The following is a 72,089-nucleotide window of genomic DNA, read 5'->3' on the forward strand; positions in this document are numbered from 1 at the left end:
AAATATTAAATATGTATATATGTGTGTGGGCAGGGTGTATATATGTGTATATTTATGTGCATATGCATAGTGTATATGTATATCCTATATTTAATTACTGGCAAAAATAAATTCTATGTTCCAAAAATTTTCTTAAAAGTATTCAGTTGCTAAAGGCAATTTATATTAAAGGTATAATTATTTTTAAATAAAATATAAAAATAAAAAAGAGAACAATTTAATTTTTATACTTCCTAATAACACATGAAATTCTTATAAGATATGGTAGAGAAAACAAACGGACAAAAATACTCAAATCATGACAAAGAAGAAAAAATGTGGATCCCTAAACTAGAGGCCTTTTACCATCGTGATTGCCCTCTTTAAACATGCTACAGCTTATCAATACTCTCCTAAAATATGGTGCCCAAAACTAGATCCAATTTTCTACATGCAGTAAGACCACAGCTGGTGATAACATTTCTTTTGTTTTTAGAACATAGGTGGCCATGACTTCCCTGACTTCTCAAAGAGGTGAGAAACCCCAAAAAGGAAGTGATCACATCTTCTTTGCAAAAACACCATAAAAGGAGGTGATCACCCTCTCACTGAAATCTCAGAAAGGCAGATGAAAACACCAAAGGAAATGGGAAATCAAATCAGATTAGCGGGTTTCTGAAAGGGCTAATTTGAAACAAGTATACATAATATCAACATGGGGGGTATTACACATAATTACATAAATTATATAAGCACATAGTAGCACAGGCTAGTAGTGATGTAACCAATAACATGAATCAACATGAGGAATTATACATGTCCATAAGTCCTAGAAATAGTCCAAAAGGAATCTATCATCCATTACTTCATGGGCCAGGAAACCAATAATTCCTGCAAGTTTTGAAGTCCTGCAGTAGTCTCATCATGTGTTAGAGAAATCCAATGATTCCTGCAGATTTTGAAGTTCTGTAACAGTTTTATCAACAATTTTTTATCTCAGGGAATCCAATGATTCCTGCTGGTTCTGAAGTTCTGTAATAGTCTTAACAATAATTTTTTATCTGGGGATATCCAATGATTCCTGTGGGTTTTGAAATTCTATAAGAGTCTTATTATCAGCCATGTTCTTTCAGTGTCAGATGTTTCTTAGGTCTTCTCCTTTGTTTTGAGGTTTTTCTCTTTTTCTGTCTCTCTCCAGGTGCTCATTGGTACCCATCTGATTCCTTCTGAAGCAAACCCTTTCTCCCAAGAAGTTAACCTATCTAGTCCCTTCTATTTACCACTTTCTAGATTTCTCCTCATCACTTGGCAGTTACATTGGAGCTTCTCACACTGGATACTACCCTTCTGTTGGGTTAAAAAAAACCCTATATTTGCCCCAATTGTAATCCCTTTCTGCTATCTGACTGCTTTTTGGCTGATTGATCACATCAGAGTCCTGAACTTCTAAAGATGTAACCTTGGCTGTCATCATGCCCCACCTGTCTTTTGTTTGATATCTTGGAGACGGGCCCCACCTCTCATTTCTCTGAGTTGCCCTATATTCTGAGGCCCAGTGGAAACCTCAGTTGCATTTTGGACATAGGATTTTAGGTCTTCTTCTCTTATCCTGTCCTCTTACTCTTATCTCTGTACCTACATTGAGCTCTCAGATGTCCAATTTTTCCACACTGAAAGCATCAGTGAGTCTAGAAGTCCCTTGCTAAGAGGGACCTTGACTTCCTATATTTTGCATCATAGCTTAGGTATAATAAGCATTTGTGCCCACTGTGGCACAGTGTCTTATGATCTCCTTTCAAGGAGCATCTTTGTGTAGTCCCCATATAATTCTTCTGCAAACCTCATTAGCATTTTCTTTAGCCAGTTGTCCTGATCATTCTTGTAGCTGCATTTTCTCCAGTGGTTCTTGTGACAGCTGTCTGCAGATGTCCCACAAAATCAGCAAAAGGATCATTGGGACCTTGCTCTATTTTTGTGGGGGGAAAAAAAAAAAAAAAGGTAATTGCTTTTACTGTGAAGCACCACACTCAGAATTGTACTTAATTCCATTCTTGTCTAATTCTTCATCCTTTTCACCTAGTTTATCAATTTCCTCCCCCTCCTTCACTTTATCCTTTTTCCTTATTATATAACTTATATGATTTTCAAAAGCCAATTGTATTAAGTTATAAGTATAAAGTGTTTCATTGGAAATTGAGTCAGGTCCATTATCATTGTAGTATTCACATAGTTGCTCTCCTACTAATTTCCACTCCTCTGGATCTAATTCTTTTTCCTTAGAGAACCAAAGAGATGTGTATTGTAATGTTTCTAAAAGTTCAATGATCTTCTCCCAAGTTATAATCAAACCTTGGTTTTTCATAAGTTTTACCAAGCTTTCAACAAATTTTCCCTTCAGTGGAGAAGTCTCCTTTCTAAATATTTGTCCCATTTTAGCTGGAATACTACTTTAACCCTTTACAAAGTTTCCTTCTTGTACTTACGCTAATTTCACAGATGTAGGTTCTTGGCTCCACATTGGGCACCAAAATGTAATGTTCTCTGTTGGTTTGATTTCTTGGGGTTTCTGGGAGCAGCCTTTGTTTCAGTTCAGTAATCATCACACTAATAGCCAGGGGTTAAAGTCCAAATCCTCTTTCAAAGTCCTGTCTCCTTTCCTGGGGCCCAGTTAGCTTTCTTAGAGGCCTATCTCTCTCCTTGGTTCTGAGAGCTTGAGCTCCTTCCTCCTTCTCAGCCCTCTGAATCTCTCGAAATCTAAAAGTTTGGGCGTCAGCCTCCAGCCACCACAAAAGTGGAAGATGGAATGAATCTGTCTCAGCCTCCGAGAGCTTCTAATGTGATTGTCTCCTCTGGCCCTGAGATCTTCTAGCTTATATGCTCTACACTGAGTATAAATCAATCATTATATCACTAGGAAACCATTATTTGTTGTAAGATTAAATCAATGCTAAACTAGATTTAATCATTGTCTCCTCAATTCCACTTAGAACCTTGTTTCAAGTTCTGACCCATAACAACAATCCTAGATACTACAATGTGATACAGTTTAAAATTGCATAGACTTTATCAGCTACCTTATCACACTATTGGCTTAGACCAAGCTTACTATTACTATTACTAAACTCCAGGTCGTTTTTATACAAATTGCTGTCTAGCCATTTACCATATCTATGCAAAAGGAAAAAAGGGGCTAGACTAGGGGTCCTTATACTACAGCCCACGGGCCAGATGCAGCCTGCTGAGGACGTTTATGCAGCCTGCCGGGTTATGGCAAAATTATACTGGAAGTGACACTCGACCTAAACTCATGTTAGCAATGCACACTTCTGGCACTGGGCTAAGATGTTGGAGACAGAGTGTGAGGCGATACTGAGGTAAGGTGAGTTCCCAGGCCAAGGTGTATGGTGTGGAAGGGAGAGAGATGCAGAAGATGGAGAACTGACGGCCCGTGGCCTTGTAAAGTAATGGAAGCCACTTCAACAGGCAGGTGCAAGGGAGATACAGTGCATGCTGCGCATGTCACGGCCACTGCAGGGGGAATATATGGGCTGTGTCTGGTGCACGGGTATAGTAACAGTTAGTACTACAAGTCCCAGATTGACTCTATCATTGTCATTATGCTGTAATGACAATGTAACAGCTTCCTCTCTAGTGCATGTTGCAGTACTGACTGCTATTGTCACCTAGAGTGAGGCTCCTGGTACTAGGCCATGGCCCTGTACCCATAGTGACCTCATGTCTGGCTGTTGTGGTCATCAGTTTTATCATTGTGTGTATGTTCTGTAGTTTCATAAAGAGATGGAATATTGCTAACATATGTTAGCAATAAGGTGATGACCTTATTGATTATAAGGTGATGACCTTATAATCACTGGGGGTCTGACCTTAATGCCCCCCCTTATCCTGAGTATGAGGGGGTGAAGAGCTGGTGTACTGCTTCATCCCTCTCCAGATTCTTAAAGTCCACATACACTTGTGCAGCTTCAAGTCACATGATGACCTCCTCCGGAAGCCCCAATGTATGATTTGTCACTGAAGCTCATTCTGCATATACAATATATCATGTATAATTATATACATGTGCATATGCACAGTCTTGCCCATGATTGCAGCACATACGATCATGTAGTGCTGGATCATGAGAATTGATACCAGGATTCAGAGGAAGCCAGGGCATTTGGGAGGGCCGCCTAAGCATTGATTTGTGTGCAGTGAAGTTCTGAAGCGGGAGAGAGAGTGTGGGAAACGGAGGCATCACAGCTAGAGACAGCTTGGAGGAAGCTGGACCTTGCAGTCTGTATGTCTCTGTGTGGGCAAAGTTATTGCTGGTATATTCTTTTTGTAGCACTGTATATATATAGGTATTTTACTAATAGCAATTTGGAATCCCTTAGAAATAATGACGTCAAGAAAAAGAAAAATTGAGTTGGAGTGTAGGATATTCAAAGAACAGTGGACTTAGATTACTTTTGCATGCAGTACAAGGAAAGAGCTGTATGTCTGATATGCCAGAATGTAGTGTCTGTGTTCAAAAAATATAATTTGCTTCAACACTATGAAACTCAACATAAAGATAAATATGATTGTTTGGTTGGAGAGTGAGAAAAGATAAAATATTAAAGCTTGAAAAATACATTGACAACTCAGCAAAATATTTTTGTAAAGCAGAAGCAGTTAAATATTTCATCACTGTGAGCAAGTTTTCAAGTTGTCAAGCTAATAGCATGCACTGGGAGACCATTTGTGGAGGGAGAATTTGTTAAAGAATGCCTTCTTTTTGTTGCCAAAGAGATGTGCCCAGAGAAGGCTGATTTATTTAGTACAGTGAGTCTTTCAGGACCTACAATTACACAAAGGATTGAAGAAATGGGAGACAATCTGCATCAGCATTTGCAAAACTCCACAAAAAAAATTTTCATATTTTTCCTTGGCACTCAAAGAAAGTAATGATGTTCGTAATTCTGCACAACTTTTTTTTTTCATAATTATAATTTTTTTGGACAATACATAAGCATGAGTATTTTTTTACAACATTATCCCTTGTACTCATTTCTGTTCCTAATTTTCCCTTCCTTCCCTCCACCTCCTTCCCTAGATGACAGGCAGTCCTATACATGTTAAATGTTATAGTATATCCTAGATACAATATATGTGTCTGCACAACTTCTAATTTTTATTTGTGGGATGAATGATTATTTTGAAGTCATTGAAGAGCTTGCTGCACTGCAAAGCCTCAAAGGAAAAACTACAGGAGAGGATATCTATGAAAAGGTTTGCCAAACTATGAATGGTTTGGAGCTCGACTGGGCTAAACTAGCCAGCATGACAATTGATGGTGTCTCTAGCATGGTGGGGTCTAAGAAAGGAGTAATTGCTTGCATTAACCAAGAGATGGACAAACATAACCATTCTCATCCAATAGTCATATACTGCCTCATCCACCAACAAGCACTGAAGTGGGACTCTGTTATGAAAATTGTGGTATCTTGTGTTAACTTCATTAGAGCTAATGCAATAAATAACAGACAATTTCAGTAATTTCTGTCTGAGCTAAATGTTGAGTATGAAGATGTTCTATATCACACAGAAGTCCGTTAGCTGAGTCGAGGGAGAGTTTTGAAATGTTTCTATGACTTACTTCCACAGATTACAACTTTTCTGCTTTCAAAAAACAAAGAAGTACCAGAGCTCAATGATGCAGAATGGAAATGGCACTTGCCTTTCTGACAGATGTAACAGAGCTACTCAACAATTTCAATATGTGACTTCAAGGAAAGCGGAAGCTCATCTGTGATATGTCAAAGCATGTCAAAGCATTTGAAGTAAAATTAGGCCTCCTCATCAAACAAGTGAAGGAGGAAAACTTCTGCCATCTCCCCACAACTCAAAATCTGTTAGCAGAAAAACTGCTGATTGCATTCCCAAACAAAACATATGTGGATTTATTGGAAAAATTGCAAAAGGAGTTCCAATTTAGATTTAAAGAGCTTCATCTCCATGAACAGGACATACAGCTTTTCCATAACCTGTTTTCTATTGACATTGAAAATGTGGATACAATTTTTTAAAAATTAATTTTATAATTATAGTTTTTTGACATTACATATGCATGGGTAATTTTTTTTTACAACATTATCTCTTGTACTCACTTCTTTTCCAAATTTTTCCCTCCCTCCCTCTTCCCCCTCCCTTAGATGACAGGCAATCCCATACATGTTAAATGTATTACAGTATATCCTAGATACAGTATATGTGTGTAAAACCAAATTTCTTGTTGCACAGTAAGAATTGGATTCAGAAGGTAAAAGCAACCTGGGTAAAAAGACAATAGTGCAAACAGTTTACACTCAATTCTCAATGTTCCTTCTCTGGGTATAGCTGATTCTGTCCATCATTGATTAACTGGAACTGAATTAGATCTTCTCTACGTTGAAGATATCCACTTCAGAATATATCCTCATACAGTATCATTGTTGAAGTGTATAATGACCTCCTGGTTTTGCTCATTTCACTCAGCATCAGTTCATCTAAGTCTCTCCAAGTCTCTCTGTATTCCTCCTGCTGGTCATTTCTTACAGAGCAATAATATTCCATAACATTCATATACCACAGTTTACCCAACCATTCTTCAATTGATGAGCATCCACTCAGAAAATGTGGATACAATTTACCAAATGGAACTGGCTGAATTGTAGAATTGTGACTCTCTGAAAGACGCATTCAAGTGAAGCAGCCTTCATAATTTCTATGCATCTCTTCCCTCTGAGACATATCCTCATTTCAGGAACCATGCACTCAAAATGGCAACCATCTTTGGCAGCACTTATGTCTGTGAACAGACTTTTTCTAGAATGAAACATTTGAAATCTCCAACCAGATCAAGACTAATGGATGCACATTTGTGTCACTTGTTACAACTAGCAGTGACAAATATGGAACCAGACATTGACCATCTCATTAGCCAAAAGCAGACCCATAGTTCCCATTGAAATACTGGTAAGTTTGTTGATTTAACTTTACTTCATTTTAAATATTGTATTTGTTCTTGTTTTGTTTCTTCACTTCAAAATTATATGTATATATATACAGCGTTCATAGGAATTTGTTCATAGTTTTTGTTTTTACTATAATCCAACCCTTCATCAGTCTGAGAGACAGTGAACTGGCCCCCTATTTAAAAAGTTTGAGGACCATTGGGCTAGATCATTTAAATTGTTGAATTCTTATAACTTCTACCTTATATTTCAATTCATCAATAATTTATTAAACACTTTTTTTTATGTGCCAGACTATGTAAATAGGATGTAAAGACAAAAAACAAAACCACTCCTGTCCTTTTGCTAGTTACTGATATTTGGTATTTTTCTATTTACAAGGGACTTTAGATTAAATGATTTCACTTAATTCTAACAGTTTTGTGAAATAAGAAGAATAAACATTTTTATCTTTGTTTTGCAGCCAGATTGTAACTTTCCTGAATCACATAAGTAGCAAATGGAAAAACTAAGAGTTGAATCTAACTCATCTGACTTTTACATTTACCTCTATACTGAGACTTTTGAGAGTCCCTGTATGCTGAAACAAAATTGAATCATAAATGGAATGGCAGAGATCATACTGAGTACAAATAATTACATTGGCCTGGAGGACAAAAGCAGAGGAGAAAAGGTTGGAAAGGTGTTGTTTAAAAAAAAAAAAAAAGTATTAAATATCTACTAATGTGTCAGGAACTTTTAAGTGTTGGGTATGCAAAGAAAGGCAAGCAATAGTCCCTGTTCCTAAAGAACTCTTAATCTAAGGAAAATAAAAAAAAGAAAGAAAAATTGTAAAGTTACTTTACAATGAAGTTATAATTGAAAGTACTTTCAGGATTTGGCCTATTAACATTGACTTAAAAAATGAGACTGTGGAGTATATAGTTTATTTAGTAAGTTTTCTTAAATTACAACTTAGAAAATAGATATTTAAAGGTACATTTACATAAAATGATGCAGGCAAACATACTACACACACACAAAAGCAAAATGTTATTTTGTGGATTTATTTTTCATCATAGTTGCCACTGTTTCCAAGTTTCAAATAGTTCATTCTTGAACATTAAATAAGGTCTACTTAACTATGTTCCTATGAGTTGAAAGAAAAACATTGAGCAGATTTAATCTTTTCATTGCTAATAAAACACAGTCTAACCCAATAATGTTGGCCTTTTATGGGAGAACACCATCTCACTTGCAGAAGATTAAAACAGCCTGTGTTTGTAACATTATGGGTTATAACAGTAAACAAGCATACAGCCACAATTAATAATGATTGTATATTCAGATGGACCTATGATATGAATGGACTATAATTAATCTCCAAAAAGTTTAATGTATGGAAAGAATTATTTAGAAAATTCAAAAGGAGAATTTTACTTAGAGTTCTAACACCTTATTCCTTAATTATGGGTATTAGCAGATAAAAATATTGACTTTCATCCTGGCTAATACAAAAATTATAATATATTTAAGGAAATTTAAAACATGACTGTTCACTGATAGTCACAATTGAATTTTTAAGGAAGTACAATCCTTAAGGAAGTGAATCAAAATATTTTGATTCAAACTGTAAGAATTGATAATAGAAGTGTAACTGACACTATAAAGGTTTTTTTTTTTTTGGGGGGGGGTTATCATTCTTCCCTGTTAGTGGACAGCCTTTCATTATCTATCTAATACATCAGAAATTTAGAAATAAAGATAGGCTAAGCAGACTATATGAAAACAAACCTGTACACTAACAGGTCTCCATATGTAAATATCACATTATTCCATAACTAGCCATCTTTTGCCTAAAATGTATCATGTCTTATGAACAAAAATATTTTAAATGAAAATATAGTGTTATAATAATTATTGAATGATTTTAAAGAAATAAATTGGATAATATAATAATTTACTTTCCATAATTATGTTTGGGAAGAGGCAACTCAAATAGTTGCTTTCTAGATTTTGACAGGGAAAATGAATGGTAGAGAGAGATCCACTTCTCTAAGTTAACACATTTCATCTATATTCCTGATATTACTTAACAATGGAGGGAAATGAACTATGGTGTAAATTAGTTTTCACTCTTTTTTCTCTCTGTCTTCTATTGCAAAACCAAACTCTCACTACTTCTTTCTCAAGATTCAGGCCCTCAGCCATCCGCATAATCTCTTGAGAAGAGGGTTTACTTTGTCCTCCAAAATATCTCTCCAGGGCCTCCTTAGCTGCAATGCTGGGGGAAAAAATAAAATTGTTTTATTTAAATGAGAATTGACAGATCCAATTATCTATGCCTTTTGGTGTTAAATTCCTAAGAAGTATCTGAAAATGATTTTTAAGAACTTGAAAATATTTACAATTCTAGAACCGTTCTTAATATGCTCCTCTAAAGTTTGTAAAAGCAGGGTAGTCAAAACTGAACTTCTCTTTTCTATCAAAAGCCAGGAAGAGAGCAAGAGGATCATAGATCACCAGTTTCCTTTTTTTTTTATATATAAAAGGACATTACATTCTTCACAAGGGAAATAACTTTTATTTAGACACTACTGAATCTTTAGTCAAACTTTTGTAAAAACTTAAATCATTTGAAAGATATAGTGACTTGGGCAACACAAACAGGAAAACAATTTCCTATCCCCTAATACTTTTTTTATCTGGGTTTGTATACCAGATTTTCTCTCTGTGTGACCTTGGAAAGGTCATATAAACACTCTGAGATTCAAAGTTAAAGTAGGTGATCTCTAAAATTCCTTTCAACTTTAAAACTATGCACTGCCTGTGCATAAGGTAACTCAAAGAAAGAGAGGCTTGTTACCAGTTATTCAATGTAAAAGTCAAGAATTTAGAAGGGAGGAATTGAAGCATAAACAATAAAACAGCCTTGCTTTATCCCCATACCCCTTTAATTCTTGCTTTTTATCTGCTTGTGAGGCCCAGAGGATCTTAAGGTATTGAGAGAAATTGTGATACATCAGACATATAATTTTTGAAGTTTGTCAGCGTGTATTTTTCTAAATGGTTTAATTGATAATGTACATGGACTATCACAAACTGACAGGAATTAAAGGAGATTTTCTAAGGCCAAATTAAATCAAGGCTTCAGAACAAGAATGTGTATTCAGCCGTAGGAAGAAGTAGTCCAGAGACTTAATCTCTAGTTAGGTGAACTGGTTTCTGTTCTAAAACAGCTTAGTCCCCCTAAGCTAAGACTCTGGAGAGCTAACAAACTTTTCACTTCTCCTTTAAATTGTGAGCCACCTGAGGAAGGGCTAGTTTTTTGTGTCTCTTTGAGAGACACAAAAGCCTTGAGCTTAGCAGTGTCTGACACAGTTTAATAAGTGTTTATTGTATGGCTGGCTGACTTTTGGAGAAAACTAAAATTGCTTTTCTTTAGTCAGATGACCATGTAAGGTTAAACCTTGCTAAAAGAACTGAAAGTTAACCTTTGAGGCTTTTAAGCACCAGAGGGGATCCTTTTTTTTTTTTTTCCTGCTTTAGAGGTAGCACTTCTGCTAAAGTCCAGAAGGTAGCAGACTTGGCCAAAAGAAAAAAAAAATAATAATAATATGCTTTAGCCCTTAATAAATGACTGCATTTTGTTGGCAATTTTTAGTATTTCAAATAGATAATTACCTTATGGTTGTTCGCCTTTTCCTTTTCCGCTCATTTGCCCCCACTTTATCATTGTATAAAGCTGTATTTATGGAGAACAAAGAAAGAAGACACAGAAAGAAAAACAACTATGACATTCAATTCCTTTAAAACATTGTAGAACTAAACCTCATAATGATTTCTTTAAATATCATTATGTTTGTGCCAAATAGCTTATTTAAGATTGAATAAAATTATTACTAGGGAAATTGTTAAAGTAAAACTATAAAATTTATAATTATTTCCTGTTTTAGCAATTTGCATATAAAAATAACTATTTTAGGGTTTAAAACATGTTTTCAAATTCTATCCCTTCAAACCCTACTCTGACTTGATTCTTTTTTCACCACTAGTGTGCAATTTAATAATAAGCTATCTCAAAAGCAACTCTATTTTTACTTAAAAGATTTGCATTGTGGGATGCTTTAACCTAATGCCAAGTTAAGAAAGTATTCGTTATCAAGAGAGTTAATGAAAAAAATGCAAAGGAAAATTATTTAACTATAACAAGTCTAAAACTGTATTTTAAAGTAGCAGTCATCAAAACTAGTACAAACTAAAAAATAGAGTAGTGGATCAGTGGAATAGGTTAAATACATAAGACACAATAGCCAATTACTATAATAATCTAGTGTTGGATAAACATAAAGATTCCAGCTTCTGGGGTAAGAACTCATTTGACCAAAAAATCTTCTGAGAAAATTGGAAAATAGTATCACATTGATCAATATCTAACACCTTATACCAAGATAAGCTTAAAATGGGTTCAAGATTTAGACATGAAGAGTGGTGATATAAGTAAATTAATAGAGTAATTTGTTAGATCTGTGGAGAAGGGAGGAATTTATGGCCAAAGAAGAACTAGAGAACATTATGAAATGCAAAATGGATTATCTTGGTTATATTGAATTGAAAAGGTTTTATGTAAAAAAATCCAATGCAGCTTCTTTAGAAGAAGTAGAAATCTGGGGAAGAAATTTTATAGCCAATGTTTTTGATAAAGACCTCATTTCTAAAATATATAGAGAACTGACCCAAATTTATAAGAATACAAGTCATTCCTCAATTGATAAATGGTCAAAGGACATTAACAGACTATTTTTAGATAAAGAAAATAAAGCCATTTCTACTTGTCAGGGGGAAAAATGCTCTAAATCACTATTTATTAGAGAAAAGCAAATTGAGACAACTCTGAGGTACCACTTCACACCTATCATATTGGCTAAGATGACAGGAAAGGATAATGATAAATGCTAGAGGGGATGTGGGAAAACATTGTTTTGTTGTTAGTGGAGTTGTGAAATGATCCAACCATTCCAAAGAATAATTTGGAACTATGTCCAAAGAGCTACAAAACTGTGCATGCCTTTTGATTTAGCAGTCTTACTATTAGATTTATATCCCAAAGAGATAATTAAAAAAGTAAAGAACCCATGTTTCTAGCAGCTCTTTTTGTAGTAGAAAGGAGCTGGAAATTAAATGGATGCCCATTAGTTGGGGAATGGTTGAAAAGTCATATAAATATGTAATATTATTGTTCTATAAGAAATGATGAGCAAGCTGATTTAAGAAAAGCCTAGAAAGACCTACATGAAATGATGTCTAGTGAAGTAAACAGAACCAGGAGAACATTTTACACAGTGACAAGATTATGTGATGATCAATCGTGATAGATTTGATTCTTCTCAACAATGCAGTGATTCAAGACAGTTCCAATAGACTCAGGATGGAAAATGCCAATTGCATTCAGAGAGAACTATGGAGAATGAATGTGGATTGAAGCATATTATTTTTCAACTTTTTGTTTGTTTGTTTGTTATTTGTTTCTCGTGTTTTTTTTTTTCCTTTGCCTGTTAGTCTGATTTTACTTGTATAACATAACAAATATGGAATTATGTTTAAAAAGAACTGCAAATATTTAACCTTTATCAGATTGCTTACTGTCTTGGGGAAGGTAGAGGTAAGGAAGGGAAGTTAAAAAATTCAAACCACAAAATCTTATAAAAATGAATGTTGAAAACTATATATGTATTTGGAAAAATAAAATACTATTGAAAAAACATACTCGTATATTATAATTTTCATGTGTTACACTTAAAAAGTAGAAGAGAAACAATTTGAATGAATTATAATTTTATCTCCTTATTTATATTTAATACTTTTCTTCTAAACAGTTCATTAATTCATTGTTAAATGCTATTTCCTTTCAAAACATTTATTTCTACATTTAAATTCTTTCTTTTCAAGGAGAAAATTGGACAGCAAAATGCTCATTTTAAAAAGCATTTTTAACATTAAAGAAGGGGGAAAGTTCTATTATTGTAAAACTCCAGAAACTGCAGAAATGTAGCTATGGTACCTCCTACTTGCTCAGCTTCATCCAACCACTTGGATAATATTGATTTTAGTTTGCAGGCATTTTTAAAACTGAGCTGCAGGTTTTCAAACCGGCATATAGTTGTTTGACTGAATTCAGAGCCATGTACAGCAGCTAGAGCCTCCCCAACATTTGTCTGGGTATAGCCTGTAAATGAACAACAACAACAATGTTATTTTATTAAGTTTACTAAGTTCTTAACCTTTTTGTGTGTGTCATGGACTCCATTGTAAGACATTAAAAAGATTTATGAATCTTTTACAAGAATAATATTTTTATTTTCATTTTTTTATTTTATTCTGAGTTTGAATCCAACCTCTCATACCTACTAGCTGAGTGACCTTGGGTCATTCTGCTTGTTTGCTTACATTTCTTCATCTGTAAAATGGCAATAAGAGTTGTCTCTACTTCACATAAAATGTTTGTAAAAAACTTTTGCAAGTCTTAAAGAACTATACAAATGATAATGATTACTATAACAGTAATTATCATTAAATGCATAAAAATGCACAAGATTTCAAGTGAAAGCAATTACATTGAAATAATTACTAAAATATATATTTTTAAATTCCAGAGTGCCTTTTCTTTCCTCCCCCACAACACACTGGCCATTGGTAAAAACTTCAATTATCTTCCCTTGTCTATTATTAAATGTTTATTAATTGTGCCAACAATTAATGGTGACTTTGGATTACTTAACAGATTCTGGTCAAGAGTTTGAAATCCAAACATCATTGATCCTCTTTTGAAAATATCAAGTTATGCCCAAATAAATGGAATACTTTTTCTCCACTGCAGGGGAAGAAATTTTCCTTTGCTATATTTTCCATTTATATGATTCAGCTAAATAGAATACGAAGTTGCCACCACTTTCATGAAGTCATCTTAAACCAAAGATCTTGTTCTGGACTGGTTAATAGATTGGTTAAACTGGTTAACATATCATGATAATATTATGCTGAGTAATGTTCATAATACCCAATACCCATTTTGATAAAATGATGTAACAAAAATATTTTAAAATTGAATTGTGCTGTTGTGCTGGTACTGATAAGTAGTAGAAAGCATCACTTCTTCTTTTTCTATATAACATGCTTATTAGGAAACTATAATCATATATCATAATTCAAGACATAGTTGAGGATATTTATTCCATTTGTTGGAAATTATTTTTGATCTTTCATCAAGAGGGATGTAGTAAAATAATGATCTAGAACTAATTTTTATTACAAGTTGAGATAAAATGTGAAAAGCAGAAGAATAGCCATTAATATAAACAGAAAACTGAAATTCCATATTGTTTAGATACCAGCTGCTATTTATATTCACAATTACCTGTAATTACATAATATTTTTGTGCCTAAGGCAAAAAAGAATCTTTATGATTCACCATGATGAATGTCATCATGAAATAAAATTTTATTAGTTCAAAGACGGGAATTATATTCTAGATTATGAATGATCATTATGTGATGATATGAACAAAATTTTTTTTCTTTTTTGGATTTTAAGCATTTTAAGCAAGTGCAAATTGTTAATTATAGCTACTTTTAGAACTAAAATGTTGCAATGGTTGTAGCTCCTTCCATTCTTTAATAAATTTCCAGGTGAAGAAGACAGGAAGGAATTTTGGTATTTTAAACAAATTTAAACTTACACTACCACTAGTGTAAGTTTAAATTTGTTTAAAATTAGAACATTTTTTGTTTGTTTGAATGTTTCCCCCCTTAATAAAAGCATTTCAGAATTTTTCTTCTTACTTTTTTCATTTTACATCTTTATGATCATGATGTCGTAAGCACAGTGAACCCCAATTAACAGGATAGCATATTTTTGCAATGATTTTCCAGATCTTTCCATTAAAAAATCAACTCTGAAGTTCATTACACAATATTTGTTTAACCTGCCCATGAGGTTGGTAACAATATTTCTTGTTTTGTAATTATTAGTGATCTCAAATGTGCCAATGTTTTGGCATATTATCATAGCAAAGAATCAGGCAATTATTTTACAACACATACAGATTATTGAGAACTTGACATTATTTCTTCTTTGCTTTGTTAGTGTTTTCTAGAGTGTCAGTCAGGACATTCACATGTGTACCATGATAGTGACACAGCAATATGGAAGAAAAAGGATTTGTTTAACTTTTTAAAACATATTAGGATTGTATATTTGGATATGAATATTTATACTTCATAGAACCCTATGAGACCCAGAACAAAATTTAACCATGATTGGTTAAACACATACCTACCTAATTTAATTCTTCTCAATTTGAACTCATTAGCAAACTTTTCCAGTTCTTGAATTTCAGGAGAATCCATATCAGTTGGTTCTTCAACTGATTTGCTTTTTCGATGGAATTCTTGCTTAAAGTCAATGGCTGTGGGGTCATCTCCCAAGAGAGGCTGGTGCATGGGTGGAAACCCATGACTTAAGGTATGGTCAGGAAACTTATAAAGGCAAGGAGTTAAGCTACCTGCTAGATTGATATTTAAAAAGAAAGAAAGAAAGAAAGAACTGGGTAAAATAATCTTTCATTTCACCATTACCACCACCACTACAATACTATTAGTACTACAACCACTCCCAGTATTAGTACCAATAGTACTCTGTTACAGGACTTGCTATACACACCCATCCACACCCACACATCCACACACACACACACCATTTATCTAAGCTCTAACAGCTTAAAATGTAGTTAATTTTGCTTTTCTGAAATTATATAGAAGTAACTTTGCTTTCAATAAATAGCAAAGGGTAGGGGAATACAGACAACATTCAATAAAGGTCAAGGAACTTTAAAATTTCAAATATAAATTAAAAATTAAAAATCATGACTAGTCAAAAGGAAAAGGAAAAATAAATAAGATTTTTTAAATGTTGACAAGAAGTTTCTAGCATTGACTAAAAAGTAGTAAAGAATTTGAAAAGTCATATAAAATTGCCAGATTTCTTAAGAGATGATTATTAGAATTAACTAAATCACTTTCTAATTATCAATTTAATGACTTACAAGAAAAGTAGGAAAGAGGAAAAGGAACACTTCTGGATAAACCACAAATTGGAGGATCAATTCATGAACATTAAAGAGTTAACTATTAAGAAAAATTAAACCATTTAAAAAGGGTCAAACAAACAAAGAATAAGACAGAAGAAAAAGACATCCTTTCTAATTTTCTAGGTGCTAAAATACTCCATTGCCTTAAACAGAAAATTTGCATAAAGGGATTTGAGACTATTATTGCCATTCTGTATTGACCACTTCCTTAGTAGGCATCACCTACTACATGTGAAACCTGGGAAGGCATTCCTGCTAATAATACTTTCAGTCTCCTCTTCTTTTGATTGACAGAATTATACTACATTGTGTTTGTATTTTTCCTTACAATCATGATTTTTTGGCATTCATCAGTGGAGCCTTCACTTCCAAGTTACATTTTATTGTGGATTATACAACTCCGAAAAATTCTATTGCACAAAAATAGTGAATAAATAGCCTTGTTGCTGAAGAGTGTAAATAATTAATCTTCCAAAGAAGAAGGAAATAAAAATCATCTTCAGCAAATAACTCAAATATTCTCTTCAGAATATCATGCTTCCTGATTGTTTCACAAATATATTCAGAAATCTAAAGCATGTGTAATATTGTATTACATGTATTGCATTACATGTATTTTGCTGGAATGTGATGTGGAAAATTTGCTAAATTGAGAAAAGGAGCATGTAGGTAAGAAAATTGGCAATTTTTTTTTTATGATTCAGAAATAGTTTTACATGGCTCCCTGATTTTTACAAAGCAAGGATTCTTAATCTTTTTTTTCTGTATACATAGATACTTGAGGCCTATAGAGCTTTCTTATATCCATAATTGAAGATAATGCTAAATTTCAAGTACAAGTTAGTGAAAATAAAAATGTACCTTTCCTTCCTCATCTAAGTTAATAAAACACTTGAACACTGTCCACAGATCTCTGAGTCCCAAATTAGGAATCTTTGTTATGAACTATTAGTTTAAAAACAATCACCTATATAATGGAAGGCTTTATTTTTAGAACGAAAATAAGAAAGTAACATAAAGGTAAGCAAGAAAAGTTAAGATAAAGATGTATATTAAGTTAAAATTTAAGATAAAGATGTAAAGATTCATATATTAAAAAAAAAAAACAAAATCCATTTTAACATATTATGTTATATTTTTCAGAAAGTTTTCCACTTAATGCTTTCTACCTTAAGAGTACTCAGAGGATCTCAGGACCATAAATTTAGAACTGGACATGTATTCATCCAGTTAGCTCAATAAAATAAATCGGGCATATGGAGCAGAAATAATATTGGAAAATTCCTTTTGAAGTTATTTGAAAGTGGCATTTAAAGTAAATACTTAAAAATTGCTAAGAAATCTGGCTAGGATATATTATGTAAAAGACAAAACTAATTGAGTTAAATATGAATTATAAATATGTATACATATAGCACTATGTATGTGTTACAAATTTTACTTCTAGTAAAATGAGTACTAATCACCTATAACATGTTAAACTGATTTTATTCATGCTTCAGTATTAGATTCCTGTTTTTCAATAATATTTTCATATACTTTCATGAGATGAGTTTGTTTCATTCCTAAGATGGCTGTATTTCTTATTTGGTTTTTCTAAGAGATACTAAGTCATTTAAAGTAATTAATCCATACTTAACTCATACCAACTAATTTTCCTTAACATTCATTGTGAATATCTGTCATTAGCAAACCCTGTTCCACCTCCACTTATCTTTCAAAGTGTTCTCACATCTATTACCTATTTGTATCCTCCCAACAACCTCATTAGTTAGGCAAGGCAGATATAATTATGTCTAGTTTACAGGTGGGGAATATAAGTCAGAGGGATGTTAAATGATTTGCCAAACAAGCAGAATTGGTAGGAGAATTTGGGACTCAGACCTGATTCCTTCTTAGATCCCTGTCTTTGGTCCATGAAATTGCTTATAGTATAGGTACTTTATATACTATATGTACTTTATGTTTAGATATATAATAACCAGCCAATATTTACGAGCATAGTTTGTTTAATCGAGTAATGGCACTTTTTAATATATGATTTTGTTAGCAAATTAACTTTTTCAGGCACACAGTATTTACTTATAATTTTACCCCACTGTATTTCAAGAGATTTTTGAGATATGGCTTACTAATTGAAACATAATGCAAAATATGATATAAAGGGATAAAATAAAATCTTAAAAGCATGTCTTGAATATCATAAATGCTTAATAATTATTTGCAAAATTAAAAAATATAGTAGATAACAGCAGGTATCTGAGATGTCAATTAGTACTAAAAGGGCATTGAATTTGGCCATTCCTGACATCTAATACAGGAGAGAACACACAATGTTTTCATTGTCTATCTGACAAGTGAAAATATTTGTGTTCTTCACCAAAACCATTTTCATTCTGAAACTAACCTCAAAAACAACAACAGCAAGAAAAACGTTCATGTGACAAGTAAACATTCCAACAGAAAAGAAAAAAATTCTACAAATCTTTTTGGTGTGCCTGCTAAATTCAAGATTCTGTGCTAGTTGCTGCAATACAAAGACAATATCAGCCATATGTTAAATACCATTTGTTTTTAGAGCTATATAGGGCTAATTTTTCTAATCTTTCTATAAACTACTTATTTAAAGATTATTTAGGAACATATGACCAAGGATGTTATGAACATTTTCTATCCACTGGCAATACCTGTTTGCATATATAGCTACTTGAACAGAGTTAGGAACTTTTTGATTATTCCCTACAACATAAAATATATTCATTGCTTTTGAGTAAGTAACCACTATATAATCAGAAAATTGTTCCATATATCTGTGTTAGGATTTAGTTGAAGTTTGAGTAGGGATTTAAATTGCTTTAAAGTAATAAAGGTGGAAAAAGAAAAGCCTAACATTTGCTTTGTACAAAGCTGATTTCATTCATTGCATTGGAATGGGACAGGCTACAAGCCTATAATATGTGACACTGAGATGAAATAGCTGATAATAGCATTGGAGTTGTGAGCTTGATTCCTTAAAAACAAATGAAAACAGTGGCTCAGACAAAATAGGCCACATTATTCAGTGTCAGAAATATGTATACTCCCTTTGTATACTCTCTTTCCTTCCAATCTCCCTCACTAGAGTATTTTCTGAATGATTTTTTTACCCTTATTATTTAGCACTGCACAAATCCTCTTCACCCATAAGGAAAATTTTATTATAATTGACATAACCATGACATGAATAGGGACAAACAGTGTGTAAGAATGAGGTTTTACAGTGATAACAACAGCAGCAATGACAACCACCACTTTGCAGAGTCCAGAGGAAGATAATTAGTAGTCCATATTATTCCTTCACTTTATCTCTATTAATAACTAGTCCAGATGGTGATGACAGGATGAGTTCAGTTCAAAATAAAATGGGAACTATAGTAATGAGAGAGTAACCTTAATCGTTTTGGTTACAACTTTTTTTTTTCATTATAATATCATTTCAAAATAGTAAACCATCTCGACTCCAACCTCAATAATTAAATGTTAATTTTTCCCTGTCTCTCATTAAAATGATGAATAAAATGATGAAAACATCATTTTTTCATTGTCAAAATGAGGTACTTCAAATCATAGAAATGCAGAACTGGAAAGGAACTAGTCCAACTTTTCCCCAAAGAATAAATCCTTTTTTATAGCACTACTGACAAATAGTTATCTAGCCTCCACCTAAAGACTACTACAAATGAGGAACTCTACCTTTTCCAAAGGTAAACCACTCATCTATTCAATAAGTTCCAGTGGTTTCTAATTACCTCTAGGATCAAATATAAATTATTCCGTTTGACTTTTTAAGTTCTTCCAAATCTGATTGCTACCTCACTTTCTAGAATTGTAACATTACACCACTTCCTCCAGTCTCTGGCTTTGCTAAACTGACATTTTTCCTCTCCTTTCCTCCTATATTACATTCCATGTTCTGTCAATTGGTTTTCATTGGTTGTCTTTTAGTCACTTAGTCAAATAAATATTTTCAAAGTACATGTTATATGCCACATTAAATCCTGGGGAAGATAATCCCTTATCTGTAATATACTCTATTCTCACCTCTAACTTTTAGAATCCCTTATTTCTTTCAAGATTCAAAACAAGTATCACCTTCTACCTTTTGCCTTAATTTTTAGTGCCCTCTTTTCCAAAATTACTATGTCTTTATTTTACAGATAAAACTCTTCACTAATTTCCCTGGTGCCTATATGCTGTGTGATCTTTAAAGAAAATAAGGGGCAGTTGGTGGTGCAGTGGATAGATCACCAGCCTTGAATTCAGGAGGACCTGAGTTCAAATCAGATCTAACTTAACGCTTCTTAGCTATGTGACCCTGGGCAAGTCACTTAACCCCAGCCTCAGGAAAAAATAAAAATAAAAATAAGCTAATGTCTTTCCTTTGACTACTTCATGGTTCAAGGTGCTACTAAGGTATGAAATTTCTACTTAAAGAAATGAAACTGAGTACAGTATTGAACTTACATTATTATTGATCATCATTATTACTAATTGTTATTTATTGCAACTGCAAAGCTGTATCAATTTGACAAATTATTTTCCTAAAATAATTTTTTATTAATTAGGGTTTATTATAATTCTTGTCTCTTTCATGGTAAAAGGTAATTGTTTTCTCTGAAGCATTATTTTTTTGAAATTTCATAATTTAGTAATCAAAGACTCTCTTTTCTAGGTTTTTGTGACATTATTCTTTCCTGACTCTCTTACTTTTCTGGATGGTTGCTTCTCTGTCTCCTTTGCAACATCTTCATCCAAGTCATACCCACTAACAATGGACTTCCTCCAAGAGTTTTCCTATATCTTCTTCTTTTCTCAATCTATATTATTTTTCTTGGTTATCTCCTCAGCTCCCATGAGTTTAATTTTCATCTCCTGGTAAATGATTCACAGATCCACATATCTATCCCTAACGTGTCTCCTGATTTCTAATGAGAAATCATTACCAGCGTACTGAACATATTAAACTGTATATCTGTGGGTATGTCAAACTCAAAGTATCCAAAAAAAAAAAAAAAAAAAAAAAAAGCTCATTTTTTTTTTCTTCAAAACCCTTCCTTCTTCCAAATTTCCCTAATGTTGTCAAAGGAACTATTAGGCTTACAACCTTGGAGTCATTTTCGATTCCATCCCACATGGGCCAATTCTTGTTTCTACCTTCATTACATTTCTTGAATGCATTGCCTTCTCATAATACTGTCACCAACCTGAGGCAGACTTTTATGCCCTCATGCTTGGACTATTGCAATAGTCTTTGGCTTGGTATAATTGCTTCAAATCTCTCTTTACTACAAATCATCTTCCATGCAGTGACCAAAATGATTTTCCTAAAGCACCATATCATCCTGTTACTCAATAATCTCCAGTAATATACATTGCCCCTAGAAGCAAAATAAAATATTTTTTCTGTTACATTTAAAACCTTTCACAACTTAACCCCTTCCTTTTGTTCCATTCTTCTTACCACATTAAGCTTTGTGTTGGATTTTGAGAATCAACTTATACAACTCAGAGTTGGTTGTTAAATTTTTAGTGTGAACATATAAATCAAGGCTTGGTTTCTTTATTATCTAAATTTAAGAAAGTGATTTCCTTTTTTTTTTTTTTTTCCTTTTTGGAGAAGCAGTTGTTAAGGATTTATCTCCATATCTCTACATAGTATTATGTTTACGACATATATACATTTGTAGAGTATTCACTGCTAAATGCTGAAAAATAAGTTAGATAGCCTAGTCATCTTTCCAATCCTTGAAATTACCTTTATCAACCTAAAACTCTTCTAGTATACTTCCTGGTATACAATAGGAACTTAATAAATACTTGTGAACTTGTTGGTTAATCATTTAAGAAAACCTTTCAAAATGATGAAATTCCATTTGAGTATTTAAAATACCTGCTTAATTTCAACATTCATAAAATTATCAGAATTCATAAATTTATTAAATGAGACACAGAACAAATAAAATATGTATTTGAAGAAAAGGAGAAAAGATATGTAACAGTGTCAAAACGTTTGCAGTTATAGATTCAAGTAATGGAAAAATAAAATATTTCACCATTAAGCATTTACTTAGAAAGTGCTACCAAAACAAACAAAATCTTCCAAACATTTTTATTCTTTTATATCTTTGACCTTCTTGTTTTATATGCCTAACAAAGGGTTCTGAGAGTTATCTCAGTTTAGTCTCCATTTGAAGAGTAATTTCAAAAAATGTGTCCCTCAAAATAGTTGGAACAATTTACAACTTCAGTAACTATTTATCAGTGTGCTTGCCTTTTGATAACCTCTCTATCACTGACATTTCGCAAATTTTGTCAACTTTGTCAAGTTTTGGGGGTATAGGGTGAAACATCAGTATTGTATTGGTTAATTTTCTTTTATTATAAATAAATGGTTCAATTTTTATAAATTGTCAATAACAATCTGCTGTTCTTCATATCATTTGACCACTTATTCATTGGAAAATGTTATTGGTGGAGTCTATTTATATTATTTTTCTATATATTTATAGATTATATAAAGATGATATTCTAACAATGAGTAAAAAAGTAATATACTTTTGAGGGGAAAAAACTCACAGCATGGAAAAAACATTTTGAAAAGGGATGCTTGGAAACATTTCTATTTTTACTTGATATTGTTGCAAAATATAATGTGTATCACCTATGAAAACTCTCATCTCTATATTGAAAACATACTTTTTCTAATATGTTAAAAATCTTTCAAATGAAGAATTTCAATGTTTTGAGCTAGTTTATTGAAAATATAAAAATGTAACATTTTAATCTGAAGACTTAATTGATTGAAAACCAGGAAATTATAAATTTACTAGCAACATTTCAGTAAGTCTGTATAATTAGGGGATGAGATTGAAAAATTAGTCTTTTGATTTAATTAATGCAACCAGTGATGTACATGCTGCCCTCACTATCATTTCATCTATAGGCATTCCCCTGATCTGCTTTCTAAACTAATAATATTCTTTATGCTTTAAAATTATGTACAATATAGAAAATATTTAGGAAATATACTATGTACCCAAGGAACTACAGTTTGTCAAAAAGAAAGAAAATTAGCTTAGTATGATTTATTATCAATAAACCTATGCTTTCTAATTACTCACAAACAATAAAACATCTTTAATCCATTTTATAATTTTGTTAGGAAACAACATAAAGTATGTTCCTTTCCCCCCTGAAAGTTAAAATGACATCTGCCATTAAATTTGGGCACTTGTTTATGTGACCATTTTGTTTTTCAAAAAATGCTAAAGAAATGTACCCAATTTAAACAACAATATCAAATAATGAGAATGGAAGGCAGCAATTAAAAAATTTGAATTAAGCTTATTCCTTGGTTTTGTTTTCCTTTAGAAGAGTCATAGTAAATATATAGAATTTCTAAAGCTCCTCATTATTATAGTACTTAAAAAGATAATTTCAAATGGTACTTCCTCCAAAGTGCCTTCCCCCTTCCTTTCTCTTTCAGGCCTCCCTCTAACATTATGTTTTATAACTGCTCAATGCATTTATTGTTCAGAATTGAATATTATATGCATCTAATTTATGTCATATCTTTCTTCCAGATTATAAAATGCTTGAGGATAAGCACTGTATATTATCTAAACATTGTATCTCCCTTATTTCATCAATATTTTCTGTATTATCTGTAATTTTAAAATAAGAAGAAATACAGAAAGAATCCTAAACATAGTAAACCATACAGTAAGTACTTTGAATCCCCAAAAGAGATGAAAGGTACATAAAAGACCACCTGACCTTATGTTTTATTTGTAATGATGAAAAAAATTAAGGCTCAAGAAGCTGATACCATGCTGGGATTAAAATAGGGGCCTGGCCTTGGACTAACAGAAATCTGAGTTTAATCTTTACATTGACTACAGACTAGGAGATACCAATAGGCAAAGCAATTAATATTTCAGTGCTGCAGAGAGCTTTCAAAGATTAAATGCAGATGAATTGCTCATCTCCGTTGATGGAGGGAGTTTCCATATTGATAAATCACACTGTGACAAAAGTAAAAATCTAAAACAACCCTGTGCTTATACTGACAGAATCTCTTGTCCTGCAGAAATATACTGAATTAACAAGACAACCTATATAATGTATCACATCGTGATTGTTTTTCTGTCCCAAAGTACTATTTACTAATGAAAAATGTCTTCACTATATATAACCCTCACAGTACATGCAATAAAATAACAACATTAAAATGAAATAATTTCATATCATTTGAAATATAGTTTTCTTGGTATCTTCATTTTCATATAGAATGTGATTCTGAGAATAGCTTTATTGTAGATGACACAATGATTTCTGGGATTGTATGAAAGTGACTATGTTCCCGAATGTCTTGGGAATAAGGAGAGGTTTCAAATGACAGAATTAGGTTTCCATTTATGTATTTTTATATCCTTTCTTTTTTATATCTGAAATTCTGTGTTTGATTACTCAATTTCTGCAGTCTCTGTGGAACTGGGGGGCCAGGGAGTACAGATTCTAGACCTTTAATTTGTCAAGTAGCAAATGACAATACTAATCATGTGTCAAAATTTTGACAAATTCTAAATTATAAAGAACTTTAATGCCATTTCTCTCTAAAAATAATACTTATAACATCCAATCATTCTTGCCATGCTACGGTTTGCTATTGTTTCTAAATAAAGGCACATATACAGATTCAAAATGCATTTTGATCTTATTTACAATTTCAAGAGACACTCATAAATTTTAAAGTACCCATTTGTTTTTGATTGCTTTTACAGAAAGGGTTGGGCTCCTTTTAAAAGGGGAATGTTAAAAGAAGAGAAAGAGTGGAGAATAAGGACTGGCCCCTGGAAAGGATGTCCACCTGAAAGACTGAGTAGTGTTGTAGGAAATAAACTGAAATTTAAATCAGGAGAACTGGTCTGAAATCCTCTTGGAATCCCAACTGTTTACTAGCTGCGAAACTATAAGGTCACTAATAGGTGACACTGGATCTGGAACCAGGAAGATCTAAGTTCAAATGTGACCTCAGATATTTATTAGTTGGGTGACTCTGGACAAGTCTATTGGCCTCAGTTTCTTCAAGTATAAAATGGAAATAATAATAGCACCTAACTTGCAGGGTTACTTTGAGGATCAAATGAGATTATATTTGTAAAGTGTTAACATAGTGCCTAGTATATAGTAAGTAGATGCTATATAAAATATTTATATTCCCCCTTGCCTTCTCCTTCTCTTTAATTCGAACTCTAGTTTTCTCAACTGTAAAAAGCTGGGGGTTGGAGAGAAGGAAATATCTCAGTACCCATCCAACAGGGTTGAAATGAAGATGTAATGAGATAATGTATGTAAAGTACTGTACAAAACTTAATACAATACATACTAGTAGCTACAATTGCTACTAAATTATATTACCAGGCACAGTGTAACATGTAAGAAAGAATCAATTCTATAGTACCAGATGCTTTACAAAGAAGAAAGGCAAATGAAAAGGATATGACTGTGTTGTCAGCAACTACTCTATTTATTAAATGAATGGCAAGCAGTTATTGACTATCAAGATATATAAATTGTGTTGTGCAATCCAGTGAGTGAATTATATGAAGGTATAGAGTCATGGAGAGTCAGACTTTACTGAAAAATAACAATAGCAATAACAAATTATGTTCAATCTTTCACATTATACATTCTTTAGTTATATTTGTATGGATGAGAGGCAGTTAACTAGTACAGTGTCAGACTACAGGACTCGAAGTCAGGAACACTTGAATGTCAATCTGCTTCACACACAGTAATTATGTGATCATGGGCAAATTGCTTAAGTTCTTTGTGTCTTGGTTTCCTTGTCCATAAAATGGAGATAATAATAATATCTATATCATAAAGCTATTATAAGGCCTGAATGAATTAATAAACATACAATATTTCTCAACCTAAAACCATACTTTATAGAATTCAACAAAATCATTTTGGTATTAAGTAATATATTCTAGTTAATGAAAAAAAATTTTCTATATATAAATAACCAATTTTCATAAATAAAAAAGTTAAATTTCTACTAAATTTAGGGATACTTTCTTTGCTAGTTCAGAAGACACTTCAAGCTCTAACAGATTTTCCATCTTTTTCATCATTATGAACATTGTATCATAAAATTAGTGAAAATATTGGTTCCATAGGAATTACGGATGATAAAATAATAGATGAATAAATGTTGCTGAATTTTTATTCTGTTTTGGAGGGAAAAATATTTAGAGCTAAATTTAATTGTACCTCTAAATAAAACACATGTGAGGTAAGTTCAAAAATGTTTGTCTTCAACTTAGTTACATTTTATAATATTAAGATGAAATGCCAGGTATTTCCTGGCATAAATAAATGAACACTAAATAAAAGAGAAAAAAATTGTGGAAAGTTCTCTTCTTTAAAAACTGATTCCATACTACTCTTCTATAAGAAAAGACAAGCAAGATACTCTCAGCAAAACTATAAAATTCTCCGTGAACTCATGCAAAGTGAAATATATTGGGGACAAAGTAATAGAGATGTTGTGTGATGATCAGCCTTCTTAATAGGGAGAGGAGAAAGGGTGGGAGAAAATCTGGAACTCAAAAGTTTTAAAAACAAATGTAAAAAAATGTTTTACATGTAACTGGGAAAAATAAAATATTAAAAAACTGGTTCCATAAATCCAACTTGAAAATATTTTGAATTGCTTTTCATTTCTTTATAGCAAAATATCTTAGGTTTCTAATTGCAGGAAAAACTTAACTTTTACCAAGGGTGATTCCACTGGAGTCAAGGGGGAGACATTCTGAAAGTGAAAGAAGTAGGATATAAGCAAAAGAAGAAAAAGTGATCAATTTGTAAAGTTCTTAAGTGTAGAAAGTAGGTCCCTTTGGTAACTAAAGGTTTACTTAAAATTACACTGAAAACTGAAATTTGCTTTGACTTAGTACCAGTGTCAGTACCTGACAATTGTATAACACACCTAATACTCATCAACAAAAATAAAAAATCTCTGAACAGTGAAAATGTCACAAATTCAATATATTCAAGACCATAGAAGAGGTAGCTTGTCAGAATAAAAGAGTATTATTATTATTATTTTCAAAAATTAAATTAGAATAAGGGGGTGGGAAGATAAGTGGGAAGATGTCTAAATAGAGTAGTAAAGGGAAAAAAAAAACAGGTAACAACTAAAAAAAATTTTAGAATTCTAAGTGTAGATTGGAATTATTTATTACAGGATCAAGCACATACTTCAACAGTCTATGGCGGTAACTATTACTTATTAATTTATCTTTCTACTATCATACCTAACTACTCTCTCAATACAAATAGATCACCAGCAGAGGCAGCTAGATGGCGCAGTGGATAAAGCACTATAGTGTCCTTAGTCTGGAGGACCTGAGTTCAGATATGAACTCAGACACTTAATACTTCCTAGTTGTGTGATGCTGGGCAAGTCACTTGACCCCAATTGTTTTTACATAACAACAAAAACAAATAGGCTATAGGACAGATGCTCATAGGATTGGTTGATAACTTTTCTCAAGATCAAAAGGATCATTTTGTGAGTGAGCTATCCTCCTAACAAAGTACCTCACAAGACTCACCAGTAATCTTCCCCTTCAGACAGTTTTCTTATTTAGCTTTTAAAAATTGTATTTATTCAAATGACATAACAAGAGAAGTAGTTATGAAACATTTCCCAAAAAATATGGAATACATACTCCCACAAATACATAGTCTGTGAGGGTAACATAATGTATAATGATAGAAGACGATGTGCAAAATATAATAATAGCTATCTTAGCTATCATTTATTGTGCAATACCCATAGACAAGGCAATTCAGAGCTCTTAAATATCTGAGTCTCAATATACTTTCTTTCTACAAAGGGTCATCACGAAAGTTGTTGCATGGTGCTTTATCAATGATGCACAAGTTCCTCTGATATTTTGTTGGGTTGCCTCTTCAAAGAGAGTGGTGTCTGAATTGCATATGCCCAATTTCTAATCTAGATTAATTTATGGAACTGGCTTTTCACTGAGAGCTGCTGCTACTGAACCAGGCTGGGCAGTCACTTTGAGTGGGGCAATTTACTTAGCTGCTGGATTTTCATTGGAACTGCATTTCTACTGGATTCATTGATCCATTAATATTGCAGATTCAGTCTTCAATGTGCAGGTACAGTTTTTATAACCTTAAGCTTCTATCTTGGCTAAGTTTTATAGCTCTCTTTTTAGCTAGAATGTTAAAGCACTTTTTTCCAGCAAGAACAGATTCCTTTACACTTAAAAGGCCTTTCCATTTATATTCCATTCTCTTATGACTTACAATCTTGCTGAAATAGATATGGGACACAACCTTATATAGCATCAACAATCCCAAAAGTTAAATGGTTTGCTCCAGATCACACTACTAGGAAGTGCTGAAGTCACAAACTGAGCCAAAGTCTAAGAAATGTATCAACTATACAATGCTGTCTCTCTGTAATTAAAGATCATAACAATGATATCAAGTCATATAGAAATGGTTAATATCTAGCCAATTTTTTCCCACCTAATAAAAAAGGGAATCATAGTTCAAGATTTTTATCTAAATGACTGAAATAAAAAACATCTTTGTCCTTATACTTTATTATTTGGGAAGTTCACATAAAGGAAATATTTTCCAAGACAGTTAATATGAGATATTATGGTGTTACATTTAGTATCTGTTTATTTTCATCTTTGATGGTAGGAAAAGAAATAACCCTACTATGTGACAGGCACTATATCAAGTGCTTTACAAATATCTTATTTGATCTACACAACAACTGAGGTAGTTACATTATTATTCTTATTTGCTCATTGAGGAAACTGAGGCAGACAGAAGTTAAGTCATTTGTCCCTGGCCATACAAGTAGTGAATGTCTGAGAGTAGATTTGTATTGAGGTCTTTCTTACTCCTTACTGTGATAGCAAAAAGAAACAACAACCCAGTTACAGTTTTTAGTATAATCAGCTGCTCCCTCTTCCTCCCATCATGAACTTGGATTATTACCTCTTATTTCAGTGAAAGGTAATTCAGTGGTACAGTGGACAGAGTTCTGAGCCTGGAGTCATCTTCCTGAGATCACATCTAGCCTCTGACACTTACTAGCTGTGTGATTCTGTGCAAGTCACTAAATTCTATTTGTTTCAGTTTCCTCATCTATAAAATGAACTGGAGAATGAAATGGCAAATTATAAGTCACAAAGAGTCTGACACTACTGAAAGATAGGCTTGTAAATTCTCATATAGAGGGATATTGGATACTCAAAGCCAATAAATAACTGATTAATCCTAAACTTCTGGATTAAAGTTCTAGCTCTGTGTTCTCTCCTTAAATTGAATATAAGCTCCTTTACCTGAGAGACAGTTTCATTTTTGTCTTTGTGTTTCTATTGCCTAGCACAGTGTCTCACTGTGCTAGGTCTTTAATAAACACTTATTGATTAATAGAGCAACTGATTTATTGATTGGAAGTATGACACAGGCAAGTCACCTTATCTCTTTCTTCTTCAGTTTTCCTTTATAAATAAAAATAATACTTCTCCTCCTTATCTTACAAAGTTATTGAAAGTAAAACACTTTATAAATCTTCAGGCAATCAATCAACATTTATTAAATGTCTACTATGTACCTTGCACAATGTTGAGGGCCAGGGATACAAAAAGAGGCAAAAAAAAGAAATAGTCCCTGATCTCAAGGAGCTTAAATTTAATGGAAGAAGGGGGGCAGCTAGGTGGCGCAGTGGATAGAACATCAGCTTTGAATTCAGGAGGACCAGAGTTCAAATCTGGTCTCAGACACTTAACACTTCCTAGCTGTGTGACCCTGGGCAAGTCACTTAAACCCCAGCCTCAAAAAAAAAAAAAAAAAAAAAAAAAAAAAAAAAAAAATTAATGGAAGAAGGCAACTTCCACATATAGGATAAATAAAAAATAATTAACAGAGGGAAGAATGAAGAATTAAGAGGGGTTGAGGAAGACTTCCCATAAAAGCAAAGATTTAAAATTGTTAAAATAAAAGTTAAGTCAGGGAGACTAATAATCTGAATTGAGGAGGAAAAGCATTACAGGCGTATAGTGTAGCCTTGATTGGTTAATAGGAACTCCCAGGTTAGGAAACTCTTTTTGCCAATGAAGTTTCCTTTTCTGGAATTTCTAGTTTTAGAGTGTAGTCTAAGTGTATAGGTGCACTAAAAAGTTAAAAGACGTGTCCAGGATTATACGGTAATACTTCCTTACTACCAGCTTTTCAAAGAGAAAGCTTTTTCCAGAGACCTGCTAGAATTGGTGAAAGGGTAGGCTAGATGCAGGCATTTTCTTCACATTCTTGGTGGATTCTTGAGGAAGTAATAGCACACACCCAAAGGGATATGAAACTTGACCTTGGAAGAATGGGGTTGTTTCTGAAAGGATAGTTAGCTAAGACTATAGAATATAAGAAGGGAAGGAGAGAGGGAGAAAAGGAAGGAGGAAGGAAGGTAGGAGGAAGGGAGGAAGAGAGAGAAAGAGGAAAAAAAGAAAGGAAGGAAGGAAGGAAGGAAGGAAGGAAGGAAGGAAGGAAGGAAGGAAGGAAGGAAGGAAGGAAGGAAGGAAGGAAGGAAGGAAGGAAGGAAGGAAGGAAAGAAGGAAGGAAGGAAGGAAGGAAGGAAGGAAGGAAGGAAGGAAGGAAGGAAGGAAGGAAGGAAGGAAGGAATGGAGGTTACGTCTTTATTTTTTACAATTTCTCAGAGGTTCATTAGGTGTGGGGATGGATCGAAAAGAGAACTCTTAGGCTTAAAAGAAAGTTAATCTCTGCACTAGATGGCTAGATCAGAGAGAGACAGAAAAAGAGAAAGACCTCAAAACAAAGGAGAAAATCTAAGAAACATCTGACACTGAAAGAGCATGACTAATAAGAAGACTGTTAAAGAACTTTAAAAACCAGCAGGAATCAATGGATTTCCTAACACAAGATGAGACTAATGGACAATGGACTTATGGACATTTATAAATTCTCAATTTATGATTATTTGATCTCGTTATTTGTTACATACTTCTAGCATGTATTATGTTACTATGTTACTATGTTACTATGTGTTTATGTAATCTATGTAATTATGTGTAATGCCTCCCCTATTGATGGATTTATGTTTCAAGGTCATGACCACCCCATGTTCTAAATCAAAAGAAAGGGGGAGATGTTAGGTTTTTACTAAGTGCTAATGAGATAATGAAATATTAGGTTTTTACTAAGTGCTAAATCGGTACTTAACAATTTTCTAGTTCCTACACAACAACCACTAAAGCCTTCTCCACAGAGCCCAATTTTGAAAGTCCATGCTCCCTCATGATAGAAATGCCTATGCAGAAAGGTCCTATCTCAGAAGGGAAGTGAATCCTAGAAAAACTCTGTCTACAAAAAAGTAGGAGAAGACTAGAGTGTCTGCTCTGCATTCTCAGAATAAAACTAAAATCCATTCCAGGCTCAAAACTTTATGATATTAGAAGTACTTCACAGAAAGATAAGAGAATAGATTTGATTCATTATAAATTATTATAAAAATATCATGCTGAAATAAAAAGCATGTATAATATATAATTATATGCATTATATATAATATAATATATAACATATAACTTTAAAATACATTTATGAAGTTTTATAGGCTACCTAGAGACATTTTTTCCTAAAATATTTTCCTTTAATTTCATATATTGACTGCAGTAAGAATATGTGGATTAGATGACTTCTAAATGTAGTGTAATAACGAAGCTAGTATATATATACTAAAAAACTAAAAAAGTTTGTGAAGCACTTTGTATCTGTTAATTCACTTTCTCTTCATAACAGCACTGAGAAAACTATTATTTTTAGTCTTGTTTTACAGTTGAGGAAACTGAGACAAATTAAGTGACTTTTCTAAAGGTCATGCAGATATACACATATGAAGAGGGTCACAGCTAAATAAACACACATATGCACACATGAAACAAGATTCAAAATCATGTATTCCTGACTCTAAATCCTCTGCCCTGTCTTATCTCAATCTGCCTCAATTCTATGAACCTGTGAAATCAAAGACAAGACAATTAACAAAATATTCTAATGATTCTTTTCCAATTTCTGTTCATCTTTAGAAAGACAAAACTAGGGAAATTATGAATTTGTAATTTCTTTTGGTTCTTATTTTTAGGGCTCCCTATATTTATGTAATTATTGTTTTTCTAAGTACTAGAAAAAATAGCTAGAGAACTATTGCCAAGTGATACCTACTCTTTCTAGATATATATCCCAAATTAAACTCACTTAGTAATTTTTGGAAACTTTAATCTTTATCTGTTTCTTAATCCCATCTGCTGAAAACTCATTTTAGATAAAAGAAATACTCTCTTACCTGTCATCATCCCATAGGTAGACTGTTGGTTTCCATAATGGCAGGAAGGTACGGAATAATGAAGACTTGCTGATGTATTTCCAAAAGTTGTCATGGAGAAATGCATGTGCGAAAATTTAGGAGTTTGGATCAAAGACAAAATAGACGGGACTGGTAAGAAAATGTATGAGGATTCAAGACATATTCTTTTCAACCCAGAAATACATAATACATATATATCTATGTCTATGTAAATGTTATGCTATTTTTAAAAGTTAATTGCTAATAATTCATCAATTGGATGAAATTCTCTTGTAAATAATATACAATAAGGTATTTTCATTTCTCAAAAATGATAATCATTAAAAGGTCTTACTTGAGTAGAACCTCACTATAATGCCACGTCATCTTCAATTTTATAGATGAAACTTCCTCATGGTAAGCTTTGTGGAATACTTTGATAATTAGATCACCTAAGATATGTTCTTTAAATTGGCACATATAGCAAACTTCATTTAGCAAGGATAAGTTGCAAAGTGATATTTCTTTCTATTAAGTTTAGTGGTAATTAAAATATCCTACAATAAAAATATAAATTGTATTTCTAGATCTCTTACAAAATTTTCCTATAAAAGTAAAATAATAAACTTATTCAATATATAGTTAATGCTAGGAAAAAAAAAACAACCACATAAAAAGTCTGATATTAAAACAAACAAACTTCACTGATGTTAATTTATTGGGCACAATGATATATAGGGTATTTACATATTTTAATTTACTTATAATCTTAGTAGCCATACAACTGAATCAGGACACTTGTCCATTCTGGTTGCAAAATCTTCCCAAAATTATTAAAAGTAGTTCTAAAATGACCTGAGTAGCTTGATCTTGATCTTTGAAGCTGTTATCATTTATAGATACTGCTTCATTCAAAATTAATGATGAGTTCATATGATTTAATTATGCAACTTGAGACCTTTATCATGTTTGCCAAAGTCAAAGTTACAAAATGTATAGGAAGCTAGCTTCAGAGTCAAGAAGACACAGCGTCAAGCCCCATCTGACAAATAACTGGCTATATTAATACTGGCTCCTCACCTTTTCAGGTTAACACTCTAAGTCTAAAAAATATAAGGGAGTGTATGGATGGGCACTAGTAAAAGGGATTTCTCTATTGGGAAATCCTATACCAATGGAATCCTAATTCCTACCTATCATGTCACATTAAAAAAATTCTTATCAAATTTTAGAAAAACAGAAATGAGTATAAGAAAGAATACAGAATATTATAGATTACTGTATCTTAATTGCTATAATTTTGATATTATTTGATTTCCCTTAAAAAGGGATACTAATTTATTGTAAATTAAAAGTATAAGACATAATATAAAGTTTAAAATTAGGGAAATTTAAATTGAGATCAAATTTAGGATTTTAAAATTAACTAAGAACATTCTTCCTCTCATCCTTTCCCCCAAATATCTGAATTTAAAAAAAAATTATAGTATAGATGAGTTCCCCTTTTTCAACTAATAAATATAATCTAACTCACCTTTAAATAATAAGGTCTGACAAATTTAAATTTTTTTCTCTGGTTTAGGAAAATAAGTAATTAAACAAATATATACAAATAATTAGATGCCTAAATATTTTGCTGTCAATAATAACTAATTACAAAGCTTCATTTTAGCAACAAAAAAAGGATTTTTCATTAATATTTCAGTATTCCAAGCATCATGTATTTACTGTGCCAATGTAGATTGTCTTAGAAGACAGTTTTTTGTTTTTGTTTTTAGTTTGCTGTGGACAGAAATATTTGTCTTGTGGCTGAAAAATTCAATACCCTGTAGCCAGCATAATAAGATTTTTCAAAGTTAGCTAGGGCTGGCCTCAGATAATTTGAAATGTTTCTAGATTTTTAGATAGAACTCCCACCAAGTTATTATATTCTTTGAGAAATAGTGAATTTTTTCCTAGTTAAAAAAAAAAAAAAAGATTAAACCACTTTTTCGTATTCATACATACATGTCTTGTTTACAATTCATTCTAACAACCTTCTGGGTTTTCGCTTATTTTTATGTTCTTTTGATTTGAAATTTGGAATGAAGATAAACTACATTTAAATTTAACACATGAAATTATTCTGGGACATAGCTTTATTTAATGAATTAAAAAAAATAAATCAAGAATTCTGTGTTATGTAAATGCTAGTTTTGTTCTCTGAGTTAAAAATAAAATGAAATTCTAATACAAATCAATCAATCAATCAAAAGCAGGCTTTTTATTTAGTTAATCATATAGATAATTGCCTCAGTTTTATATTTCTTTTTATGCACAAATAGGCAACATGGAAGGTCTTTCTACATTGCTACAGTATTACAAAGTCACAGTGTTACCATCTCCATTTTTACCATTGACTGAGTATATATCGGGATCCAATATTACTTTACAAGAAAAAAAAAAACCCCAGCTGTTTTAATAACTATACTTTTTGACCATTTTCTCTAAATGAAATTTATTTTTTCAGTATTTTCATTAATGCTATTTATTGGGTTAATAGAATTTTCTTTTAATTTGACCTGTAAAATTATCCATGATTATATGTTCTATCTTGAAAACTTGGTAGCACAGGAAATTCATTATACATGAGAAAAATATTTCACCAGAACCCAGATATCTTAATCTTCAATGAAGTTTTGAGTATGGTTTGGATTTGAATGAACAGTGGTCAATAATGTATTTGTTTACTTACTTATATTTAGACTATGAACTTTATCATAAAAGCATATTCTGAAAAACTCAGAAATTTTAAAATGTATCTACAAATATTTTTAATTTTATATTAACATAAATGTTTAATTTCTTTCCAATTAAACCTTTTAAGTATATTTCAGAAAGGGGAAAATTGCAATCTATTCTTCCAATATTGCTGGTTAGGCAATTTATATTTTTATGGACTTGACTGCTTTATAGATCAACTTTTTAGGACATATAACTATATCACTGCACAATAAAAATAAAAATGAGTAATGCTGAGCCCATGAGTTATTAGTTTTGTAATATAATTTGTGTTATTTAGATTTGGTCAATTCTAGGACAAAAGTGTAGAAAATATTTTTTAAAACTTATAAGTTTATTCACTATGGAGGATGATTATAGTTTAGGACTTATACAATTTTAAACACTTATATTAGTTCTACAGATATATTGACTCTTTTTTAAACTTTGCTTTAAAAAAAATCCTTATGTTTTCTGTTTCTTTTTAAATTCCCCCCATCATCAGAATCAATTCAAAACAGTTATGTATATCATATAGCCATTTCTCTTGTTATCTGGTTTGGGGATGAATTTTCAGGACTTAAGAAGATATAGTGTAATTGGAGCTAAAAGTAAAAGTAAAATCTTATGAGAATAGATCAATTTCCCAAAACAATGAGACATATTACTTTTTAGCTGCCATTTTCAAGACATTAGTTCATTTAGTTGATATATGTTATACAAAAAATATTTTCCTTTAAAATAGCCATCAGGTTACAAATGTTCTAATTATAATTACTCAATCATGATATAACAAATTCATTTTCACTTGCTAATAACCAAAACCAGAATTTTATCACCTATATCACAAATTACATTATTTAGCATCATATATAAAGGAAAATTAATATGGGAAAGAAAAATGCTAAATAATATAATTTTCCTTTAGATATGATTTTTGTTTGAGAAAAGTGTTTTAACAGGTTTTTTTTTTCTTTTTTTTGGCTTTAATTTGTAACGCTGCGTAACCATTACTATTTCCTCAAGTACATTTGAATTTTATTAATAAATTTAGAATGATGTAAATTTTAAAGCTTAAATTCTCAAATGACTCTAACTGAAAAATAATGTTATTGGAATTAATAAAGTCAGTACCTGTTGACACCACATTCGTAGCATGGTTGGAGGCAGGCAAGCATTCAGCAGCACTGTGATGCATTATCAGAGGCAGAGTAGCAGAAGATTCAGAATTCAAAGAAACAAAACTATCAACTGAAGTAAAAGGTTGGCAACTCATCCCCAAATCAGAGAAAGAAAAGAAAAAAATTCTATTTGCTGGATTAGAACTTTAGGTTATTATCCTACAAAGTGCTATCTCAATTCTCCTTACTTGCATATATACATCATGAGGGCTCTGGAGCATAGAAAGGGCATGTGCAGGTATTTATATTGCCTGGAAATCCCTTCTTACATTTTAATGTTCTTTCTGCAGGAGTTTTACTATATAAGCCCAAAGCCTTCTTCCTTCTTATCCAAACAGAACTCACACCCAATTTAACAGGTAGAGAGAGGGAGGATGGCCTGTTGAGGTAAAAGAGAAACCTGAGATCATAATTGACAGCTTCTACAAGTCAAGTCTTTAGAGAGGAATGCAGTAGTTTAGAAAAAGTAGGTCCAACAACAGATTTAAAAAAACAAAAACAAAAACATTAACATTAGATAGGCATTTGTTGTTTACCGGATCTCAAATGCCAACATCCTCTTTGAAGAAAACCAAAGCTCATAATTTACTCATAAAATTGTAAAGGGAAAAAAAACACATTGTAAAATGATTTTTGCCTTTCAGAGAGAATTTGTTTCAGTTAGTGAGTTAGACAATACATAACCTATTTTCCGAATAGATTTAGAAATTTGAATCCATGATATTTGTTATCTATTTTATTTATTATAATGCTCCATTATAAAATGAAGCATGATATTTCATAGAAATTGGCACCAAAAAAATGAAAAGAGATTGTATCCAATTTTCATCCCTTTCTTTCTCCTCTTGTCCCTCCCACCAGTCACTAATTTTTGGATTTGACTCAAATTCTGTGCATATTAACCTTAGAAAGCAGCCCTGGATTCACATTGATCTGAGTTCAATATTGGAATGTTTTAGTAATCAATATTCTCTGGTTCATTGTGAGATGCAGCATAGTGCTGTGGATAGAAGAACTCTTAGGCTCAAATCCTGACTGAAATATAGTAATTTGCATGACACTGTGAAAGTCCATTAATGACATATTTTCTTTCTTTCTTTTTTTTTTTTTTCCTTTGGGGGAGAAGGAACAAGGCAATGGGAGTTAACTGACTTGTCAAGGATCACACAGCTCTTAAGTGTCTAGTATTCTGAGACTATTCTCAAGTCCTCCAGGGCCAGTGCTCTCTCCACTCTACCACCTAGCTATCCCTACTGCTTTGTATTTTTTAGGCAATTCTTAAGACTAAGTTGCAGAGAAGATACTGATTTACACTGCTAAAGGAAGACTTTCTTAAAGTAAGGAAATCATTGGTTTGATTCCTATAAACATCCTTATGTTTATAACTAGGCCAGGTCCAATCCTTAGGGACATTTTAATTTGACTTATTTCCAGTTCTTGCCTATATATGTCTTCAGATCACTTAAAAGCAAGCATGTCTATTTAGGAATTGAACAAGGAACAAGTTTACTATAAATAACAAAGCAAGCAGAGAGGACTAGACCTTCCCATAGACCCTATCTTTCCCCAGAAAAAGTAACTGCAAGCCCTCTCAACTTCCATTTGAGATAGGAAAAAAAAAAACAAAACAAAACATTGGGTTGCTAATCCTTTGTTGAGCCTCATTTTCCCAAGAATTTATATCATTGGTCTCTGCTGAGTTGCCATCATGGGATTAAAACATCTTCAAGCAGAGGAAGGACTCTGAATCATTAGAGAGGTTTTTCTTTGGATGGTCATAGTCCACATGATTCATCATACTAATGAAGGCCAAGGTCCAGCTTTACTTCTCTATATCATGAGTCTGTGTTTCTTGTCTACTTGACATTACCCCTTCCACTAATTGGCTCTTGGATTTGGTATTCTCTTCAAGGGCCCCTTTGTCCATCTTTCTTGGACCCTTGTCTTTTTCTCTTTCTGTGTATCTCTCTCTGTCTCTGTGTATCTTTCTGTATCCCTGCCCATCTCTCTGATCTGGGTGCAGGTCAGCATGGTCCTCAGTATTGTAAAAATTCTCATTAACACTTCATTGCCCTGCACTTCTTCCTTTCCACTTCCAGCATTGTTTCTATTTCTGCCATTTACTTCTTGTTTTTGCTTCTATTCATTCCTGGTGAATGTATTATAGCTCTCTTAAAATGAGACAATGTAGGCTAACTGACCTTTGGATTGAGGCTCACATCTCTACTCTATGCAGAAAAGGTCTTCTGGGGCTAAGGGGACCTCTTAACTTTCCTGTTTTAAAAGGTAGTCTCCAGTTTTCACTTCTAGCCAAGTTTTAAAAACAAGATTCCAATCACTTCTTGCTCTTCTCAGGTTGCTTGTGTTGTACCTTCAACAGGACTACCGAAATTTTTTGCAACTGGAGAAAAACATTCTATGGCATGCAATGCACCATTCACGGTACCCATCTATTTTTCTTGATACATGACTGATTTACTTCCATTTCTGATCATACTTTTCATGTAAGTTATCTTTTATTTCATTTCTTATATGCAAATCTATCTGCTTTTTGGTTATCCAGAGATTGTATAATTAGCTATGGAGCAAAACCAGGAAAATATTATTATTAAAATATGGCTATTGATTTTGTTTTGTTTTCTTTTACTTTGCTCTCAGGGAACAGTTCAGGATTATTGAAAGCACTCCACAATTTCCCAAATGCAAATCTATTCTGTTCATGCATATAAAAAATCTGAATATCATGTGAAAAAAAATGTAATTCAATTATGACCCCAGCTCATTGTCTTTTTCTTATATCTTTCCCAGAAATATGTATTGATAGACTAATTCAATGGGTTTCCAACAATAGATTATATTCTATACAATAGGCCTTCTTCTGCTATTGTTGTTGGTCTTATTGTTTTTCTGTATGCATTGTAAGAGTGTGGATGAATTTCACCAAGGAAGTCTTCAATGCTCTGGGACTTGATGCAATCAGCAAAATGTTTTCTGAAGAATGAACATCTGGAGGATTTTGCCTTCTCAAGGGAACCTTTCTTCACTCTACAGGGAATTTATCTTCCAAGTTTATCATGAATGCTTTTTTTTTTTTTTTTTTAATACATTCCACCCCCACTCCTCCGAAGAAAGTACTGATGTACTGATATAATGAACACTGAACAACATCACAAGAATTAAAACTGACTAATCTTAACAGATAGGAAATGGCTAGTTAATGATGTAAGAATCATTTAAAATTCATTTGGACTTATGCTATTTGATTACTAAACAGTTAAAGAAAAGGTTAAAATCAATACCAAATTAGAAGGATAAAGATACAGTTATAATAGCTCTATTCTGGGCCTCCTCAGCAAAGACAATGATGCTGAAAAATGGCAAATTGATAAAGAATGGGCAGTATGAGTACAACACACTCAAAAATGGGTTGTCTATGATTTTTATCACTGGAGAGAATACATAATTTAAAAAAATTATATCTTTTTTTATTTTCAAAATTGACCATTGCAAAACTTTGTATTCCAAATTTTTTTCTCCCTCCCTTTCCTCTACCCCCTTCCTTAGACAGCAAGTAATCCAATATATGTTAAACATGTGCAATTCCTCTATCCATATTACCACAATTATCCTGTTGCATAAGAAAAATAAGATTAAAAAGGAAAAATGAGAAAGAAACCAAAATGCAAGTAAACAACAACCAAAAAAGTGAAAATACTATGTTGTGAACCATAATCACAGTCCTCTTTCTCAGTGCAGATGGCTCTTTCCATCACAAACTCAATGGAATTGGCCTGGATCACCTTGCTGTTGAAAAGAGCCATGTCTATCACAATCCATCATCATATAATCTTGTTGCTATGCACAATATTCTCTTGGCTCTATTCACTTCATTTAGCACCAGTTCATGTAAGTCTTTTCAGGTCTTTCTGGAATCATACTGAAGTGGGTTGTGGTCCCTTTAAGAAACTGTATTTCCTATTGCTCTGTGATTCCTCTCAGATTCCCAGCCCCTCCTGGCTGAGGCATATACTCCCCAGATAAGTTGTCTTTCCAGGATGCTAGAGTCTTTGATTCAATTACAAATCCTGGTTAAAAAAAAAAAAAAAAAAAAAAAAGCATCCCTTTGAATTCCAGTAGGAGATTCAGGCTTGTCCCAGCCTCCATTCTGATTTGCTTGGGCCACCCAGCCCCCACTGGTTCTGATCTGCTGGGGCTTCCCAAACCCCATCAAGATACTTAGTATAATAAGCTTCCATCAACTAAAAAGTCTTTGCAGATGGACCTTGGTAGCTCACTCAGTTGCCAGGAATTTCAAAACTTCTTTTTCCATAGAAGTCAGTCTCTGGGAAAACTGATTTCTAGCTAACTATAAACTTTCATTTTGCAACTAATATTTGGGAATGAGTGAATTCTTTCACTCCTAAAACCTGTGGCTGATTTAAAGGGGATTCTTAATAACTCTCTCATAACCACTAACCTCCACACCACCAGGAATCTAGACCACTCAAACAGCATTAATAATGCTTATTTAGCGATTCTCTAATTGATGGGCATCCATTCGCTTTCCATTTCCTTGTCATTACAAAAAGAGGTGCTACAAACATTTTTGCACATGTAGATCCTTTTCCCTATTTTATGATCTCTTTGGGATGCAAGCCCAGCAGAGATACTTTTAAATCAAAGAGTATGAAGGTTTTGATAGCCCGTTGGGCAGAGTTTGATATTGTTCTCCAGAATGATTGGACCAATGCACAACTACACCAACAGTGTATTAGTGTCCCAGTTTTCTCACATCCCTGCCAACATTTATAATTATCTTTTCCTGTCATCTTAGCCAATCTAAGAGGTGTGTAGTGGTACCTCAGAGTTGGCTTTAATTGTGATTTAGAGAGTTTTTATATAACTAGAAATGGTTTTAATTTCTTCACCTGAAAATTATCTGTTCATACCCTTTGATCATTTATCACCTGCAGAATGGCCTGTATTATTATATATTTGAGTCAATTCTCTCTATATTTTAGAAATGAGGCCTTAATCAGAACCCTTGGATGTAAATTTTTTTCCCAGTTTACTGCTTCCCTTCTAATCTTGTCTGCATTAGTTTTGTTTGTAAAAAACCTTTTTAACTTAATGTAATCAAAATTATCTATTTTGCATTCCATAATATACTCTTAGTTCTTCTTTGGCCACTAATTCCTTCCTTCTTCACAATCTGAAAGGTTTTTCTTTGTTTTACCTATATTTTTCTAACTTGTTTATAGTATCACTCTGTCTAAATCAGGAACCCATTTTGACCTTTTCTTGGTATAGGGTATTAGTTATGAGTCAATGCCTAGTTTCTGCTATACTAATTTCCAATTTTACCAGTAATTTTTGTGAAATAATGAGTTCTCTCAAAAGCTGGAATCTTTGGGTTTATTAAACACTAAATTACTATTGTTTTTGACTATTGTTTATAAACCTAATCTATTTTACTGATCAACAGAGAGTACAATAAATTAATAAATAGCAGGTACATTGTGTATTGGAGAAAGAAAATGACATTCATTCTTATTGAAGAGCAATGCTGTAGAGTGTGTATTATTTTGCATTTACACCAGGAAGACTTGCATTTAAAGATTGTGGCTGACACAAGATATGCTACAATAAACCTTTTTTTTTTTTTTTTTTTTAAATCAATCTAGGTTTTCAGGCCTGAAGGGCTACCTAAATAAAATTAGGATTAATTGAGGTCTAGTAGCAGGTTTGGGGTACAAGGAGTCAAATAGAGTTCCCCTGCAACCCCTTTGGATTCAGTGCAAGGATACAGAGTTAAATGAGTTCTAGTGGCGGTGCAAGAGTCCCCTGTAAAGGAATTTACAGACCTGAAAACTTAGATTGATTAAAAAAAAGGTTTGTAGGGTTTGGAAGTAAGGTTAAAGTCTGGTTAGTAAAAGGTATTAGACAGAGGAAGAAATACACCAAAAGTGGTGGATAGAGAGTCTGTGATACAAAGCATGGTGCTTGCATGTTTTGACCCTCTGCCAACAGATGATTCCAGCCTGGCTCTTTTATTTGCTTGAAGGGGCCTATGGGTAGAGTCCCAGATTGATTCCTTGAGGGCCAGAACCCATCAGGTGGGGGTTGGGAAACCTGAGCAGATCATTAGAATGGGGGCTGGGTACAACCTGAGTTAACTCAGATAAGAATCTCTCCCCTTGGAATACAAAAGGGTGATTTTGACCAGCTCTGGTAAATCAAAGGTCAGTCCCAAAGGGGGTTGGAGATCAGAAAGGAATGTTAAAGGGAGTTACCGCCCTCATCAATTAGCCCTACTAAGCTGCATCATTTTAAGAGAATTTATAGGTGAAATACATTTAAATTTTTTTAAATGTTTAAAAAAACATGAAAATGGGAAAATATTTGATAGTTTTAATAACCTATTTTTGTCACTAATTATAATGAACACTAACACATCCCATAGGAAAAAGGAGAAATAGCAGTATAATGACAGTTTAAAAAGTAATAATTAAGTTAGGCTAATATTTAAAGGTTGCTGACAATATACTGAATAATAATAGGATTTTAAAATTTTATTGCACATACTAAATAATTAAGACATATTTTGTGGTGAGAAAATTCTAAAAGTTTCTCAAGTTGCTAAATATTCCAAGATATTTTCAGTGTAGAGATCAGATTTCTCATTTCTAAATTTAGATTCTTTTAAGGAGTTTTCTCTTTAGATATATTAGTTAACTTTGATAATAGGACCAGGTGTCAGGCTTTATGTCATCAGTATTATTACATTCATGTATTCCTCTAAGTCCTAAATCTCAGATATGCTAAAGCAATGTTTTCTGTATGAGCTTGAACAGAAATTACTCAAAATGTGTGCTTGGCATTATGGTTTTTGTTTTTAAATTGTAAAGTAAAACAATGAGATGTAAAAGAGTCATAATTATTATCTTTTAATTGTGTTCTTAATATTCAAAGTTTAATGTCTGAATGATATGTTATAATACAGTGGACACCATAAGACCTACCAACCTCAGAAATAGCCTACCACTTAGTATATTAAATTCCTACTCTTAACATCTTTCATTTGGGGTAAGACATTAACTTGAGAAAGCCCCACTTAAAATGCAAATGTGTTACCCTGAAGGAGTAAGGCATTAACAAAGCATTATGCCATTAGCTTTGATTAGTTTATCAAAGTAGTAAAGGATTCTCTTGAGCCCTTAGGGAACGGTACTCTAATCTGAGAATGTAAGAGAATGAATATAAGATGGCGGGAAGAAAGGAAGAAAACCTTATTGCACCTAATCTATTTTTCTATACTCAGAATTGCTGTTTGGATTGAGGAGCCAATCTTTAAGGAAAGAAAACTAAGCTCTCCCATCACCCTGTGCCCTGCAGAGATGATTTTACTTACAGCTCACATTTAAGGTTTCCTCTAAAAGTAGGAGCAAAAGAAGACTCAGTGTTCAACATGAATCAGGTATAGAGCAGGTAATTCATTCCTATAAGCAAAACAAAAATTAAATTTAAAAGACGTGCACATTTGAACAATGACTTGAAGAGGATTCAGGAATTAAAATTTTTGAATATTTTTGGAATATATTACTAGAAAACCAAAGTAAAACTTAATAAAGGAGATTCTCCAAAATCATATTAAAGAGTATGAATTTTATTCAGTTGTCAATGAAGTGTGCCTAAAATTTTTGAGCAGAAGTGGGATATGATCTGAGATTGCCTTAAAACTCATCAGTTTATAGAATGCTAATTGCCATAGTAGTTTAAAAGGAGAACTATTGAGAGCTTGACCTATATGATGACAATGAAAATGAGGAGGAGTATCAAAGTACAAGAAATATTGATAAAGTAGAAGTAGCAGTATTTGGTTTTTGATTGTATGTTGGGGGGAAAGTAAGGTATAGTGAGGGAGAGGAAAGAATTAATCAGATTAATGAATATGGCTGATATAGACACCAGATGATGATAGGCATCAAATGTTAGGCTTCATGTGAAGAATTCACAATGGCCATTCTCTTTCCAAAGGGTAGGTTTATTTAGGAAAAGATATTCAGACAAAATGTAAATATAAATATGTAAATGTAAAAATGTAAAATTTCAGTTTGTAATTTTTTTCTTATGGATTTTTTTTCTTTTTGGTCTGATTTTTTTTGCACAAAATGTAAATGTAAATATGAAATAGAGTTGAAAGAAAACAGAAACGGGTCCCTGAAAGGGACTTAGAACCTAAAATAGGTTCTAAATAGGAGATTTAAGAGATTAGGCTATAAATAGGAGAATCTAAACAGGTTATATTATTATTATTATTATTATATCATATGTTATATAAATAAAAAGGAGAAATCTAAGTAGGTTATAAAGAGAAGAAAAGGGATCAGAAGAAATATAGTGGTATTAGGAGAGATACCACGTGGCACATGGGAGAGCTAAAGGGAAAGACATAATGAAGCAGAGTTCCAGTGGGGGACTGACTCCAAGAAGGGAAGTTCAGAAGCCATGGGCCATCAATTGTTTTATATAGAAAATTTAGTATCAGGGACTTGACATAATTTGGATTTGGAAAATTTGGAAAAATAAAATACTATTGAAAAAAAAAAAAACAAAAAAAAAAACTTGCATCCAAGTCAGCTCTTGTAGGCATCATCCAGTGGACCTCAAACTTTTAAAATAGGGCATCAGTTCACTGTCCCTCAGACTGTTGGAGGGCTGGACTATAGTAAAAATAAAAACTCACACTCTGTTTCCACCCCTCAGCCCATTTGCCATAACCCAGCGGGCCGCATAAACATCCTCCACAGGTCACATCTGGCCCACACAGGCTGTAGTTTGAGAACTACTGACCAAAAACCTCTGTGTTGACTTCCCCTGCACTAGCCATGATTGTTGTTCTTATCATCAAAGTCCTTGGCACTGTCAAATGGTCCAAGATCAGAAAAAGACACCGTTTTCTTACTGGAAATGATATCAAAGTTCATTACAACCTGCTTTGCCATTGCTCATGGGACTTCTCCATCCAACTTGCAACTGAAATTTCATATATTTATTATCTCTTTATTAGAATGTGAGCTCCTTAAGAGCAAAAACTATCTTCATTTTTCTTTGCATATTCCCACAATGCTTTGCACATATTAAATATTTCATAAATTATTTTCATTCATTCATTCATTTAATTTCTGCCTCAGCTTAAGCTGTGTAGATCCTGGACAAATTACTTACCCAATCTTGTACTCAGTTTTCTTATATATAAAATGAGGATAGATTAGATTTGATGACCTCTAAGGTCCCTGCAAGTTCTAAATCAACAATCCTATTATAGAATAGGGAAACAATACTGATGAACAGTTCAGAGCTCCATAATGATATTTTAACTGATAACAATTCTTATTGCCTTTCTAACTTTCAGTTTATTGCTCTGTTTTGGATACTTGCAAGGAAAAAGAGATAGTTGGATCAAAAAGAGAGAAAAAACTTATAGGACTGATGAGTGAATTTGAAAGAATTTATTCAATTAAAAAAAAAACTTGAAGTGATTTTTTTTTTTTTTTTTTTTTACTGCTGATCACTTTTGAAAATGCAGAATAACACAAAATGATTTTTTTTTTTTTAGGGAGGAGTCCACAGCTATCTGTATTGAATTGTAAAGTTGAAAGCAGACTTTATTTAAATTGTGTATTAGTAATGAATCTCAGGCACAGTTCTTTATTGATCCTGAATGCTAAAATGAATGTGAGCATTAAATCATTCTTTCTCTCCTGAATTAATACACGCTCAGAAATCAGGAGTCTATGACAACCAATGGAAAAGATAATGTCAATGGCTTACCATCAATGCTTTCCTGATGGCATCTAAAAGGCAACCTTAATATTAATGGAAATAAATGTTGCATCATCTCAGAAATGATGCTTGCTTGTAAGGATATTCTCTAGTCATCTTGAAGCAGGGAGAGAGATTTAATCTCTCTTTTTCTAATGTGTAATTGTGATTATAGTTCATGCCAAGACAAGATTACTGCTTTCTAATGGGATTACATGGAGAAAGGGATTTGCTTGGATGTTCAATCAATTGTCTTGACAGATTCATAGACATTCATTTATCTGTTAAGGATGTGGATCTTTCATGGAAGGACTGCTTGCCAACCCTACCTCTATAAAAAAGGCAGGATTTTTATGCCTTCAACTCTCATTCTAATGTTGCCTACAGCACAGGGGCTCTCCCTTTGTTCAATAGCATTCTGTCACTGGACTTTCCAAATTAGGTTCAGTTTTGGGAGAGCCTGATCTCTTAAAGAAGGAAAGGGATTCTTTACTGATCCTGAATGCTAAATAATAATAGTATGTACTTTTTAGGATTGTTGTAATAATGAAATGGGATAATTATAAAGCACTTAGTATAATACTTGGTACACAGTAAGCATTATATATGTGTGTGTGTATGTGTATGCATATATGTATATAATCATACACATACACACATATATATTGTTGTTGTTGAATTATTTCATTTATTCTAACTCTTCATGATCCTTTGGGGTTTTCTTTTTTGCCAATTCCTTCTCCAATTCATTTTAAAGATGAGAAACTGGGGCAAACAGGATTAAGTAACTTGTTCAGAGTCACATAACTAATATTTGAGGCCAGATTAGAATTCATGAAGATCAATCTTTCTGACTTCAGGCCTGGTACTCTATTTACCACCTAGCTTCTGCCTATTTATACATGTACACATATGTGCGCACACACACACCATCAAAAAAGAAATGCTTAAAACATACACAAAGAAGCTCATAAGCACATAAAAACATATACTTTAAACATAATACAAACTATAAATCATTTTTCTATTATTCTAACTCAGGAAGTTGAAACTTAATACATAAAATATTTTATGGAACTTGATGAACTGATGTTTTACTCTTACCTTGAATTTGTACTCTGAACAATTCACTCAAGATGCCTGTGTCTGGATATTTTTACATACATGATTCATCTTTTTAGCAGTCATCTATTTTCTAACAGTGTATTCTGTAACAGTGCAAAGACAGCTGCCTTTTGGGACACACATATTCCTTTTAATGATTCCAGACTTCTTGAGCTCATAGAATGTCTATCATCTCTCACATTAAATGACCTGTGCTTAGGGAAAACCACAAAAATTAGTTGAGGTAGCCAAGAATTTTTGATCTGGTCTCAGACTTGCACAGCAAGCCATTCACCAATAACTGCTATAATAGAGAAGCAACATGAAAGAGATTTAAATCCAAGTCTATTGGGTTTAAGCTCCATCTTATTACCATGACACCAAATTTAATAAATGTATTCGTAATGAAGTCTTGCCATAGAACAGAATAAGGAATTGATGTACTTTAGGGAAGATAAAAACTATTGGAAAGAACACTGATTCTGAAATTAAAAGACTTGGATTCAAATCCCAACACTGCACTAAATCTTACTTCTGCATCTGTAGGCAAATCATTTAACATCCCTTGGCCTCAAATTTTACATCTGTAAAATAAAAGGGTTTATACTAGATGGCCTTTGATGTCCCTTCTGTCTATAAATCTAAGAGGATATATATATGAGTTTGAAGTCAGGAAGACCTGAGTTCAAATACAACTTCAGACATTTAATAGTTGTATGACCCTGGGCAAGTCACTTAATCTCTGTCACTGGAGAAGGAAATGGCAAACTACTCCAGTAACCTTGTCAATAAAATCCCATGGAAGGTGTTGGCAAAGTCCTTGGGGCCACAAAGATTTGGACATGACTGAATAAACACTACACACACACACACACACAGAGTCAACTTTAATTAGTCAGTGATTTTAACTTGTTTTTCACTTTCATGTTGGGAACTAAGCTATGTGCAGTAGAAAAAAAAAAGAGAGATGTGATGCACATAAATTTGTGATGTGGCTGGTATCCTACTAGATGATTCACTGGACTTGTTCATTCTTCCCCAAATATTCATTGCATATTTTCACTATTTGCCTTTAAATGCTTTGTTTGATCTAGTGCATATTTCATAACTTCCAACACCATCCACCTGTCATGAAAGACAGAATGTTGGAGGTAAAGTTGAGACCTTACCAATCTTGGCAACTTCTGGCAACAATAAATAAAGTTCTGGCAACTTCTCCCTTGGATTTCAGAGGATGAACAAGGCAGAAAGGTTTAAAGCAGTATAATACACAGTACAATGCCCTCACATCACTGTTACAGTGGAAGACAAGAGATTAAAAAATTTTTTAGTTTTAAGAGTTTTATTTGCTTTATAGTATTTGTGGTTCTGTAGATTTCATGTATTATGGTAAGTGAATATTGCCTGAAATCAATTTTTTTTAAATTGAGATGTTAGCACACAAGGTCACAATTCCAGAAAATTGATAGTGAGAAAAAATGTTTTGCATAATACCAAATTTATTTTGTGTTTTTCACATTATGGATTATTTTATAGTTACTGTCTTAAGGAAAGTGTTTATTATCAGAATTAATGTTTTGTCATGAAGAATTATGTACAGAAAAGTATATTTGCAGCATCTCTAGTGAAAGATTACAGTTTTTTGATGGTCACAGGAACCTAGCTCCCTATTCTTCATAGGTTTAATGTATCGGTATTCACATTTTTGTTTTTCATGCTATTTTCTAAGTCCATTATCTCTGTGAAAGTTGAGTTGTTTATATACACATATACATATGTATGTATATTACATACACATACCTTTACATACATACATACATATATGTGTCTACTCTAATAGGTGTTTATATGAAGAAAGCATTGCCATCAACAACCAGAGAATCAATAAATCAAGAAAAGCTTCCTATATGTTGTACGTAGTCTGTGAACTGAACCCTAAGGAAAGCCAAAGATTCTAAAAACTAGAATAGAAGAAAAATTACATTAGTATATATGGATATGCATACTTATATGTATTCTGTTCACATTTGTGTATATATTTGTATATGATGTGTGTATGTATTCATCATGTTTATAGAGTAGCCACCACAGCAAAAGTACAAAATTTTATATAAAACATAATAAAATAGAATGGTTATACATACATATAATATGTATGATATATGTCTTGATAAATTGCAATATACCTATGTATTATACATCTACATATACATACATATTTGGGCATGTATGTATTGTATACCACATCTACTTTGAGTTGTTTTTCCATTAGTAAACTAGGACTCATGCCTATCTATATACTTTCTTTCATCCTTTACCCATTTGTGTCCAATGACAAAGTCACAATAATGAGGGATTAAGGGTTCAGACTTTGTCTGTGGAATTAAGCAAAAATAATTGACTGCATGGATATGGAACCTATCCACCTTATTGAGTTTCTGTGAGAAGAGTGCTTTGTAAACATTCCCTTTTAATCTGTGAATTATTTTGAATCTATTATATCAAATTAGTCTTTTACTTTAAGGTAATCGATTTATAGAATTTTAAAATTTTACAATTAGACAAAATTTTTGTAGTCATCAAGTTTAGAATATTTACCCTACCCCTCGTGCTCAAAGGAATGAATTGTTAAGAGAGGCAGCATAGCATAGTGGAAAGAGAACCAGCCTTAAAACCAAGAAAAGCAGGGTTCAAACTCTGCTTATATGACTCTTGCTGCATTAGGCAATTCACTTATCTCTCAGTGCTCTAAGCATCTTCCCCGAGACTATAAGCTGTAAAGAAGGTATTTATTTGACACAGTAGAGCAAATTTTCTCACTTGTAAATACATTATGCTAAATGAAATCATATATTCAGTCTTTGTCCCTAGAAGACTAAAGTAATATGGCAACTAGAAAGAAAAAAAAATTAGAGGATTTTTCAGAATAAGAAATTGTATTTTAGATGTTATTAACCTAATTTTACCATCATCACCATCATCATTATCAATTAATGTAAGTTTATCTCAACTTTTCATAATAGAAACTACCTGTAGTTTTTAAAATATCTTTTAATAGTGACTATTATGCCATTAGCCAATTTAGTGGTATATAACTTAAAAAATTCTAATCTCTTTAACAGATATTTCATTAAGTGCAAAGCTCAGTGTTCTTTGGGCATATTTGCTGTTTAAGTATGGGGACATAAAATCAATACTAAATCTTCTTTTAGAAAAATGGCATACTGATAATAAGCTAGCTGTTTTCACCTCAGCCAAGGGAAATGATGAGAACAGATTAAGAGGTTTTATAGGAAGACACTTTCCCATGCCCTAAACAATTTCATTGGATTTTAAAAACATATAGAAGGCTTATTAGGTGTGGCTGCTAAAGCTGGTTCCTTGGGGTCTGAATAAAAACACGTGTAATTGCATTATAGTTGACAATGGCCTGAAATCCCAATTCAGAAAAAAAAAAAAAAAAAGTGAGGCTATTTGATGAAGTAAGAATTTCTTTCAGTGAGCCACCTGTCCTTGCACTAGATTGGTTCTGAAAATGAAAACCTGTAGAAAGTTATGTTGCAGTCAAGAACTATCACCTGAACTTTGCTGATGTTCTCACGAATATCAGAGAACAGGAGCTTGTAGGTAAAAGATCACTGACATTCTTTCTCTACATTCTAGATTGGTTTACCTTTGAATTACTGGATATAAATAGGCAAGAAGCGTAACTTTTGATTCAGCAGAGCTAATTTCTCTGTTTAAATTCATATGTTTTGATTCACTTGAGTCACTTATTAACTAATATTGCTCACCTTGAGGAAAGTTATTAACTGCTATAAACCTCCATTATAGTACAGGTTACATACTGCCCTGAATAGCAATGTACCATCTTATTTTCCCAAATGATTAGAAACCTGCAGAGATTGAGGACTCCATCATTATGTTCTTTGTATAATATGTTCATTAATATTTATTGTTCATAGAGAGTGCATAATAAGTATTTATTATGTGACACAGTAAATGATTAAATGGAGCTAGCTATAACTGTGTCTAGTCATGTTCCATAAAGTTCAACTACAAAAACTTGATATAACATGGTTAACCTACGATTTAGACATTATTTTCATCTGCCAATTAGTTATAGAACTCCATTGTTTTTTGGGCCACTAAGATATTTTTGTGTCAGGGCCATTAATAATAAATCACTAAATTCAATTAAATTCAAAAAGGCTTTTTTCAGAGACTGTGTACACAAAGACAAAAATGAAACGTTTCCTGCTCTCAAATAGTTTGCATTCTACTGAGAGTAGGAATGGACAACAGGTAATCAGATTAGTAAATCTAAAGTAATTTCAGTGATGGATTAGGAGGAACCTTAAGAATAAAGCAAAATCAGAAATTCTTTTTTTTTTTTTCTTCTATAAGGTGGCATTTGATTTGAGCCTGGAAAAGTTATAGATTCCAAGAAATAGAGTTGAAGATAAAGGACATTCTACTATCCAAATATATTAAAGTATAGAAAGCATACGTTTTACAGATATTGAGGAAGTAATGACTAAAATATTACATGTAACTAAGTTTTTCAATGTTTTGCTGAGGATTTTATTATATTTAGTAGTGGTTTCTAGGTTCCTGCTAGTGGCTTTATTTGACTGTACATGTATCAATGGTACTGGGTAGTAAGCCATAGATTTAGCAAATCTTGGCAGGCTGTATTTCGGTATACATTTCCTATAAAGAAAACAGACTTTTCTTTTGTTTCCTATTCATTTCATTTCATTTCTTTCTTTTCTCTTTTTTTTTTTTTTTTTTTTGCTGAGGCAATTTCGGTTAAGTGACTTGCTCAGGGTCACATAACTATAAAGTGTTAAGTATCTGAGGCCAGATTTGAACTCAAATCCTCCTGACTTCAGAGCTGGTGCTCTATCTACTGTGCCACTTAGCTGCCCCCCCCTTTCTTCATTTTCTAATCATTGCCAATGTGACATTCAAAAAGTTTGAGAGACAAAATTTCTGGGTAATTTAATCATTTTATTAATAAGGCTAGTGTTAATAAAAGAGATCAAGTGCCAAAAGACCTCTCAAAGCAGTGAGCTCACAGTATATATGCCCTTGAAAAGTGGGTGCTGCTACAATCAATTCTGATTGGCTAACCATTAATGAAAGAATAAATATTATAATGAGATGTGAGTTCATTCCAATGAGGGTGTTGAGGGTATGTGACTTAGATGACTCAAATCTTAGTCTAAGAGACATCAATTTCCATAAAATTTTTTCAACAAATGAGAGAATCCATATTTTCCGTGATCTGTCTGAGTAAACACAATCAGCAGGAATAGTCTTTGAGAAAGATTTCTTACAAAAATCTTGTAAGATGATTTCTGGATGAGGAAGTAGAAAAGGGGAAAAATCTTGGCCTTGATTAAATAATTAGTTATTACTAGAAACAATTATTTCTCTCACCAGATGGAACACAAAAAGCTGCTTCCTCCCAAGAATATTCAGGCTTTCCAATCACAATGGGAAGAACCTTATTAATTCTAGACATATCTTATTTTCTTCTGAAGTTAAATAATATTTATTCCAAGGAGAACTGAGATCCCTAAGTGTCAAATTTCTTCCAAAGAATTCATGAATTTCTTCACCCATTATTCTTAGGCAGACTGTTATCACTCTTTCATGAGGCTCAATGAGTTCCAGAGAAAGATCCATTCTTTGTGAAATGGTGAGACATCTAAAGCCTTTTCTCTCCAGGAGGGAGAACACTGATCTTGGAGGGGGAAATATCTTCTGTTTCATGAAATTATATAAAAAATAATACATTAGAGAAAATGCCATCTAAATTCATGTTGATTCTGTTCTCATATTTTTGTAGGTAGAGACTATTCTCATAAAAATTAATATCTGTAATTGGTAATATCTCAACCTCCCTTAAAAATAGTACCACTCAGCATAATATTTTTAATTCTTCTGGAATCTTCTTCTTCCTAAAAAAGATTGAAAATTGATTTCTGAGTGCTTTTAAAATTATATGTCCTCCAGCATGGATTTCTCTTGCAATTACTTGATAAAATATTAACTGTTTTTCATCTCCTTACATGTTATTACCATCTCTTTACAAAGCTTATTGATCAGCTTTATCATCTCTGTATGGCATCAAATGAATACTAATCTGTTCTATAATTGTATTCATTTTATATCAAAATAACTAGTAGTTTATATATTTTTTGCATGACATCTGACAATTTCCCCATCTTTTTTTCTATCTTTTTATATTCTAGGTAATTAGTTTCCTTTCTTATTTAAAAAAAATCCATAAAAATTCTCATAGGAGGAGTTTAAAAAGAAGTATCATGTGCCAATGTTATCATTATGTAATACAGTAATCCATTTTCATTTGATTTTTCTAATGGAAGTAAAATAGAATCTTTTCAGAATCACCTAATTATTGTGCTCTGATAAGACATTTTAAATGTACAATAAAAGTGATAATTAGATCCTTGATGGGAGAATAATCAATGCTCCAGAAGTTGTGAATAATAATTAATTAAAATATTAATATTATATAACTGATATAAAACTATATGAAAATTATTTTATGAGAAATCTCCTCCCCTCTCTGAGGATCTACAAAAATTAAATGCTTATAAAAATAAATATTTGTTCTTCTCTAATAAACACCCAGTATTTATACAGTACTTTAAGGCTTACAAAGTACTTTAAAAACATTTTCTTATTTGATTCTAGCACCAATTCTGTAAGATAGATACCATTTTTTAAATGAGAAAGCAGGTTCAGCAAAAGAGAAGTTAGAAGACTCTTATCCATAGTCCCACAGCTAGTTAAGTGTCAGATGCAGGTTTCAAACTCCTGACTCAAAAGCTTGGTAATACCATATAGCTTCTACATACTTCCCTAGCAGACTAACCAGTTGGGGAAAGCATCTCATGAGTACTTTAAGTCCAAAATATTTGAGAAAGAATAAAATGATTATCAAGGGCATATTTATATATCAACCGTGTTAAAAAAAGAAAAGTGTGTAATGTTCTGAATTAATTCTCAAAACAAAAATGAAAAGGGAATAATAAGTTCATAAAGTAATAAAGCTGAAGGTCATTGTCCTTCTTTCGCAGATGAGAAAGCTGAGGAATACAGAGATCAAACAATTTTGTCCAAGTTTACACTAGTAGTAAGCATCAGAGACAGAATTTGAACTAAGGTGCTTATGTTTGCCTTTCTTTTTTCCATCCTTTATTCTTTGTTGTTGTAAAATTAGAGCTTTATTAGTGCCTTTTAGGTTTACATCATGATTACTACTTCTTCTTCTTCTTCTTCTTCTTCTTCTTCTTCTTCTTCTTCTTCTTCTTCTTCTTCTTCTTCTTCTTCTTCTTCTTCTTCTTCTTCTTCTTCTTCTTTCTTCTTTCTTCTTTCTTCTTTCTTCTTTCTTCTTTTTTTTTGGCTAGGCATTTGGGATTCAGTGACTTGCCCAGTATCATACAACTTGCCCAGGATCTGAGATCAGATTTGAATTCACATCAGCCTGACTCTAGGGCTATGCACTGTACCTCTCTCTCCCTCTCCCCCCTCAATCATAATACTTCTAAAGTTATTCCCTTTCCTCTACTCCCAAAGAACTTTCTTTTGAAATAAATATAATCATGCAACATAAACTGAGATAACAATGTGTTACATTTTCTATAATACCATAGCTTTGTACAGTTCTATAACTGTCTGAGAGATATGGAGACATTATGTAATTTAAAACTTATTGAATGACTGTTCAAAGACCTAGATGTGTACTGGACCTAGAGCCAGGAAAATGTTAGTTGAAATCCAGTCTTAAAATGTATTGAGTAGGTATCACTTAACTGCTGTCTGTATCAGTTTCTTCATCTGTAAAATGGAGATAGTAACAGCACCTACCTCTCATGGTTCCTGTGTGAATAAAATGAGATGAAATTTTTAAACACTTGCAAACCTTAAAATGTTATATAAATGCTAGTTGTTGTGTTTTGCCATTATTGTTTGTATTATATAGTTTTCTTGGAACTAACTTTCTCAGTCCAGATCCTGAACTGTATGTTAATCATAAGGGCTTAAAAAGTTTGTCAAGAAGGTGTAAGGACAATTTAGCAAATAACAATATTATCCTACTGAAATTACTTAATCACTTAATTACTTGTTTTGCATCTTATGTGAATGTATGTGGGAAACTCTAGAACTTATTTAATATAAGAAGTTTAACAAAGGTAAAAGACAGAAAAAGAATGGAAACATTTGTTCTGTAGGGTATTTTCTACCTAGATTTTATATCTATACTTGAATAGTTAATGAAAACAGTTTCTAAGCACAGGACATTTTGTTCAATTGGAACACAAAATGGGAAATTCTAGTCTAAGAGAATGATTAGTAATGAGAACACAAGCTCCTTGACTTCTTGCATGGAATTTTATAATGATAATTTTAAAAGCTTCTTTTTAAATATCAGAATAAAGTAAATGTCATGAAAGTGTTGAGCAAGCATGACCTAATAGAGATTAAGCCTTTAAGCATCTCCTGAAAATCCAAATTTTTATTTATATTCATCTATGAACTTTGAACGCACTTTGCAGTGATGAATATTAGTGTATTCAATAGGAAAACATCATCTGTTCTACAGAGTTGACAGTTTAGAGTTTCACATCTCTACCCCAAATCTCCTGAGCAAAGTGATTTCATCAGCATATTCAAATCAGAGTTTAGCATCATTTAAAGGACATTTGGAAATATATGAAACATAAAACAAAGACAAAAATATAAGACATGAAAGATGTTTATCTAAAAATGTTAAGTGAATGTTAGAGTTTCCGCATAAAATTTCTTAGGTGCTTAATAAAAGCTTAAACAGTTTTGTAAAGTTTCAGAAACCATTTCATAATTTTTCAAGTAAAATTCAAAATTCATCCTCAGATAAATTATTTAATAATCATAATCATATTAAAAATAAAATAATATAGATAAAGTTCTTTCATTTGATAAAGGGACAGGGATTGGAGATATGATTTAAGTGTGAAGCAAACTCTTAGATGGGGAAATTCCCTCCACCAAGACAGGTCAGCATCTTCCCTGAATCTTAAGGTCACATAGATCCTTATATGAGTTCAAGAAAGTGCATATATATATATTTACATATATGTATATGCTAAATACAGTCCCATGATTATGAACAATTCCTGGTTGTTACATATTAAAATCCAATAAAATTTTATTACTTAAAAATATAAAAGTCATTCTTAGTTGTTCGTATAGAAAATTGGGAGCAAGAAAAAGAGGATTTAGACCTCAGGATATACAGAGTCCCTGAATTTCTCCTATCTTTCCCCTCCAATCTAGTATAAAAATCTATCTCTTTCAGTTTTGCAACATCTTTCAAATATTCTTGTTTCTCTCTTCTGATACTACCATGACTTTGGGACAAATCTTCATAACCTCAGGCCTTTTTTTTTTGTTTTGTTTTGTTTTTGTTTTTGTTTTTTACCATTCCAATCACTTCTCCATTTAATCACCAAACTGATATTCCTAAAGAACAGGTTCAACCTTGCTATTTTTCTACTCAATAAAGTCTGGTGGCTTTCTCTTATCCTCAAGATCAAATATAAAATTCCTCATTCAGTATTTAAAGTTCTTCATAGCCTACTCCCCTCCTACTTTTCTAGTTTCCTTACCCATCCATGTAACCTTTGATTCAGTGACACATTTTACTTTTGGTTCTGGGCATTTTTTTTCTGGCTGTCTTCCATGCCCAGAACACTCTTCTACCTCATCTCTATCTCCTGGCTTCATTTAAGTCTCAACTAAAATCCTATTTATACTATAACTGATTTTAGCCAGAAGGATATGAATGACTGCTAGTTCCTTACTGCCATAGGCTATGTGATTCTTAATAATGATGCTCCATAGACATTAAGTACTTATTATATGCCAGGAATTATGTCAAGCTTTGTGAATCAGAAGCAAAGCAAAAAAGGGATTTTGTTCTTATAAAAGTTGCATTCTAATAGAGGAAGGCAACACGAAAATAACTATGTTATACAAAGCATATACAATATAAATGGAATGAAATCTCAGAAGGAAGGTACTAGAAATGTGTGTGTGTGTGTGTGTGTGTGTGTGTGTGTGTGTGTGTGTGTGTGTGTGTGAGAGAGAGAGAGAGAGAGAGAGAGAGAGAGAGAGAGAGAGAGAGAGAGAGAGAGAGAGAGAGAGAGAGAGAGAGAGAGAGAGTATAGCTGGGAAAAAGAAGCTGGTAGTTGATTGGAATGTTAAAGAAACAAAAGAAGAGTGAGAAATTCGAATTGAAGGGATGATAGCTAATAAGATCACCAAATGAAATAGAGGAAAAAGAGAAGACAATCTAGGATAAATCCTTTGGGGACACTGATAGTCTATGGGTTTCACCTGGAGAAAAATCAGAGCACATTGAAAAGTGATCAGCAAGTTAAGAGAATAAAGAAAGCAATATCATGAAAATCAAGATACAAGATAGTATCCAGGAGAAGTGGATGATTAATAGTGTTGAAGACTTCATGAAGGAAGGTCAGTAAGAATGAGGATTAACACTGAAGAGAATAGTTTAAATAGAATGATGAGGTCAAAGCTAGACTGCAAAGACTGTAAAAGAGAGTGAGAAGAGGAAGTGGAGGTACCAGTTGTAGATGGCTTTTTCATGTTTAATTATTAAAAGAAGGAGAGATAAAGGATGATAACTTTTCATTTGTAATGGAATCAAGTAAAGGTTTTCAAGGAATACATATATGAATTAATATTATATTGTTGGCCTTCTCAATGTATAGGGGAGAGGTGAAGGGAAAAGAGTTAAAATTATTTTTTACATGTAATTGAGAAATATTTAATGAAATACATAATTATGTATTTTAAATAAGTATGGTATATACATGGGAGTGTGAGAAGCAAAAAAGTAGGGGTAAAAAGGAAGAAATTAAAGATTAGTGAGAATGGGGATCATAGAAGGAACAATTTACTGGAGAAGATAGCATGGAAGAAAATTACATTTGATTCTGGAGAGATTGGTCTTGACAAAAGGGATGAAAAGGTCTGGAAAAAAATATATGCAAATCTATTGTTCAGTTTTTTTCCAACTCTTTGTAACTCCATTTGGGTTTATTTATTTATTTTTATTTGTTTATTCATTTTGTTTTGTTTTGGGCAAAAATACTGGTGTCATTTGCCATTTCCTTCTTCAGCTTATTTTACAGATGAGGGAAATGAAGCAGACATTGTTAAATGATTTAATAAGTATTGGAAGTTGAATTTGAACTCAAGTTTTCCTGATTCCAAGCCTGGTGTTTTATCCATAGCAAATACGCTAGAAAGTTGTAAAAAAAAAAAAAAAAAAAGAATTGCTTTGCTGCACTGAGGTTTAAAGTAAAGTGAACTAAAGTGAAAGTTGAAAGTGGTAAAAAATAATCCAAGATTGTCATTTGGCAAGGACTTGATTATAAAGAGTTGAGGTGATTCATCCAAGAGTCAAAATGGAGAAGAGAGAATAATATAGCCATTAAGTGTAGTGTAGGGGTAATGGCCTGTTAAAGAATTGAAGCACAAACAATTCAAAGTCACTATAAAAATGAAGAACAGGGTTAGGGATAATAAGACAAAGGAATATAATGCTAATTAATTATGATAAGATGAGGGAATTTGGGGGTTAATGAATATGAAAGTGGAACATTTATGGGTAATGGGAAGATCAAGTGTATAGCCATTTTTTTATATATATAATTGAAGTAAGGCAAAGGGTACATCATGAAAACTGAATAGATTGAGGAACTGGGGAATTTGTGTATTAGAGGGATTATCAATGCTATGTTGAAGTCCCCTAATATGAGGACAGGAATGTGGGAGGAAAAGAAGACTATAAGCTAAAGCACTGAATTCATTTTGGAAGGAAAGATATTATTCTCAGGATTGGTAGATAATAGCTATCAATCTTAAGTGGGTGATAAATTTTGATAGAATGAATCACAAAGGATGCTTCTGGAGTGATGGTGGCAGATTAAGGACTTGGAAATGGTAAAGGGGAGTAAGGAATATTCTAACTCTGCCACTATTTAGTCAGGGAGATATGAGTGAAAGCATAGTCATTATTAAAAAGGTTGGTCAGGATTATAATAACATCAAGAGGGAGCTAGATCTCAGTGATTATTGGCAGATGGGAGAAATGAGAAAGGAAGAATATAAGTTGAAAGCAATTTTGTTAACTATATAACAAGCATTCTAGATGGCACAGTGGAAAAGTCAGAAAAATTTGGAGTAGGATGTTTGAGAGCTAGGGTTTAAGGGGATGTGAGCAAGAGAGCAAGCAGTAGGAATGCAGAATGGGGGTTGTATAATGATAGTCAAGGGTTCAGAAGTTGTAAAAATTATGATAATCATTGAAGAATAAATCTAGGAAAACTAAATTTTGTGAAACAGAAGTTCATTGAGATAAGTCCAGTGAGGCCTACAAGCAGACAAAGTTATAGTTTGGGGGACTCTGAATTAGAAGCAGGGGCTAGTAATTTGAAGTGGGTCTGATCCCAGGAGAGCTTCTGAGTGCTAGAGAAGGTTTTGAAATCAGACAGAGGCCAAAGCCGTTGCCTGGATCAGGACAAATTTAGGGTACCCTTGAAAATCTCAGGAGTTAAATAGAATTTTTACTAAATTACTGGGCTTAATGAATAAGCCATCAGAAGAAAGAGGAGCACTCAGAATCCTTGGGGTTGGTGGAGAGGACTGATATCTTTTAACTATAATTAGCAGATTGAAGTAGATTTAGAGATTGGAGAAAAGATTGATATCAGATTGAATTATGGGGAGTTCTTTCACTTGAAAATATGTAACTTGACATCTGACATCATCATGCTCAATGACCCGTAGTTTTGGCAGAATATAGCAGGTGACAAGGCCAATATTTCAGGAGAGTACAGGGACAATTGTTACATTACGGATAAACTCCTAATTTAAGATAAATTGTTAGAAGATCAGGAAGATTAGAAAGGATCGGCTCCTTTAACTGCCACTTCATCCTGATGTAGAAATAGTAGGCTATGGAAGTTGGAAATCAGCATACTACAACTTCTTCAACTATGATGACATGGAGGAACTATAATGCTCCCATAAGGTACTCTTGAAGAATGCTTTCTTCCAGAATGAAGATGAGAAAATCACTGAAGATGTTTTGATGATTTCTTTGAGAATATGTCTGGTCAACTAGCAAGAGAAGACAGAGATCAGCATGTATGAATTTAGACAAACTTTCAAGAAAATGATCTCCCTGAAATCAAGATATGATTATCCATGGCAGTTGAAGCACAGTAAACTGTAGACAGTTAAGATAATGCTATCCTGAGTCTTATGGAGAATCGTATCCTTTTTGGCTAGGATTCATAAGTATCTGGGTATATACTGGGAGCCTGACCTGGACAAGTCTAGGATTATGAGCTCCTAAAAGATGACTATGATCTAAGCAGGTGCTGGAGATTCATTACTCAAATGAGAATATGGGAATTAGTTCTGATAATTTGATCTGTGGCTTTGTCAAGCTGGTTGATATTTCCTGATTTATTTTTTTTAAATGCTTTTAGGAAAGTAACACAGGGTGAAGTACAAATAAAAAAGCTCCTATGGTTATGATTACAGTGGAGGTGTAACTGGATATACCATATTTTTTCTTCAAAATGGTTTTGTGGTAGCTAGGTGGAACAGTAGAGAAAGCGTTGATCTCCAGAGTCAGAAAGACCTGAGTTAAATTCTAATCCCAGATAACTTACTAGCCATGTGCCCTGAGTAAGTCACTTAGCCCCAGTTGCCTTCCCCAAAATGATAATGCTAGAATCATGTTTTCAGTTTGATACTTTTTAAAAAATAGGCAGTAGAATATCAAAGTTGAGATTAAAGCAAAAGAATATTGCTAAATATTTAAAATATTTAATCTTTAGTGGTTAACACATTTGTACAACACCCTTTTTATCTTTAATTTGTATTTTGAGTATTTTCTTTATCATTTTCTTAAATCTAGAAAATCAACAAAACAATAAATGAAGTCCTGATTTGTAGTGTTTTCCAATTTTTGAAATGTAAATCTTACATTGAAAATTTAACAATAGGTTCTAAGTGTCGTGTATAATAGGATAGAGGGCTGAGTCTGGAGTCAGGAAAAATCTGAGTTCAGATACAGCCATAGACACTTATGCTTCATGATCCTGGACAAAGTACTTAACCCTGTTTGCCTCAGTTTTTTGTTTGTAAAGAAAAGAAATGGCAAACCAATATCTTTGCCAAGAAAACCCAAAAATGGGATCACAGAGACTAAGATACAATTGAAAAATGGCTCAAAGTCATATTTAAATTGGTATACATATAATTTAAGTCTTCCCCAACTTACTGCTTATGTGATTCCTCATTTTCACCACTAATATCTACTTGGTACAGTATACATTAAATTCATGGGGAAAACATGTTTTAGGAGGTGAGATAATTGTTACTAATATCATCATCAAGTTTCAAAATTCTTGGCTCCAAAGAAAAGATTTGAGAAAATACCTTCATCTTATTCCTAGAAGTAGAAAATATTTAGGTATGGAACAGTTCACATATTTTCAGGGTTTTATTTATTGCTAATTAGTTTTGCAGATTTTTTTCTTTTCTTTTTTCTTCAAAAAAGATTAATTATTATATGCAATGGTTTTAGGATGGATTTCAGGGAGGGATGCTAAGATAAATTAGATTCTTTATAAACAAAATATCCATTGCTCTTTAAGAAATGACCAGCAGGATGAATACAGAGAAGTTTGGAGAGACTTACATGAACTGATGCTAAGTGAAAAGAACAGAATCAGGAGATCATTATACACTTTAATAACAATACTATATGAGGATCAATCTGATGGATGTGGCTCTCTTCAACAATGAGAGGATTTAAATCACTTCCAATTGATCAGTAATGAACAGAACCAGCTACACCCAGTGAAAAAACACTGGGAAACGAGTGTGGACCACAATATAACATTTCCACTCTTTCTGTTATTGTTTGCTTGCATTTTTGTTTTTCTTCTCAGGTTATTTTTACCTTCTTTCTAAATCTGATTTTTCTGGTGCAGCAAGATAACTGTATAAATATGTATACATATATTGTATTTAACATATACTTTAACATATTAACATGTATGGGACTACCTGCTATCTATGGTAGGGGGTAGAGGGAAGGAGAGGAAAAGTTGGAACAGAAGTTTTTACAATGGTCACTGATAAAAAGTGACCCATGCATATGTCTTGTCAATAAAAATCTATTTTAAAAAACTAAAATATCAATAAATATGTTTTAAAACAAAATAAAATAAAAATGAGTTAATGAAGTTCAGACAGTTAAGTGGAAAACATACGAGTGGAGATTCATGATTATAAAAGAGAGTAGGAATGCATTTTTTACCAATGTTACCTCTAGAACTTTGAGAGTGAGTTTTAGCAGCTATCATTTCTTCTGGAAAACCTCTATTTGGTTAATGTCAGTGTAGTTCGGGTGCTTCAAATGACCAAAAATAAATAATAAAAAGAAAGAAAAGGAAAATGAAACATAAAGGAAGTCAAGATATATAGATGATACTGATCAATCTCAATCCTGAAGAACAAATGAACACACTTTTTTCATATAGAAATGTGGGTAATTGCAGTTGTAGAATGTTACAGTGTTGCCAGACACAGTCATTCCATCCATTGTTTTGAATATATTATACACACATATACATACATATATTATCTTATTCAAACATATATATTATCACAGGGATGAATTCAATGAGGAAATTAAAGAGAAGTATAATAATAATTATTATTAGAATAACATTTTATAACACTATGTGAAAATAAATATGTTTAACATTATGTTAAACATATTTTGTTAAAAATAATTTTTAACATAATATGTTAAACATATTATGTTAAAAAATATGTTTAACATTATGTTAAACACTTTACAATTATTATTTCATTTGATCCTCATAACAAATCCTGGGAAGTGGGTACTACTATTATCTTTGCAGATAAGGAAAATAAGGCAATAAAGAAGTGATTTGCCCAGAGTCATACAGCTATATCAAGAAATTGCTATGGTCTAAAAACAAAACAAAACAAAAATCAATTAAAAGATAAGCTTTAAAAAGTAGGAGGAAAAGAAGAAAAGGAAGGAGCTTTGAAGGTTTGGTAGTATTTAAATCAGTAAAGAGAACAGCGCAGAATATTTTAGGCTAAGTAAATCTATTAATAAAAGCATAGAAATTAACATAGATAAATCAGGTTCAATATCTTGAATCAGCAGTGAAACTTTATCAGAATTATTAGAATGATTACTGATTATCCAGTAGTTTATTCCCAAATTGATTTAAAATCATGATACTCAATACTCCAATATTTGGTGATTTTGTCATTTTGATGCAAATCGCAACTTATATACTCTCTTTTATCTTATGAAATTATGACCAATTCCCTTCCATATATTTTCCACCATTCTGGAAATCTTCCTTTATAACTTTTAATATTTCATCATTACAAGTGCAATACAAGTCATATGCTTGTATATTCTACTTTCTCACCATATAGCTAGCCAGCTTACCTTCATTTTTTCTGAAAATACAATTCTTTCATAAAAATATACATAAATTTAATAGATGAAAAAGATAAAATGTGCATATGTGTGTACGTCTGTGTATGTGTGTGTGTGTGTGTGTGAGTGAGTGAGAGAGAGAGAAAGAGAGAGAGAGAGAGAGAAAGAGAAATGACTCTCTTTTTAGAATCTTTCTCATGTGCTCTATCATTGTGAAGTCCATTCTAAAAAAAGGAAAGTCCCCATTGCTACTTTTTTTACTCTCATCAGTAATAGATTTTCTCTACTCTCCACCCTCATATTTGTTGGAGGGACTGAGAGGTAGATGATTGCGTTGTTGATCATTTGCAACTCTGCATTAACCCATTTACAACACATTAGAAAGATCATCTGATATTCTTCAATGTATATTTAATTTTCTACACAATTACATTGACAATTTAAATACATATCTTAATGAGAAGATTCAAAAATCACATTTTGCATGAATGGAAATCAAGCTGTAATCTTAATATACACATGAACTATTAAATATGAAAATAAATGAAATATATTAATTAAAATGCAGAAAATCTTTAAAATTAAAGAAAAATCATCTTAACATAATATTTTCCTAGTCTCACTAAGAAGCTAAGAAATACACTTAAATTTTATAATTGCTATGAGGTAGACAGCAAACTGTTTGCTGTCTACAGGGCTTTTGAATTAATGGGGTATTGGAAATCAATTTAAAAATAAAATGTTATTATTTTTAAACAACTAAGATATTTAAAAGTATGTACTATCTAGCGACCTTAGAAAACTCACTGTTAATGAATAGGTGAAAAATTATCCCAACACATTTTTGTTTATAAAAGGTTTCTTCTCTTATGTAAACCTCCATAAAACCAAGTTTCATTACAATATTGTAATTGATTTGAATAGAAAACTCTACCTTCATAGAAAGTTCAAAGGTTAATTTCAGCTCAGTATGCATCCAACAATTAAGGGGCAGAGTTTATGGAGAAGATTTGCAGAAAAGGAAAGATGGTTTTAAAGTAAAATATATCAATAAAATTTTATTAAAAACAAATCGACCAACCTAGCAACCAGGATATCAAGTTTTTAGTCCCAGTTCTGCTACATTATTTTGTGAAGTTAGATAAGTGACTTACCCAATGTGGTATTCAGTTTCCTCATTTCCACAATAGGTAGTTAAGATTAGATAACCTCCTTCCAGCTCCAATGTAGTTATTTTATGAGTTACTTCAACTTCTTACAAAAATAGGATTGTATAAATGGAAGGAACCTCAGAAATCATAGATTCTTTGGGTTGTAATATATTTTTATAGCTGGAATGGACTTCTGGGGTCATTTACAAATCAGGAAACTGAGGCAAAAGGGAGATTAAATTAGTCACTCAGGGTCACACAACTAAGTATCTGAGGCAGGATATAAATTCAATTTTCTGCCTCCAAATCTAGTGGCCTATCTACAAAGCTATTTTGTCTCCATTTATACCTTTCAACCTTCTTTTATTGTCAAGAAGGCTTAGGCTCAGTTTGTGGAAATGATTTCCTCAAATTTCTAGATAGTTATTCAACTCAGAATGTGGCCACGTTGAAACTTGACATCAAGAAACTTCTAAAAGCTTAATTCTGAAACTCAAATCTTATTATGCCTGCCTATCTATCTATCTATCTATCTATCTATCTAACTAATATAATTATAGTTGTTAGATCCTTTTCTTTTTTTAGGGGAAACTCCAGGATTCTTACTTTGGGGGGTAACTTATCAAGAACCTGCTAGTAAATGTTTAACAACCAATTCTCTGAGGGGAAAGTACATGTATTTTTAAGTTTAATCTAAATTGTTAACATCTCCATCACTTTCTCAAATCTAGAAAATCTACATAATTATTATTTGTAATATTTTGTAATTTCCAAGGCATAAACACTCACAATGATAATTTAACAATTGGGTTTAAGCTGGTAGAAATGAATTCCAGCACACCCCTTGGAAAGTCACTTGCTGACAAAAAATTCAGCACTGTGCTTTCCCCCTACTCAAAAGAAGAAAATGTAAAAACAAAGATGCAAATGGAAACTGATGCCCAACCATAGCAAAGGAACTCCTTCCCTTTCTATCATGCCTATTTATTTATAGCATGCAGAATATATATCATTTGCCCAAAGTTCTAAATTCCTTCCCGTCCCTATGTCAGCTTCCTAAAACCTCTATGCTAATGTCTCTTACCATTTCTCTAGAAAATAATTTCATTTTGAAGCTAAGAAGAAATGAAGGCAATGTTGAAGTGAATAATTGAGACAAGAAAATGCAGGAGGGAATGAAGATGAAAGGATCAGTTGTCTGTGCAGAAAAGGTGGGTCAGAAGGAGATACAGACAGCATGGCCAATGCCATATTAAAATTGAAATACATCAAACAACAACAACAATAAAACCTGACCTTTTTCATAGCGGTGATTTTGTTTCTTATGCAGTAAACTTTTTCTATTTTGTGTATGTTGATGTTTGTCACATATGTAATAATAAAAAGGAAAATCTTAAAAGAGATTGTCTATATACTTTTATCTCTAGGCAAAGTGGTAGGCAGATAGTGGTTGTTGTTAATTTGTTCCTGGTAGCCCCCTGCTGATATTATTACACTCCTATCTAACTTATACCATGTTTCCACTTCATATCAAATCTGCCCATTGTGTGAACCTAAAAATAACATGCATATACAGTCAATGCTTTAGCATTTAGCTAATTGAGGGAGAGGTTTTAGGAGACTTATTTTTTGCCATTTGAGAAGAAGATGTTCTTGTGTTCAAAGTGAAGCATCTTTCTATTTCTCAGATGCTCATCAAGCCTTTCTAAGTACTCTCTATAATAACATCAACTCCTCGAGGGGAAAAACATGCTTTTGAGATAGGAACAGGGAAATTACAGCATGTATTTTCCATAATTCATAAAACATACATTTCATTTATAGCTGAATTGACCACGCAAGGAAAGTTAGAATAATTTCTCTTCCACATGCCGTATTTCTTTTCTTACACACACACACACACACACACACACACACACACACACACACACACACGCACACACACTCCCACTCAGTACATTTTCTCTTCCTCTCTCCCCTTACCTCTCAATGGCATCTGTTCTATTTTATAGCAATCATTTAATCTTCATATTATTTTCCCTTTCTAGCTTTGACTTCTTTGTCTACCCCGACCCACTATTCAAAGATAGCAATTTTTTGTTTTAAAGAAGTAATTTCTTTTTTTTAAACAGAAGTTGAAGTGAAGTCATATTTTTCAATATATCTCTTGCCTATGGATGTAATATTTTGTGCTTTTTTAAAAGGAGATAGAAAAATATTTAAAGAAGTAAAAAGAAAAGAATCCAATTAATTTTTCAATTTTCAGTATTCTTAGAAAACAGAGTTAATTTTATTTTTCTTATAAATATTTAGATGGGATTGCCTTAAAAAAACTGAGATATTGATAACACAGAGTAGATCAGCAATATATGATATCATCCCAGAATTATTTTCATTCTAAGCTTAAAAAAACCTTAAAGGTATTCTCAAAATAAAATTATACCATAATGGTATGTATAGTTGCAGTCACAAACCTAGATTTGAAAACTACACACACTGAGGAAGACCTCACATGTATCTGGGTATGATATTTGTCTTATAATGATGCATTTCAAATGTTCATATGGGAAGGATTTGCAGGCAAGTACACTTCCTTTTAAGCCTTGTTATCTTTATACAGCTCAGATTAGTTGCAATACTTCTTTGATTAGGATATTCATGATGAAAACATGAAAAACTATATATTTTATAGTAGCACAAGATAGGATTCTGGTTTTTTGATTATGAAACACTTTGTCTAGAACCAAGCAAGTTTAACTGTTTGAACTAATCTTAGATGTTAATAATTTTAAAGTATATATATTTTAGCACAGTGCTTGGCACACACTAAGTTCTCAGTAAATTTTTTCCCATTCTATTTAAAAGCTTTACCCAGATCATTTCTAAGAAATGAGCTACTGAAAAAAGCATAGGTCACTGGTATTGCCTGAAGATGTAACTGCCCATTCTGGCAAACATACATTACCTGAGTAGAAGATTTTTCCAATCCATCCAATCCTAATCCTCTTTCTTAATCCAGCACCCAAAAGTCATCTTCATGTTTGTTAGGGCAGATTTCCCCCCTAATTTTTTCCCCTATGATTGCCAAGAACAGATCCTTAGAATTGCCAGACAATTGTTCTTTGACTAGAAGAACAATGTATCTCTTAGATTTATCCCAGAAAGAATCAACTTTGGCATGATGATAAACTTCATATAGAGAATAAATAAATTTATTAAATGAATTCTTAATGTGTTAAGTGGGAACTAATTGATATTACTAAGTATCTCCACCTGGCAGAGTATTTTATTAATAGAGCCATTTAAAATAACCATTATTAATGAGAGGAGAGGATTGTTTATATTTTGAAAGTTGCAAAATATGGATATCTTCTTACTGGAGAGGACGAAAAGTCTTGAAATGCCAGGGATGAGAAAATGCTTAAAATGTTGCTCTAGAGTTCTCATTGAGGTTTGGTATATTTGTCTACCATTATCATTACTACCAATTACCATTACTAGACCAGAGATTTTGTGTTGAGTATAACTTCAATGACAAGCAGTACTAAATCCTGCAAAACCCTGCAAAATTTGCTATGATGTAACAGTAAGATTTCATAGAAAGATCTGAGTTTGAATCTGAATCAAACCTACTTTTCAGAACTATTAGGAGGCTAAATTGAGATACTTGTAAATCACATAGCAAGTTAAGATAGTACCTATCTTAATAAATGTTTGTTTGTTTTAAAAGAGCAAGACTTTGGAATGACAAGGCCAATTGACATTCCCACTCATCTCAGAGAGACAGTTATAGCTTCACTTAATTATTAGAATTTTCAACTACCAGCATAAAGGCTCATTAGAAGACTCTTTATTCTCTCCCCTTCACTCCACATATACAAGCAATTGTCTTATCGATTTTGTCTCCATAGTAACTCTCCTATATGTCCATTTCTCTGCACTCATATAACTACAACCCTACTTCAGGTTATCATCAATTCTTATTGGATTTCTGCAAACTCTTCTTAATTTGTTTTCCTGTCTAATTTATTTCCCCAAACTCCTTGCCTCTAATTTCATCTGCCACATAAGTGACAAATTGATCTTCAGAAATCATGTCTAACAGTGTCACTTTTCGACTCAAAAAGTCCCATCAACATTCTACTGCTTTTAGAATAAAACAAACTACTTTGCTAGATATTAAAAAACAAAATAAAATACTTTACATAATCTGGATCTAGACTATCTTTTCTAGCTTATTATACATTATTTCCTTTCAACTCTCTCTGAAGTTCATCTAAATTGACCAACTTGTTTCTTGGATGTACTATTCCATCTCCTGTCTCTGTAACTGAACTTTGGTACTCTAGTTTCCAAAGCAATGGTCTTTTCACTGTAACTTTGTTCTAAGATTGTGGCATTCCATAATTTGCATCCACATAAGAATTGCTGAAAGGATATTTCTGTTAAAATAGGTATTGAAAATTGGAAATAGTTCAGGGTTATTGAAATCTCTAGATAATTTCCCAAAATAAATTAAATTTATTCTCCATCTATTCATTTCAAGATCCAGCTTATTATTATCTACTTGCAATGCCTATATATATATGTATATATATATATATATATATATATATATATATATATATATATATATATATATATATATATATATATATATATATATATATACACCCAGATGATGAATAGAAGAATAAATAGAGATATATGATAAAGATAGCTAGATAACTCTCTAGAGCTCCTTATGGTTCTTTGATTAGAAGAATAGTAAACTATCCAGAATTTTCTCAGATTTAACTTGAGCAAGATAACAAACTTCACATAAAGAATAAATAAATTTGTTAAAGGAAAACTTAATATTTTAAATGAGAAGTAATTGATGTTATTTTCTCCACCTGGCAAAATATTTTGTTAATAGCTCACTTTTGAAATAACCATTTTAATTAGAGGATAGGATTATTTATACCTTAAATGACAGAGAGATAAAGATAGATCAATAAAGTTAGTCATTCTTCATTTCTGAAGAGAACCATGGCATCATGGTACAATGTATTGACTTGCATGTGAATTAGATTTCAGTTAAGCAGAATTACACAAATTCATCAGACTCACTCTCTGCCTGAGTCACTGAAATCTAATGGCAGAGCAAAAGTCAAAATTATTGGCAATAGCCCAGTATGCAGTGGATGACCTTGGCATATTTGATGTCTGCCCAAGTTCCAAGTCCTCCTTAGCATGTTTCAGCCACTTCTGTGGGTGTTGGAACAAATTGTTCCCCTTTGCTCCTTTTTTTTCTAAGACTAAGTCTTTACATGCTTGAGGCAGACATGTCCCCTAATTCATCAACAGATCTGAGACAAGTTTTTACCTTCAACATGGTTAGCCTGCTTACCAAGATGGTTTTTTACAAGGGTTTGGCTACAGGTTTTTGAAACCACAGGGGAGAAATAAATGACATATGGGGAATGGATAGATAGGGATAGAGATAGAAATAGATAGAAAGATAGATTACTAATGGATGAAGCATGAATAGATAGAAAATTAGATAGATATATAGGTAGATAAATACCTAAATAGATAGATATCTCAATGGGCTGTCCATCAAACTATATGTTATCTCCTATACAATATTCTTTCTTCATCCATTTTGTTTTTTTTCCAAAATAGATTACTATTCCAGTTTGTTTTGAGTGTCTATGGATGAAACTGAGGAGGCTTTGGAGTAAGCAGTAGCAGAAGCTGCAGCAGTAACAGGTAATAGAGTAACAGTAACAGCAGTAATTATAATAGTTCAATAATAACTAATATTTATATAGTGTTTTAAAGTTTGAATAGCACTTTTACCTACAGTATTCCAAAACTCAACAGAAAAATGCATCTTCTTAACTTCAAATTAGTCAATGTTCTTAATAAAATGTTCTTAAATAAAAGCTGGTAATTATGCAGAGTTATGGATCCAGATGGGAGGTATAAAGAAAAGACCTACAAAAAGGAACCCTAAGAAGTCTAAATAATATTAGTACTAAAATGACTAAACAATATGCCTGGTTATAGAATAAAGAATGTTCCATAACCCCTTTGGTTCAGCAGCAATTCCTCTTATTTAGATGATGATGAAGTCTTCACCATGATAGTTTTGGAATCATAGTGTCATAAATGCTTAGAACTGGAAAAGAACCCTTTTCTTAAACTGGTCCAAAATGATAAGCTGTATGAAGTATTAGAAAATCCATTATATTATTTTTAATATTTTATATTTATTTTAATTGTATCCCAATTCAGATGATTAACAAATTTTCTTACTATTTCTTTAAGTACTACATAGACTTAGTCACTTTGCCTGATGGATTATCCAAACAGATGGTCAGTGGTAACTGGTATTCAATAATAATGCAATAGGTAGATTAAAAACAGTCCTGATATTTTGTGTTTTCTTATAAAAAGGAAATTAGTCCATTTAATTAACAATACTATCAGGTTTCTATCAAATAAAATCCTGAAGGTTTTTAAGGACAAGTAGGCACTAAAAGATGACCTCTTCTTAAGAGTTAAATGTAAATAAGTATAATAAAATCTTATACATTGTTATTATTAGAATGAGTTTGATGATATACTAATTATTATCTGCTGATTGGCTTACATAAGTTTAAACTTACAGGTCCAAATGCAGGATTTTTTGGCAACAGAAATCCAATAATAACTTATAAGTCACAAATGTTGTGGATATTTGCTCATATTGCACATGTGAACCCATAGATCTTTGATGTATTAGTGTATTTCTATAATAATCATAATCATTATTATCCCAAAATAATACATGTATGTTATGTAAGGAAATCTATACAAAATCATTGTGAAGGACATCTATATATGATTTGAAAGCATCCTTGATGAT

At 32.5% G+C, this 72,089-nt stretch overlaps 1 protein-coding gene across 1 annotated transcript; it reads right to left on the reverse strand.

Annotated features, from left to right (window-relative positions):
* Positions 1-9,041: 9,041 nt before the first annotated feature.
* On the reverse strand, positions 9,042-36,594 carry POU1F1 (POU class 1 homeobox 1). The gene is made up of 7 exons (XM_074302014.1): positions 36,453-36,594; positions 36,127-36,129; positions 32,559-32,627; positions 15,290-15,514; positions 13,015-13,179; positions 10,638-10,698; positions 9,042-9,237 (listed from the first exon to the last, which is right to left on the reverse strand). Exons 1-7 carry the CDS (start codon positions 36,592-36,594, stop codon positions 9,042-9,044), a joined length of 861 nt encoding a protein of 286 aa, XP_074158115.1.
* Between the last annotated feature and the right edge of the window lie 35,495 nt (positions 36,595-72,089).

Source organism: Sminthopsis crassicaudata, chromosome 3, assembly GCF_048593235.1.
Source record: "Sminthopsis crassicaudata isolate SCR6 chromosome 3, ASM4859323v1, whole genome shotgun sequence".
NCBI lineage: Eukaryota > Metazoa > Chordata > Mammalia > Dasyuromorphia > Dasyuridae > Sminthopsis > Sminthopsis crassicaudata.

What these genes read in the sequence shown, in the direction of transcription:
- POU1F1 (XM_074302014.1), bottom strand. Translation starts at nt 36,594, where the DNA reads ATGAGTTGCCAACCTTTTACTTCAGTTGATAGTTTTGTTTCTTTGAAT. An exon ending in TACCTATGGGATGATGACAG is followed by an intron (nt 15,515 to 32,558) that starts GTAAGAGAGTAT and finishes TCAATCTAGCAG; the next exon opens with GTAGCTTAACTCCTTGCCTT. An exon ending in ATTGAGAAGAATTAAATTAG is followed by an intron (nt 13,180 to 15,289) that starts GTAGGTATGTGT and finishes GTTCATTTACAG; the next exon opens with GCTATACCCAGACAAATGTT.